Source organism: Eretmochelys imbricata, chromosome 14 (genome assembly GCF_965152235.1).
Source record: "Eretmochelys imbricata isolate rEreImb1 chromosome 14, rEreImb1.hap1, whole genome shotgun sequence".
In the NCBI taxonomy this organism is placed as follows: domain Eukaryota; kingdom Metazoa; phylum Chordata; order Testudines; family Cheloniidae; genus Eretmochelys; species Eretmochelys imbricata.
In genome coordinates, this window is record NC_135585.1 from 29,559,839 (window position 1) to 29,630,313 (window position 70,475).

Sequence of the window (70,475 nt, forward strand, 5' to 3'; positions counted from 1 at the left end):
GACCTCAGGAGGTCATCTAGTCCAACCCCCTGCTCAAAGCTGGACCAATCCCCAATTTTTGACCCAAATGGCCCCCTCAAGGATTGAACCCACAACCCTGGGTTTAGCAGGCCAATGCTCAAACCACTGAGCTATCCCTCCCCCCAAATAGAACTGCAACCCAAATAAAAAATCACTGCTGCTAACATTGGTGGGTGATAAAATAGTAGCAGAGTGGTAATTAATGATGAGGAGAGGGCAGTGACACAGAGCAATCGGATCCCTTGAGAAGCTGGAGCCATTCAAAGAAAACAAGTTGGAAAAGAACCAAAGGAAGGGTCCTATAGCTAGCGACAAAGCATGCAGGCCACACCTACAGAGTGGGGAAGTGTATCCAGGAAAGCACTGAGTGTGAAGAGGATTTAGGGCCATGCTAGGCAAGCCATTCAACATGAGCACCCAGGGGGATGCTGTGGTGAACAGGGCTAAAGCCATCATTAGATGTATGAAAAGAGCAGTGAGGAGCATAGGGAGGTGACACACCATGAGGAAGACGGATCATGGAGTCCTGCCTTCAGTTTTGGCGTCCACCTTTGAAAAAAGATTTGGAAATATTGGAGATGGGGCAGCAAAAAGCAATGAAACGTTTTGTGGGCTGGAGAAAAATGCCTGTAAATGAGCAATTGAAAGAGCTCAGCCTGTTTAGATGATAAAAAAGATCGGGAGGTGACGTCATTGAAGTGTTGAAGTGACTTCATGGAGAGAAAATATCGGGTATGAAAGGGCTCATTAATCTAGCCGAGAAAAGCATAACAGTGGCTGGAAACTCAAAAGAGACCAATTTGTATTCGAAAGAGGGCACACATATTCAACGGTGAGGATGAATCACCAAAGGAACAAACTAGAAAGGGAAGTTGTGGGAATTCCCCACCTCTTGATGTCTTCTAATGAAGACGAGATGCCTTTCTGGAATGTGTGTAGTCAAAAACTAGCTACTATGCTCTCCAGAAAGCATGTGATATGCAGGGGGTGAGATGACATGCACTAATTGTGTCTTCTGTCCATAAAGTCTGCTCATGTATGAAAAACTGAGCGTAGCATGGGGAGAAGCCTCCGATGTTTTACTGTGTTGGGCTTGAGCCAACAATGAACGCTCACAATGAACGCGTGGGGTGATCCAGGGGAAGCAGCTGAAACATCCAGTGTGGCTGGACAGGGGCAGGACATCAGCACTGCAAGGGAGGGGTGGGTGTGGCAGTGACATCACAAGGGCCTTTGGCAGGACCTCAGCCTATTGGACAAAGGTGGTGGGGAGGCGATGATCTCACAGAGAGATCTTGACATCAGCCAGGCAGGACAGGGGTGCAGGACAGGGGCAAGCTCGGAGATCCCTGTGGCTTTGCTTCAGCACGTCTCCTTCTCGAGGTCTCTCCTGGAGGACTGAGAGAGCATTCACTTGCACGTTCGTCAGCGCAAGGAGGACCCTCTTCGGAGTTTTCTCCTTTTCTTGTAGTGGTTTTGCTCGAAAACAGACGTCCCTATAGAAAAGGTAAGAGCCTCGGAGAGGTTTGGAACCTCTTCAGTCTGATCTATCACGTGCCGGCTGATTTTTAGGAAAGGAAAAGACTCGATTGTGGGGGCAGCATTTTATTTCCGACCCAGGACTTTGTCCCTTAGAATTACTGGGGACGTTGGGGTTTCTCCTTTTTGTTTTCCCTTTTCCTGTCTCTCCCTCTTTTCTCGTCTTCTCTTGCATCTTTGTCCCTTTCCCCTGCTTTCCTTTCACCACCAGGAGCTGTCTGTGCATGTGGAGTTGGGGATGGAGGGGGGTGGGGGTTGCATTCCAACTCTCATTGCGGGAGGCCCTCCCAAAGACATGTGGCTGGAATGGTGCTCTAAGAGTGACTCCCTCCGGTGGTGACCCGGGACATCTGGTGAGAACTCTCAGCTTTCTGCTTCTCAGAGTCTCAATGCTGATTGGGGGAGCTTGGGGCTATTGTGAGGGAGGAGGCTCAGGTCTTTGTTACCCTCTTTTAAGACCAAGGAAATAGGCTGTAACCAAACATGTATTTGATTGCTCTTTCCGCTTTTCTCCATTCATTGTCTTGGAGTAATTCACGATTCTCTCTCTAATGGGCTAGTTCTTCTAAAACACTTACTAAAGAATTAGGTTTTAATAAAGCCAAATGCAACCCCATAGCTCCAGTAACAAAGGAGTCAGGTGGCACCCTACAGAATGGGGGACAATCCGATGGAAAGCAGTGACCCTCAAAAAGGATTTCGGGGCCATAGTGGACGAGCTCCTCAACATGATCTGTCAGTGTGAAACTGTGTTAAAAAAGGTTAAAGCCATTCTTGGCTGGATAGAGTAGTGAGGATGGAAAGGGAAGTGAAAGAGCATTGGTGAGACTGATGTTGGAATGTTGAATCCAGTTCTTGTGTCCACATTTTGAAGATTATGTTAAAACAATTGGAGAGGGTACAGAAAAGATTTGTAAGTGAGTGATGGGGATGATTCCTTCTAATGAGACATTGAAAAAGCTCAATCTGTTTAGTATATACAAAAGAAGAAGGAGAAGTGAGTTGCTTGACTTCATGGAGAGAAAATGTTGAGTGTAAATGGCTCTTTTTATGTAGCAGAGACATGACAAGACCCCATGGATGGAAACAGAAATCAGAAAAAGTATAATGACAATGAGACCCAGTTTTGTAAGAGGGTGGTTCGTCATTGGCACAAAGAACCAAGAGAAATGATGGCTTCTCCATCTCTTGATCACTTTGAATAAAGACTAGATGCCTTTCTGGAAAACGCTGAGTAAAAGAAAAGCCCAGCTCTTCTGACATACAGGAGGCCTTAGGATACGCAGGGGATCAGATTAAATGCTGTAACGGTTCCTTCTGGCCATAAAGTCAACTAACTTGTGAAAACCTAATTGTGGCCTGGGGAAGAACCTCTGTGTTCGACTGTGCAGTCGGTGTCACCTCACAAGGAAGAGTCATTGAGTGGGATGATCCAGAGGAAGCAGCTCAAACACCCAGTGTGGCTGGACAGGGGCAGGACATCAGCACTGCAAGGGAGCGGTGGGTGTGGCAGTGACATCACAAGGGCCTTTGGCAGGACCTCAGCCTATTGGACAAAGGTGGTGGGGAGGCGATGATCTCACAGAGAGATCTTGACATCAGCCAGGCAGGACAGGGGTGCAGGACAGGGGCAACCTTGGAGATCCCTGTGGCTTTGCTTCAGCACGTCTCCTTCTCGAGGTCTCTCCTGGAGGACTGAGAGAGCATTCACTTTCACATTCGTGAGAGCAAGGAGGACCCTCTTCGGAGTTTTCTCCTTTTCTTTTAGTGGTTTTACTCGAAAGCAGACGTCCCTATATAGAAGGTAAGAGCCTCGGAGAGGTTTGGAACCTGTTCAGTCTGATCCATCAGGTGCCGGCTGATTTTTGGGAAAGGAAAACATTAGATTGTGGGGGCAGCATTTTATTTCTGACCTAGGACTTTGTCCCTCAGAATTACTGGGGACATTGGGGTTTCTCCTTTTTGTTTTCCCTTTTTCTCTGTCCCTCCTACTTTTCTCTTCTTGCTTCCTTTTTCCTTTTCCTCTGCTCTCCTCCCACCACCAGGAGCTCTGTGTGTGGAGCGAGGGCCGGATGGGAGGGGGGTTGTGGGAGGCCCACACAGAGAGGTGAGACTGGAATAGTGCTCCGAGAGTGATCCCCTCGGTGGTAACCAGGGCCATTCTTTGGGCTATTTGTTGAGAACCCTTAGCCTCCCACCCCTCAAAGTCTCAACCTTGATTGACTGAGGAGGGGGCTATTGACAGGGAGGAAACTCTAGTCTTTGTTGTTCTCTTTTATGACCAAGCAAATAAGTCACAACCACTTAAATGTTTGACCAATGTGGATGCTGCTCTCCATTCATTGTCTCGGAGCAGTTCGTGATCCTCTCCAACATTCCAATTCTTCTCAAATACTTGCTGAATAATTACTATGAACAATTGCTGGTCTGTAGCTCATTTGAGAGCAACTCTGCTACTGACTGGCTGCATCAGCTAAGACAAGTCCCTGCTCCTTTCTCAGCCTTCGTTTCTCCTTCTCTCAAGAAAGAATAACAATCCTCTCCCACCTACCTCGCCATGGGTGGATGCTGGGGATCCACTGAAGAGTGTCACTCGGAGCAGTGCAGACTAGGAGGTGTCCTATCACACTGAGCCATATCCGATTATGACCTAATATTCTATTGGTTTTGTATTTTATTCTTTTGAAATTGTGAAGAGCAGCAACTACTTTGCTCAGACTGAAGCATCTCATCTAATTTTCAAGATCATAGTTGGTTTCAGAGTAGCAGCCGTGTTAGTCTGTATTCGCAAAAAGAACAGGAGGACTTGTGGCACCTTAGAGACTAACCAATTTATTTGAGCATAAGCTTTCGTGAGCTACAGCTGTCATCAGCTACAGATGCATCCGGTGAAGTGAGCTGGAGCTCACGAAAGCTTATGCTCAAATAAATTCGTTAGTCTCTAAGGTGCCACAAGTACTCCTTTTTCTTTTTGCTAGATCATAGTGTCTCCCCTTTGTGTACGACGAGACAGTTGAATGCACTGTGACAAACAGGAGATGCTCTTGTTTTGCAAACAAATATTTTTGCAAAGAAATTTCATCCTACTTCTTATGATTTCAAGAAACAAAGTGGTTTCGTCTGAATGGATTTTCTGACAGAAAACGGTTTCCATGAAAATGTTCACACCTGATTTCCTGGGCTTTATCCCTGCCTCCGGGGGGTTGTTGTCTGTTAGTTCGAACAGGAGTCAGGACTGTTGTCTTCTCTTTCTGGCTCTGTCACCGCTTTGCTGTGTGACACCTTGGGTAGGTCCAATGGGAACAGTGTCAATTCTCTAACTCCAGGCAGCAGGGAGCCTGGGTGAGATAAGGGATGTTAAGGCCGTCTGCGAAGGAGAAAGGGATGTTTCCAGGTGATGAATGTCAAGAATTCTAAACTTTGCTGAAATGGCTAGTCTCGAGAAACAAGAACTAGTTGGGGCCAAACTTTAACCATTGTCTTTTTTAAAGCCCATTCAGGGATGTGAGTCCCAGAGAGCCATAGAGAGGGGGAGCAACTTGCCCAAAGTCCCACAGATCAATAGGCAGCAATGGAAGCAGGAGTGACCCTCCCTCTCAAAGGCAGGGGGAGCAGACATTAGGGCCTGGTTGCAATTGCCAGCTGTGGGAGGGATTGTGCGGCAGTGGTTAGTGAAGGGGTCCATCCATGGCTCTGACACTCAGTGTGACCCTGAGCTAGTAGCTGAGGTCCGTTTGCCATCAGTAGGGTTGGGGTCCCATGGCTACAGCCCAGTGGGTTTGGGAGGCTCCAGGAAGGTGTGTAAAGTGCTGGGATGTCAGGATCCTGGAGGCACTGTCACCTCCGCCCTAGGGCCGTGTTCTGCACCCCCCTGCTGCTGGCTGAGTTTCTCTGTCCCTTGGCAGTCAGACAGACTCTTGTTTTCACAGCCAGTCGATCGCCCGAGTGTCATCACCCTGCCTGCTGGCTGGGCAGGGTAACTCCTGAGGTCACCACCCTCTCCAGCCTGCCTTGGGCTTGGAGAGCGAGGAGGAGGGCGAGGGACGTCTGCTGACCCTGAACATCCGCCATCCATTATCCCATCACTGAGAACAAGTGAGTGGCATTCGGGTTCCTCGGTGGCTTCCCCTCTCTGTTTGGGGAGAGGCAGAAACGGGGAGAGACTATCTCCAAAGGGGGATTTCCTTTGCAAACAGCCCCCAAGAGCCCCTCACTCTTAGGCCAGGCAGGGGCTTCTCCAGAGCCATCTCCAGTGTGTTTGGAAAGGTTCCAGCAATGGGGCTCCCAGCCCTTCCCTTGTGGGACACTGTTCCCCAGGCTGAGAGTCTCCCTGTGAGCTGCTGAGCCTGGAAATCAATGGGGAACGAGGAGGGCCCTGGTCTTCCTGTGCCTAGGCTCTTTGTGACTTTGACGTGGGGAATGGTTTCCCAGGAGAAGTCCAGACTCCTGGGTTCTCTTCCTTCTCTAGCCTGGGTGGGAGAGTGGCCTGGGACGACAGGAGTGGGCTGCTTGTCCAGAGGAACCAGTGGTGTTTGGGACTGACCCCACTGCTCGAAAAGGATGAGAGTTCCTGGATATTGCAGCAGCAGGGATTATGAGGGGGAACGTTGGGAGCAGATCATGCAATGAACTCCTGCTTGTGTGTGTAGATGGCACTCCCTGCACTCCTGTAGGGGCAGAGGGGGCTGCTGTGGTTGGAGCAGGGGGGAGGAGGGACAGAAAAGGCCCATGAGTGAAAGGCTGCCTTGAGCCCAGATTCACCCCTGCTCCCTGCTCGGTTCCAGGATGGCCAGGCTCCTGCGGATGTTCAGGAGGAAGGCTCTGCAGGTGGCCCCAGAGCCTGAGGGAAGCAGCTGCCATCTTCCCAAGGGGCAGAGCAAGCCCTGCATCCCTGCTGGCGGGGAAGCAGGTCCCGTCCAGGCCAGACGGCGGAAGTGCCCGGCCTTCTGGAAAAGGAACCCGGCTCCCGGCGCAGGCGCCGAGCTGGGAGCGGCCCCGACCAGGCCCCAGTGGAGCTGGCCCAGGCTGCGGTTTTGCAGACAGGACCCAGCCCAGGAGGGGCGCCGGGCAGGGTGGCTCTGGGGCTTGTTGTGTGGGCAGCAGCGGCCCCAGGAGCCCAGCCCTCATTCCCATCAGGAGGCATCGCCCTGCCCGGTCTCTGAGGCCCTTCCAGCCCCCGCCGGCCAGGAGGGGGAAGGTCCCTGTCCCAGCACCGACAGCTCAGCAGGGGACAGCGGCAGCACCTGGGCCTCTGGCACCAGCCAGGCCGATGGAGGCCACTGCTTTGTTCCAGGTGAGGAGCCAGGCTGGACTCCGGGAGGGCTGAGGACGGGATGTGAACACCCTGGGCCCAGACACTCTCCCAGTGATATTGCGGGGGGGTCCCCAGCCGAGGTGTCTGGCCTGAGCCACGCGAACCCCACTGAGAGCAGCAGCCGTCACACAGCTGCCCCTTCCGCACGGGGACCTGGGGGTGGGGGTGTGAAGAGCTGCTGCCACTTTGGTCCTTGCTGCTCCGGGGCCGGGGGAATCGGCACCTGCCCTGGAGTCCTGGCCAGTGGAGGGGGGGCTCTGCTCTGGTCTTCTGAAGCTGTTGGGGGCTGAAGGCATCCCTGAGAGGGAGGTTTGGGGCCCGATCTGCCCTGGGTGCCTGAGTCGGGAAGGGGGGTCTTGAATCCTGCTCTGCCCACCACGCCCCTGTCCTTCCCTCCCTGGTGCAGGGACCCCCCGGGATTCGGAGCAGGAGGAAGGGGTGCACATGGCCAAAGACGAAGCTGCTCTCAAGGTCATCCGAGAGCAGCTCCAGTGCAGAGATAAGGTAGAAATGTTCCCCACCTGGGCTGGAACCAAGATTGCCCTGTCCCTTCCCAGCATCCCCACCCCCTGCCGACGGTCTTGTCCCTCATGATCCACCACCCCTAATGGGGCCCTTTTGCACCCATGATGTGGGACCCCCAAGATGGGGGTGTTTGTCCCACAACAGCCGAGGTCGTTTCCCCCCACAGGCACTGTCCCACTTCCTGATCCTGCTTGTGTAGGAGTGGTGGGGGATTTGGACAATAGGCGGGTCCCCACAATCCCCCATTGAGGCCTGAGCCCTGGAGCTGGTTTGGGTGGGGTAGGAAGGTCCCTAGCTAACAAGTTCTCTCTTGCTATACCCCACTCCTGGTGGGTACAGGATGAGGGGCAGCAGCTCCTCTTCCTTCAGGCCATCTACCCCGCATGTCTGGCTGCACGGGAGAGAGGGGAGGACACGCTGGAGCCGCGCTGCTGCAAGGCGGCTGTGGTGAAGAGGATTGTGGTGAGTGAGACAAGCCATACGGCAGCTGGAGGGAGGAGAGACATGGGTTTGGCAGGGGTATGGCCGGGCTCATGGGTGGGGACTGGGTGGTGTTGGAGGGGGCAGCAAAGGACAAGGATTCCTCGGGCTGAAGACTTGGGAGAAGAGAAGGGAGAAATTGTGAGACTGGTCAGTTGTGGGCAGGGGGGGAATTGTGGGGCTGGAGGACAGCTGAGAGTGGGGGCCAAGGAATCACATGGTCCCAGCTCGGTCATCAGGATGGGGCTGAATGGGGGCAGTTTTGACAGGGAGGAGGAGAGAAGGGGATTGGGAGTGAGCTTTGCAGGAATCTGGGAAGGAGGACAAGTTTGATGGGCAGGAAGGAATTGGAGGAGCGGGAGGTGGTGGGGGATCCTGCTGGCCATGTGGGGCACTGGCTGTGTCATCTCGTCATTGGGAGGTGTCAGTCGGGCCTGAATCTCACACGCTCCTTTGTCTCCTTCGCGTCTCACAGGAGCTCATCGAGGAGCTTCCCGATGACTCGTCACCCAGCGCCGTCCTTGCCCACTCCCTGGCTGCAGTGGGGAACCTCTGGTACCGAGACAGCCCCATCCCCCCACCCCGCCGGCTCCCCTCACCCCAGTGCTGCTCAGGCCCAAAGCTGGGAGTCACCGTCACTCTCCCTCCCAGGTCACCTCCCAAGAGTGGCGCCTCTGGCAGAGATGGTGGCGTGGGAAGGGTCATTCTCTCCTGGCGGGGCTCTTCTTTTCACTCCCATAACATGACAGGGGCCTTGGGGAGGGGCTCACTCCGGGGATCAGATACAGGAGGGGCAGCAGGCTCCAGGGAACAGCAGTTATTCCTGTCCTGCCACTGTCTGTCTGGGACGCCTTGGCCTTGTCATTCCCTAGCTAAGTGCCTCAGTTTCCATTCTCGCCAGCCTGTGCCTCTATCCCTGTGGCTTGGTGTCTGTGTTGGCGACAGTCCCACCCCCGTACTGCACAGTCTAATAGCAGCTCCTCTCTCTTGCCAGCACCATGAAACCTGCCCTGGAGCCAGCCCTAGAGACCCACCTCTTGCGAGCTGCCCTTCACTCCGTCTTCACCCTGGGCACGGAGAAGGACACCACCGGCATCCAGGTACCTCCTCCTCCTCCATCCTCCTCCTCTTCCAGAGTAGTCCTTGGTCCCTGCTCTCTTGATTCACTGGAGCTCCAGCTTTAGGGGTGGGGTAGTGGAGATGGAACAAGCTGCAGGCTTGGATCCTTCCCTCCACCAGGGAAGAGATTACGCCTCCCTTGGGGATTTCTTTCTTTCTTTCTTTCATAAGCCGTGTTTTGCCCAGAAGCCCAGCTTCCATCCAACTTGGCTGTTTCCTACTCTTCTGCCTACAAGGCCCTCTGCAGAGACCTGCTAAGCTCATGGATTAAAGGTCCAGGGGTCATCAATTCTTGCGAATTGCCTGCAGTGGGATGTGAAGGAGAGAGGCTGGGAGATGTATTTGGGAGTCTCCCCAGTGCTTCCCAGAGACCCCTCTTCCCATCCTGTGGAATGTGTAGGCCCAGGTTCCCTAAATCTGACCCATGCTTTGCAGACTCTGCACAAAGTCATCCCAGAGGTCCTGGATGCCATGCTGGGGAACCTGCTGGCAGAGTCCCCAGACACAGACAGGCTCCACTTCATCTTGGAGGTGAGCCCCATTTCACCGTAACTCTTTGGGGGACTGGTAAGGAGAGACTGGAAGATCCATTTTCTACTCTGTCCTCCTAGCTGGGTCCCCAGTGGGCCGTCCTTGGTTGATGGGTCAGTGCAATGTAGTGTCAGGTCCTTCCTTTTTGAGGAACAGAGGAAGGAGCTGGGACTCCAAGGCAGAGCTCTGCCTGGTTCTGCTGAGCACTAAGCACAGGGCTCCTGGCTGTCTTGGGGAGTGAGAGTCTGAAAATCCACCCTTCCCCCTCCCCTCCAACACACAGAGCCCATGAGATTAGGGAGATAGTTCTCAGAGAAGAGGCACATGCTCCTTCCTAGAGAAACAGGAGGGCCCCAGGGAATCAGCCCTTCCCTCTGATCTGCTCTGAAATTCCTGGGGGGATTGCGCTCTCAGTCACTCCCTACATCCCCCCAAGGATTTGCGTAGCAGGGAAGGGCCGAGGGTTCAGTCTTCTTTCTGGTGAACTGTTCAGGAATCAGGAATTCTGGGAGGATGGGACCAGCCCCGACCCCGAACATTGTCCCCATCTAGAGAGACGCAGAGAAGTTGTGACCTGAAGGGTACAAGCTGCGTCCTGGGGGAAAGAATCCCCTTCTAAAGCTCTGCCATCAAGGACTGAGCTATTCCCCCCTGCGCAGAATGTCTCAGGCCCCTGGGGCTGGGGGCGTGGGGGGCTCATTTGCAAAGCAGGAGCAGCTGGCCACTGAGTCTGACCTGCCTCCTTTCCCCACAGCATGTCAACCTCTGGGTCGTGTCCAGGGTGTCCCAGGAGCGAGCCAGGGCTATCAGGAGCAGCACAGCCCTGCTGAGATACACAGTCACCCTCCCTGAGTTTGACGTAAGTGAGCTCTGAGCCCAGCTTGCTGGCTCCAGGCGGAGGTGGGCTGGCTCCAGCGGGCTACAGGATCTGCTGCTGCTGCCAGGGCTGTGGCTTAGGAGGGTTCTTCATGGGGAGGCAGAGTCAGAGCAGGATTGAGCTAGGCTTGAGTCAAGTTCTTCTTGTCCTGGTTCAGTGTTGTCCCTGGGCCTTTAAGGGGACAATGCTCCAGTCCCTGCTTGGCATCCCGGGCTCCCTTGGCAACAGAGCAAATGAAGGCTCGATCTCAAGCTCCTCTCCCCCAGCATCTCCTGCAGAGGGGCTAAGGGGAAGGAGCCCTCTGGCTCAGGGCGGACAGGGAGCTGAGAGGAAAATGCTGATGGAGTCCCCTCTGCTCTCCCTTCCATTAGATCTCAGCCGAGTTCCCTCGGATGGGTCACCACGTGGCCCAGCTGGCTCTATTTGTCAGCGATCCAGACAAGGACATCAGCCGGCAGGCCAGGGAGGGGACTTACCGGCTTTACCAACTGCTGCTCCAACAGAGGGGTAAGGAACCCAGCTGGGACACAGAACCCAATAGGGGACTGAGAGTGACCACAGGTTGATAATGGGACCCCAGACCATTTCTCTCAGACTGACCCCAGCTGGAGGACAAGTCTCTCTCTGCCTCTGTTCTTCTCCACTCCACTGTGCAGCCACCAATGGGATTGGAAGGACACAGAAACTGCAACCAGAATGAGGAGAAAAGTCTCTCTCTCTCTCTCTCTCTCTCTTCCAGGCCTGACCATACATGAGGCGGAAGATCTCTGGTGCTACGACTGGCACCAGGACAGCAGGCTGTTGGGCTACAAGAATACAGCCAGAGTGGGGGAGGTAAGGGCACTGTGCCAGGGCATGACACAGCTCCGGGAGTGTAGCTGGCTGGGTTCCCTGCAGTGGATGCCTCCTGGAGACAGGAAAAGAGCCCGCTCCTTATTTCCAGTTCAGAGTTCCTCATCCAGCAACCAGTGGGACACGCTGGTGCTAAAGGTCCCACACTGGGACTGGGCCAAGAGTCTCCTTGTTCTTGTCAGGCTGCAGGTTGGATTCCCCTTGAAGAAACCAAGGAGTTGCAGAGACCATAGCCAGCAACTAGAGAAATCACTTAGCTCGGGGAAGAGACCTTTGGTCTGTCAGCTCCAACCCCCTCCCCACGTAAGAACAAATGCACACTCCTCTAGTCGCTGAAGTGCAGGAGATCTCTCTGCTGGAAGCAAGACAGGGTCCCCTGTCATCTCTGTGCCCTGCACAGCAGATTGGGCCTGCTCACACACATTAGAGATCCATTTCCAGCCCATCCTGGCCCCTGCCATAAATTGCCTTCCCAAAAGAGCCACTGGAGGCTTTGGTCCCTCAGCATCTGCAACCTTTTAACAAAGGGGCTTCCCTGAGCCCTGGGAGCCTGAAAGCCTCCTGGGGAATGAACTGCCTTGGCCACGGCAGCTCTCTTCCCCGCCCTTTGGGGCATGAGACGCCATTGTACCGCCAGGACTTGGAGGCTGGCTCTGGGCAATCTGCTCGAGCCTCATGTCCTCTTGGTTTTAGGTCTTTGGAAAATTCTTCTCCGTCGGGCAGAGAAGATCCTTTGTGCAGACAGCTTTGCTGGCCATCCACGACCCCCTGCTGCGTGTCAGCCAGGCTGGGCTGGTGCTCGTCTACTCCCTCCTGGGGGAAGCCCAGCAAGTGATGGGGGACACGGTAAGCAGCTGCAATCGACTCAGAAGCTTGGGGTGGGGCCCAGAGCCTCCTTCCCATCCTCTCGCCATGCGCTGGCCTAGTAGCAAGGAGCCTAGTGGGGACTTCTGGACTTCATGGACTTCTGTTCTTAGGATGTGGTGCTCTGCTATCACTCCTGGGAAGGACAGGAGAGTCTCCTAAGTGCCCTCTGGGAACCTTTCCTGCCCCACAGAGCTGCACCCATTTCCCCATGGCCTAGTGTCCATGTCACCCCAGCCACCATCGAGAGTTGCTCCCATCCCTGGCAGCCTGGGAGGCCAAGGACTGATGGGATGGTGACTGACTGAGGCACATGGGCATGGGAAGCTGGTCTTGCTGCTGGTAGGGCTGGACCCGCTCTCGAGAGATTGGGAGGATTCAGTTGGCAGGGGCTGCTGACCTGCCCCATTCAACAGGGCTGCCATCCTGTGGTTTCAGCTTTTGTCACTGGGGTGTGTTGGGGAAAGGTCTCAAGCTCTCCCCATCCCACTTCACTGCTGCCAGAATCCCTCCCGCCACCCTTCTAGAGCCCCCTCCATGCCCTACCTGGGTGGGGATGGAGGTGGCAGTGGAGGAGAGGGTTCTCCGAACTTGAGCGGTGTCCCCAGGTGGGTTGGAGGTGGAACAGCTGTCACGGGCACTGATGGGGAGGTGGCAGGAGCTCACCCGAGAAGGAGCGGGGTTGGCACTGGAGGTCACTAGAGAGGACAGCAAGCCTCCATCCTGGGGGTCAGGAGGGTGAATCCACCACTCAGACATGAGCAGCTGCTGGGTGGAAATGATGGTGCTGGTTCCAGGTGCCCTTCATCCTCCCTGATTCCTGGGGAGTGTCTCAGTCTCTGCCATGTTCTCGTTCCCCTGCAGCACGAGGATGTCACAGCCAAGGTCATGGGCCAGCTTCACATCATCCGGCACTTGCACCAGATGCCCGAGGCGCTGCAAGGGCTGTGGCTCATCTGACGCTCTTCAAGGTTCCCCTCCCTGTCCAGCAAGTCCCGCTCCCTGCTGCAGGTACTGCTCTGTCTCACTGTAAATGCCAGGCTAGTGGAAGCGGAAATGGAGGCCCTGGCATTCACAGAAACTCTCTCCCCTCTCTGTGGAGCTGTGTCCTTCCCTTGGCCCACCAAATTCCTTCATCTGGGGCAGGAGCTCTTTCCCTCACACCCACATCCCTCCCCTCTTTCCTTGATCTCACCCCCATCCCATTCCCCGTGTTCCCAGGCAGAGATCTTCCTGCCCCATATGGCGCAGAAGGACCTTTGGGTCAAGGCTACAGACTGCGTGCCCAATTGAAGCTCAGGAAGCTCCACATTTGAAGAGGTGAGGATGGGACAGAGGCTCAGGGCTAGCTTCATCTCCTGCCCTTTATTCCTCCTTTGGCCCTTCTCTGGGCTCTCTGAGTCTGAGATAAAGAGGAGCCTCCTCCGCCCGTGTCTTCTAGGCCCTGGGGTGTGTGACAGCCTCCCAGTTGGGTGCAGTCAGAAGCTGAACCACCTTAGGGAGCAGTGGGGACAGGTCCCTTGTCCTAGGAAGCCAAGCAGTGGTAGTTCTCAAAGAGGCTGAGAAGGAAGACCCCGCTCCCTCTTGGAGGTAAGAGCCATTGACTTCTTTGGGCATCTGGGTTTCTTGGGGGAGAAATGGGATCCCTGCTGCATAACCTGGCTGGGAGCTTCCCCCATCCCTGGGACAGAGACATCTCCATCAATGTGCCACCCTTGTTTTTTTCCAAGCAAGAGGCTCCCCAGAGAACTCCTCCTCAAACCTGTTCTCCTGGGAGCGTTTCTGGGAGGAGGCTCCCGTCCCTCAGTCTCCAACTCCATCATGCAGTCTCTTTCACCTAACATCTCTGCCCTCCAGCTCCACTTCCCGCAGCAGGACAAACGGACCTTCAGCTCCTAGAGAACAGACTCTGACCTCCTTCTGATCAGCAATGGGGTTTCCCCCTCCCCTCAGCAAACCTGTCAGCCGGGCTGGACCGGATTTGAAGGAGGAGGTGTCTAACAGGGTGGCCTGGCCTATGGCTGCCTAGCCTGGGGCTAGGCCTAATTGATGATCAAGTGAGCCCCACCTGAGAGGAAACAAGGGAAAACAGCATCAAAAGTCCAGAAGCAGAGTGAGCTGTTCAGTAGACGGCCTTGGGCCAAACCCTGGAGTCCAGGGTAGGACTGGCTTCTCCCACGGTCCCTAAGGAAGGGGACATAGAAGACCAGAGAAACCCAAGAAGGGCAACCCAAACCAAAATCAGTCTGAGGCAGAACTCCCCATGAGGGTGGAAGGCCTTGTTTCTGTTCAAGAGATTTTGGGACTTTGTTTGCAAGGAGCACAACCCAGGAAGGAGTGGAGTAAAGGACAGTCACCTGGTTGGAGGGCTGAGTTCCCAGCCAAGAAACTGCAAGAGTGAGTATCAGCGGGGTTGCTAGCCCAGAGAGAAAGCGGTGACACGAGGCCTGGCCAGCATCTAGCGGTGAGTGAACTCTGGTACACACCCAAAGTGGCCGTGTCTAGAGCCCTGTGTAGGCTCTTCTGTGGGAAGTTCCCATGGGTCAGTGGGGCTGGATTCTCTCCTGCTCCTTTGGTCTCTGGGCTTCCCACGAGATGTCTGGTGAACTGCCCTTGGACTCTGGGCCCAGCACCGCTCAGAAATTATTCTCTACCTTCAGAGGGACAGGGCATAGCTCAGCCTGTTGGGTAGGCTGGAGAATCACACTTCACTCGAACACACAACACTGAGGTGGTTTGGGAAGCATAGTAACAAAGAAGAGATTTAAGTGATACTAAGCAAGAGAAAGAGACACATTTCAAAGAGAGAAACAAAACACAACACACTTTGTAGTGACTAAAACTGAATCTTAACAAGTCACAATCTTTGCCTAAGCAGTTTCCAGACTAACATCTCAGCTTTCCTAACAGACCTTCTTTGATGTCCCTGTAGGGTAGAAAACTTCTCTGTCGAATCCGCTGATTTGCTTGCTTCGTCTTCTGGTTTCAGACCCTCTGTTCTCCTTCTGGGCTGCCTGGACCCTGATTGTAACATCTCTCTGGCCCAGCCTCTTACACAGATGTGTGCTGCAGCCAGCCCAGTGCAGGGAGCAGTGGGGACAGATGATCTCCTCCTGTCAGACCAAGCAACAGGGGTCCCATTGAGGCTTAGATGGAAGATCCCAGGCCTTTCCTGGAGGTAAGAACCGTCCATTCTTCTGGGCACTTGGGGCTGTTGCAACAAAGAGGGGACTCCTGTTCTATAGCCTATTTGTCCTCATGACTGTGTTTCTTTCTTCTCAGAGGATGCGCCCGGGACCCTGGAGACTGTTTTGTGCAGGAGGTTTGAGCGGGGAGAGATCACTCACTGTCCTGACCCCTGGGTCATTAACCCGGGTCTGCAGGGTTCCTGGGAGCAGCCACCCTCCAGCACGCCACCTGGAAGCCTACGAAAAACTGCTTACGTAGGACTGACGAAGTCCAGACCCATTTTGAGGCTCCTTTGAGTCCCAGAGCAGCTAATTGGCCCCCAGGACCTCCTTAAACCAGCAGCAGGAACAAGAAGCTGTCTGAACAGCTGAGCTCCTCCCCGGCTCTGGACCGTGTGTTGGCTGTTCCTGCTCCCACTCCCCAGGCTTGATTTCCTGGCATCCGGTCTCGGGGTGACGCATCTGACTTGAGGTGCTGAACACAATTTGGTCTTTTGCTTCTGCCCTTCCAGTGTCCTGACCCAGCTGACTCTCGACTCCTGTCTTGTGAGTGTGGACTCTGCCTCTGACCAGTAGGTCTGGCTGCCCATGACCCGGCCATGACACTGACTTTTCTACAATTCCTCCAATGCCCTTTTCTGCTCTCCAGCTCTGTTCTCCCAGGAAGACACACCGATGCCTTGGCTCCCAGAGTCCTGCTTGACTGCTAGTCAAGGGCTCATGGGGAGTGTTTGTCTTGCCCCCTCCCCCACCACAGCTGCTTGTCCTCGGGGACTCTCCCTAGCGCAGAGGAGAATCCGTCCTGGCAGCAATTCAGGAAGTCACAGAAGGGATGGTCTGCTCAGCTCCCTCTGCAATGCCACTGCCCGAGAGCATTACGAGTGGGTGCCCAGTGACTGCGCCGGCAGCTCCTTGAGACACTCCTGGGGGCAGGGTAGTCGTGTTTCACGATGACCGCGGGAAGCCATGCGAAGAGTGCGGCATTGAGAAGACTCTCCTGCTGTCCCAAAGGGTTTCTGTTCTCCTGCACGGTCAGACCATGGGGCCAGGTTGCAGAATGGGGAAGAGCTGTTTGATGATGAGTCGGAGGATTCACCATACAGGTGGTAGCAGCTGCGGATCCTGGAGTCCCTGTGGTCGGGTTACCATGCGTCCGGAGTTTCCCGGACATGTCCGGCGTTTTGGTTTTTAAATTGCCCTCAGGGAGGAATTTGTAAAACTCTCCAAAGGGCCGGGATTTCCCTCCCAATGCAGCACTCTGGGGGCGGAGGGGGAGCTGCGCACTCTGCAGGGGAGCACGGCACTGTGTCTGGCTCCGCACCCCAGACACACTGCTCTGAGCAGCAGGGTACGGGGGCCGGGGGGCTGGAGAAGGGGCATGGGGTCCTAAGGGACAGTCAGGAGACAGGGAGCAGGAGGGGTTGGATGGATGAGGGGTTCTGGGGGGAGCCTGTCAGGGGGTGGGCATATGAAGAGGGGTCGGGGGAGTCAAGGGACAGGGAGCGGGAGGTTTTGGATGGGGCGGAGGTTCGGGGGGGAGTCAGGGGCAGGGAGCAGGGGGGATGAGATGGGTTGGGGGTTCTGCGGGGGCAGTCAGGGGACAGGGAGTGGTTGGATGGGGGTGGGAGAGCCAGGGGTCTGTCAGGGGGCGGGGGTGCGGATAGGGGGCGGGGCAGTCAGGGGACACGTAGGGGGTGGAGTTCAAGGGGGTAGTTAGGGTGGAGGGGTCTAAGGAGGGGGCAGTTGGAGACAGGGAGAAGGAAGACTTAGATAGAGGGCAGGGTCCTGGGAGGGGGTGATCAGGGGACAAGGAGCTGGGGGGGTTGGATGGGATGGTGGTTCTGTAGAGGGCAGTCAGGGGGCAGGAAGTGGGAGGGATTAGATAGGTGGTAGGGCTACCACTCCCCCCCCACCCTCGGAGTGTCCTCTTTTTTGAAAGTTCAAATATGGTAACCCTAACCTATGGGCCAAGCCTCCACTCCTGAGAGTTCAGGCGAACCTCCCCCTGTTCTCAGGGAGTCTTTGGCTTTCGCGGCTGGGCCTGCCTGCCGAGACAGAGGACTCAGTGCTTCCATCAGGCTGCTCACTTGCAAATGCAGCCGTCCAAAGAGGTAAAGAATGGAAGCGAAAGAGCAAAGCTGGACCCTCCACTGAGCTCCTGCAATCAAGTGAGCACAGCCTGGGAGAGACGAGAGAAAGCTTCAAGGTGGCTGGTGGCTGCATGGAGCCAGGGGAGGAGAAATAAATAGTTCATGATGAATCCTACGGGCTTTGTCTTGTGTGGTGAAGGGTTTAAAATGGGTCTACTTACTATCACATTCAACTTTACAATCGCTGTGTCTGATTGAAGGGCAGGTCTAGAAAGGTCAGAGGTCGCTCGAGGAGCTTCAAGTCTCAGATTCTGTCCCTATTGCCTGCTTTGACCAGCTGATCTCAACCCAACACCGCCCTCAGGTGGTCGCAGTGGTGAGCTTTTCCCTCTTTTTCTGGATTCGCCGCAGGCATGGGGACAGGATACATGTGGCCAAGGAAATGGAGAGGCATGGGGGTCACTTGCAGAGGCATGAAGAGAACTTGCAGAGTTGCCTGTTCATGCAGTTCCTATGGGGGAAGCACGGTAGGGTACCGTGCACTCCGGGGCACCATTTCCAATTTTGGTGGTGGCGGGGAGGATAATTTCACCATGATTCCAGGGGCTACTTAGGCACCTGAAAACTCTAGTGTTTTGACAGATAACTTAGCAATGAGCTTGCCAGACTGCTTTCTGGGGATGACAGCTAGAAGAATGGATCCAGGGAATGGTTCTGTAGCTCTGAGCTGTTTGGACACTTTCAGGGAACATTCCCTATGCAAGACAGAGATCCCCAAAGTTATCCTGGGTAACCCTTAGAGACTTATGGAAAACTAGCAGATCCCACATCTCTGCTGTCACTTTGCACGGACAAACTTGGACTGTCCGAACCTGTTCATGTATTTTACCTGCTTTAACCTCTCAAGAACTTTCTCAAGAATATAAAAGAAAGAAAATTAAATAAATGACATAGGTACACCGATATAGGGCCTTAGTGTAAAGCCGATCTCAGAGTTGTCCCATTCAAATGGAATTATTCACATCAGTAATTAAAGTTAAACATGCACTTAAGTGTTTCCAGGCCCAAGATTAAGGTCACAGCTTATGAGAGGTGCAGATGCAAGAAGAGAAGAGCTGTGCAAAAACTGAAATGCCACTTGGAACCTGGCCCAAACAATGCATCATGAAAAATAAACTCATTTTGTTATACAGTAACAGAGCTGGTTCAAAAGGGTTTTACACTGACAATGCAACCTTTGAACTAAAAATGCCACTTTGGATTACATTGATCATTTGAAAAAAGTTCCCTCTTTAAAAAAAACATTTGGGATTTCTCTGCCCACTTGAGAGAGAACATGGAGTTTTTCCCACCAAAACTAAACAAAAATTTGATCATTAAAAACATTTCCAAATAAGTTGGAAGAATATGGGGGGGGGGAAGTGGTTTCTTCTTCAATTTTCATGACCCTCTCCACCCTCTCTATTTTTGACCAGTTCTAATTGTGAATAAATGTCTGTCTGTACATGAATGATAAATATGTCTGCTACTGAAACATTTACAAACAATGGCTCTCATCAGGAGCACTGAGGTCACATTACGCAGAGAAACACCCAGGCCTGCAGGGTTCACATTCTCCAAGACATAAACCGCCCCAGGACGGGAATGTCACACACAACACAGCGTGACTGGCCCGGGTTGGTTAGGTGCATGTTTTGCTGTTGCTGGCAAATTGTGCTTTTCTGAGGGTGGGGGGGAGTTATATTTGAAAGGAGTTCTTCATCCTCTCCCACTCTCATCCAGGGGTGCCGGAACAGGGGAGACCAGGGCCCACCACTTTTTACTGGCCATAAGTGTGAGCGACTGGATGATGGGGGAGAGAAGGGAGTGGGGAGGGCAGTGTTTTGGGGGCAAGGGGCGGCATGAAGTGGGAGCTCAGGGAGAAAGGCGGTGTGAGGGAGGGCCTCAGGGAAAAGGGCAGTTTGAGGGGGCAGGACCTCAAGGAGAAGGGGTGGAACAGGGGGTGGGCCACAGTGTTTGTGCCAGCAGCCCCCCCCCCACACACTTTTAGAAAGCTTTTGCCCATCCTGCCCTCATCCCAAATTAATTTGTTGCAGTAAGAAAACTTTGAGCAACAAGGGGACTTAGCGACCCACCATATAACCGCCAAAATCCTCACCCGCCCCTCGAGCTGGGCAAACAGAATTTTTTAGTCACTGGCAATTCCAAAAAAGAGATGGAAAAAAAACGGTTTCAGGTTGAACAAAACTAACATTTTTCCAAATTTTTGATGAACCAAAAAGCTTTTTTTTTTAAAAAAAAGACCCAGGAACATTTCAAGGGTTATAACTTTTGAATTTTTAAAATAAAAGTGAAGGACATTTTTAAATAAAACATAGTTTCAAACTGAAAAATCAAAATGGTTTGTTTGGAAAGTGTCTAAATGAAATGCTTCGACTTTTTAAGAACTGGGGGGAGGGTCTGGACGTGAACAATTCAGCAGACTGGATACAAATTCGCAAACAGATCTCCTTCCCCATTCTCCAGGGCTGGGTCTCGATTCCTGTTTCTGGTTCCCTGGGCCTGGTCCCCGTCCCTGTCACACACTGCGGGGAGCTCAGATTCCTGGGAATCCTGCGGACTTCCAGGCTACTGGGAGGGATGAGTCAGCAGCTTCCTGAGGACGAGTTGCGAGTAGGCAAACACTTTCCCTCTACCTTTCCAAAACTCGCATAGGTATAGTGAGACCAGCACCCCCACCACTCCACGCACCATGAGACGATTCCAGGACGCTGGCTCTGAAACGAAAGAGAGAGAAAGGCCCCATGACTAAGGGACTCCGTTAAATCATCCCACTGCTGCCATGAGGATCCCAGAAGATGAAGACGTTCCTGGGGTACAGAAAGAGCTGAGTTGGGTCGAGTGCACATGGGCAGCACTCAGAGCAGCGGGAATGAGATCTCCAGGCTCATTATCCCCATCGGCCAACCAGACGGAGGGAGAAAGGTGAGCCCGGCAAAGCAGCCCTGTTCCAGAGTCTGGGAACTGGGATTTTTAAGATGCTCCAAGATGGGGTCCCTCAGGTTCTTAAGGTTAGAGGGGACGGTTAGGATCATCTCCTCCAGCGTCTCCTGAAGCTTGGGGAAGGGCTAGCCATGGTGGGAAGGGTGGGATTTGAAGATGTATACAGGAAAATGGGGGGTGGGGTCACTAACACATTGCTGATGAGTGAGGGGCACGATTGGTTTCTTTGCCTTGAGGAGGGGGCTCAGCTTTTAAAAGTTTTGGGAAGAATAATTTAGTCTGAGCCCTGGCATAACCCAGGCCAGAGAACGTCGCCTACTGATTCCTGCACCCAGTCCAGTGATTTATGGCACTGCCTTGGCATTGAGAAGGATTTTATCATAGGGTTACATCCAACTGCAGAAGAGAAAGGGCATTAGAAGCTGAAAGACCCCAGAAGTGGCTCTGGTTTTCTACTCAAAATAACCACCCGGGGCTGATTTTCCCCAGCCCAGTGCCTTGCAGTCATGCACCCAACGCCTAGAGAATTTGGTGTGCAGGCAGGCTCCCAAATCCAGACAGTGGCACATCACATCGACTTTGTCCTCGTGTTAGGGACTGCCCTGAGCGCCCACCCTGCAAACACTTACGCACCTGAGCCCTCCCACTGCGATCCAAGGCTACTCCTACAGATGGAGTTAAAGATGTGGTTAAAGTGTTTGCAGAGGTTCCAGAGAGCTGAGGCTCCATGTAAAAGGAACAATACTTCAGTTATTCCAATCTTGGGTTTATGAGATGCTCCTGCCCGCCCCCTCCCTTCAGAGCTGAGTCTCCCACCCAGTGGAATTCTCCAAGGAACTTCCCACTCCGAGACCCTACACACTGTGTCCAGCGCTAGCTGTCCCTCTGGCCCAATCCCATGCTTCAGGACATAGTCTGAACACCACCGAGGTCAATAATTAATTCCCCACCTGCATTTACAGCATGGTAAAACTAGCCATGTATGTTACAGCGGGTTCTCGCTTTTCCTGGAAGCATCAGATATTGTCCCCTGGGCTGGACCAAACAGGACAGCAGCTTGAAATGCCCTGCGGCATTGACTTGAACTCAGACTGACCCTGTGGAAAACGGGCTCAGCCACCTGGACAATTAGGTAATCTTGGCGAGCTGTGAGATTTCAAACAAGTAGTATTTGAGTTTGGCTTGGCAATCCTGGGTCAGGGACTGACGTGAGGGGTTGGGAGACAATAAAGGGAAAGGGTCTGAGAAAGGGCGTCCCTTACAATAAATCGTTCAACCAGTCACTGTTGAAGTGAGATGCTTTACAGATGCTCACAGACAGGCTCTCCCACCAGCTAAGAATTTGGACACTCTGGTTCCCTGCTGGGACCAGCTTTGCTATTCACTTGCAAACAGGGTGGATAAAAATCAATGATTTAAAAAAAAAATCAGAAAATTGGATTTTTTTGATAAAATGGTTTTTGTCCCTCAAAAAGCTATCTAAAGATAGTTTTAATTAAGATACATTCTAGCTCAAAGATCTCTCATCATGGAATAGGGAGGATAAATTCTAATTCTATAGTATGAGACAATATATTCATGTAATGTTTAAGAAAAGTTTTGTAAATGAGTTCCAATACTTCATGGATTAAGGACCCAATCTTATGGGGTTCCACAGGCTTCTGTATAGATTGTGTAGGTTAATCTTTCTATCTACCCAATGGGATTCAGTGCTCAGTCTAGAAGATACCATCAGAGATGCTTAGTTTTGCAGTTCTCAAACTGTGGATTTGTGTCTCCAGAGGTAACATGCTTGTTAACAGCAAAAATGTTTTCAAATAAATAAATAAATAAATATGGAGAGGTGATATACAGCCTGGCAAGAAAATCCTCCAAATATTAACGATTAACCTGTTGAATTGGAGATATTTATGAAGTCATTGGGAGGGGAACTATCTGCTTCAATAACCTTGGGTAAATGAAATAACCAAACAATCATTCATTTTCTGAGATAGCTGTAAAACTCATCTGAAAAGTTTTCAGAATAAATCACCCTTTAAAAATGTATAGTGTGTACCTTCTAAAAATGAAACCTACATCTATCTCTGAGTTGTGAAGAACATGTATTAAGGTTATAACAACCAACAAGAATACACTTTTATGTAGAAATCCATGATTAAATCGAGTCGTCCTGACTAGTGATTTAAATCAATTTGATTTAAAATCAAATCCACCCTGTTTTTGCTGACCAACAGGCAGTTCTGCTCCCCAGGCCCTTCCGGGGTGTCACTGCCCCAAACTCAGCTGTTAGAAAACCAGGAAATGCTCAGCTGAGATCTTCCCCATGTAACACTAGGAAAGAATCTGAGCACTACAGCGGAAAACGAACCACAGAGCTCTGCTAACCAGGAGGAGCTCAGTTATAGGTGCCGGTTCTCCCATATAACCTTAACTCTGTCCTCTTGGAATGCCACTTTATTGTATCTTGCAGAGTTTTGCCAACCCAAAGCCTTCAAATCTCAGCAGGTTGCCTTAAAAATCATGAAATCTTTAAAAATAATAAATTTGTGGTGGGGTCTGCTTTTTCATCTTTTGAGTTTTGAGCCGGGGTGGGGTCGGGGAAGAGAAGGGAGCAGGGGAAGTCATTTTTTCAAGTCGTCCTACATAAACCCCATATTTTGGTTTAAACAAATGGATGTGCTTATCACAGGACTCCAGGCTTTGGGGCTTTTAGAAAATCAAACACCAAATACCGTGAGATGCATGACAAAGATCAGGGGAGTTGCCAACAGTGGGAATGAGGAATATTTGCCTAAGTCACACGGAACTAATTGTAGGGAATCCTCTAATTAATGCATCGTTAGGCTCTTTAGCTCTTCCCCCTGTGGAGGTAGAGGCCATGGGTACCCCGGGAACATCAGTGGTCTTGTGCCTGAAGGTACCTCTCCCCTTGACAACCCTCCACTCCCCACCCATTGTACTTCATGCAATTCTGCTGCAGGGCAGCACAACGGGAATCGTGCAATGCAATCATTCTCATGTCCTTCCGTCCATTCTTGGTCCTGTAAGGACACTGAAGTGCCAGGCCTTCAGCAGCTGCAGTTAGAGCGAGAAGGTCTCACACTCTTGTGCATCAGGCCACGTTTATAGAGCCCTGTGCGGGTACAACATTTGTTTCTGCACACGATCCACGGCTACGAAGCGGATCTCTGCAGATTTGCAGGGCGCTGCCTCTGGATTTAGGAGCCGAACTCTGGGCATTATTTTGAAAAACCTGCTCAAGACTTTTAGAGCTTTTTCGAAGCAAATCATGGCGTTTTTTAAACCCCTGACATTCCATGACTGAGCAAAACATCTCCAGGAACATCAACAATGCTGGCTCGAAGAGAGGTAGGACTCTTCTTAAACAAAATGATTTTAAACGAATAACTTGCTACCAAAAAGTTTGAGATATTTGCTGTAGCAGAACAAAGGGGGTTTTGATCTAAAAGAATGTGACCCCAAGCTTCTTACAATTCGTTCTACAGGCATGGGGCTTGTGCATTTTCTGCTGGGGCTTGGCCGGACAAAGAGCCAGAGCTCAGCCCTAACAATCAACCGGGAGAGCGGAGTCAGAGGTGAGGAAGGCCTGGGAAGATCCTGAGACAGGGAATGAAAGGGGGGCCCATCCACCTGCTCCTTCCTGTAGGTAGATCACAGAAAGATCTATTGGTGAGTGCTGGGATTTCCCTGCCATGAATGGGCAGCGTGCAATTAACAAGGGCTGCTTCTCATACTCACACACACACCCCCCATCACACCATGCACACCTCTCACGCCGGCACCAGATCTGATTTCATCTCATGCATTTACACAGCACATCTCTGCAAGCAGATTATAACCCCCAGTGTCCATAACTCCAGTTAACTCTGCAGTGAGGACATGCTCCCCCCAGCCCCAAGACCTTTAAACCCAAGGTCGACTCCCCCTGCTCGAGAAGACACACGCTTCAAACCTGCCCCACCCCGCACCCCCAGTTCCCTAACCTGGGGCTTGCCAGGGGATTCTCTGCTTGTGATCAAGTGGGGCTGGCTGCATGCAAGGCGCTGGCCAATCCTCTCTGTCTCCAGCTGCTCAACTGCATTCAAAGAAAGTTTACAAAATAATCCCTCTCCCCCCTCCTCTGTATGTTCTTTCCATGCGCTCTTCCCTCCATCCCTATTCTCTGCGTCTCTAAGTTTCACCTGCTCAGCCAGCAGCTGGGGATTTGCAAATAAATAAATAAAAATAAAAAAAACTGGACCAAAAAGCCCCCAAATATTTCCTGTAAAATCGAGATGGGCAGGACCACCAGTGCTGGACCTAGCGGGGCTGCCGCCCCCCTCCCCCGGCTTGAAGCGGTTTCCATCCTATCCAGGGTTTACAGTTTGGCTCAGTGGCTCTCTGCCCCCTCACTGTACAAATTGTTCCAGCGCCCCTGGGCGGGACAGGGCCTGAAGAAAGGGGCATGCGGAGGTGTTGGGAACACATGGGCCCTGCAGCTGCCCCCCCGCCATGCACCCCCCCCGCCCCAGCTCTACCTTCTCTAACCCCCAGACAACACACCTCCCCCTCCCCTTTTCTGCTTAGGACTCCAGCCCCACTGAACAGTCCAGAAGGGAGATGGAATCTCTTACCTGAAGTGCCATCCAAAAACCCAGAGGGGCGGGCTGGAAGGAAGAGCCCCAGAAACACCCCGACCCACGGCATGTCAGAGGCGCAAAAGGAACGGGCGAGATCGGCGGCAACTTAACCAAAAACTAAGGCCAGCCCACCATCACCTGACTCTACGAAAGCGCAGTAAGCTGGTGGTGTAAACGGTGCATGGGCAGTTCCACCAGACGATCAACAGAGCCGGTTAGAGAGTCATTTAACAACTCTGGAATGGCTTTGCAATGGGAGGAGAGTTTTCCGAGCCATGCTTTGCTTCCTGAGGCGGTCAAGATTTGAGCTTTACTAGAGGATTGTACAGGATTCAGGCACTCTCTAGTTCCTCTTTTGTCAGCCCCTTGCCTGCTGCCTAACACCCTGCCTCCCCTGGGTGCTCAGCTGAGCTCTCCCTAGCTGCACGGTGCAAAACCAGAACTATCCCATTACTCTCCCCTGCTGTGTCTCTCTCCCTCTCTCCCCTCAGGCTGCTGCTGCCCCAGGGGAGCTCACTGGGGTCGGGGGTGTCTCTGTGCTGGGTCCCGGGGGCTGTTGCAGACGCTTCCTCCTGCTGGGGCTGGAGGCCCTGTTCAAGCTCCCCTTGGAGAGAAGCGTGCTGTGTTTTTTTTACTTTTTTTAAACTATGCACTTGATTTGCTGCTTCCAAAATCTGTGCCATGGTCATACTTATCAAATCCTCCTTTTTCTGTAGCTTTCTCTTAATGTCGGGGCTGCCCTACTTGTAAATACTCCTTTAATAACTGCCTCAGTTTGTGGATTATTAGGATCTGCATTGGTATACTGTTGGGTCGTGTTTCGAATGCGCTGCAAAAAAGCTCCAGGGCTTTCCTTTGGATCCTGCACTACCTTCTATGGTTTAGTTTAATTATTCCGTCTGACAGCTGCGTGACGGAGTCTATACAGTAGCAGCTCCTTAGAGGAGGTGAGGTGGGTCATAGCCTGATTGTCATTTGGGTCCCACCTAGGATTTTTTATAGGAACTTGATTATCTGGGATCGGGACGTTGTTACGGTCTTGGTCATATCGCCTTTTTGCTTTTTTCCTTGCTTTAGCTATGACCTGTTCTTGTTTAACCTCAGTCAATAATGTTTGCAGAAGGACATTACAATCATCCCAGCCTGGCTTGTAGCTGCTAAGACATCCCTCAAAAACCGATACCAACTTGCTTGGGTTGATAGAAAATTCTCCAGCCTGTGCTTTGAAAGCGGCCAGGTCCATAGGATTAAAAGGTGCATGAGTATAGACCTGCATGGTAAGAGCTTGTCCTTTCTATTGCATTAGGGGCGATTTTAGTCTTGGTAAGTAACGGGTATAATCCAGCAGATGGAGCCTGAACCTCACTATGAGCTTCACTAGGAATCTTACTTTGAGTCTCGCTCTGTGTGGGTGTAGGGGCCGAAGGAGACACCGGATCTGCCATTACATTTGGGGTGGGGATCCGGGGACTGACATTAATTCCTACAGGGCCAATCGGGGTTAAATTACAGCATTGTAAAATATCAGTACGAGACTATAAGGTTATAAACAAGTAAGCATACAAATGCTTATTCTACTTCGCCGTTCGCTGACAGAACAGGAGTAACTGGAGGATTGTATTATGATTTAGTGATCCTCCGGGAGGCCACTGTTCTTGGTCCTCTAATTGGTACTGAGGCCAGTCAACCATACAAAATTGCTTCAATTTACCCTTAGCCATTGGATCTGATCCAAATATCTTCCAATTTACTAAAATACACTCTAGGGGCGTGCATCGTACTGTACCTCCGGTGCTCTGTTCCTGTCCCATACCTACAGGGTAACTCTGGGCGTCCCCAGGTTCCAACAGAGCATATAATCCGGATTTCAAAAGGTTCCTACCTTATCCAAGGGACCGGTTCCCCAACATCGCCCGCAGCTGCTCCTCCCCTATATCCAAGGAACCGGTTCCTCACCGTCTCCCACAGCTGCTTCTCCACTATGTGAGTGCGTTGCACCGTCGTGCCCTCCGGGGTCGATCAAACTGCGTCTCCTCTGAGGCCCCCAATGAACTCACCGGTGTGTGCTAGGCGTCGGTTGTCGCTGCAATCCTCGACCTCCAGAAGGGATCTGGGCAAGGCTAAATAGCATCCTGGTCACCCCACGTTGGGACTCCAAAAGCTGTTGCTGGCACCCAGTGCCAGAGGCGAACAACTGCGGGGGGGTTCGTTACCCGGTGTGCGTCACTCAATAATCACAACGGGGTGGAGAAGCAGAAAAGTTTATTTGCATCTGCAAACAAGGTACAGGGAGAATAGAATCTCAAATCCTGCACATCAGAGCAGGTCATTACACACACTTTTATATTCCTTAACGCTACTGCACTACACATCAGCCAATCAAAACTTTGCACAAATACTCTGCCTTTCTTATATGGGTTAGAACAATGTTTATTTCCTGCAACCTCTAACAAGCATTCCTAGCAACTTAAAGAACCAGCACATCCTGTCTGGCCTTGTAGCTCTCTCTCCTATTATCTTTAACTTGGTGTCAGCAAACCTTACACTATGGGGCATTGTCTGCGGCTGCAACATTGTTTTAAGAGCAAGAGAGCTTACTCAAACCAGCCAGGCCTAAATTCTATTAAGGGGGGTTGAGAAGAAGCCCTTAGGCCTTTAGCAGGGAGACCTCCTCGACCCTTATGGCCTTCCATCCCCTCAACTTAACTAGTGGCCATGCCCTGGGGTCTCCAACAGAGGTAAATGGAAAAGGGGATGTAACCAAAGGTAGATGGGGCCAGACTAACCTGAGCTCTTTCTTTGAGCTGAGAACTGGTTGTTTAGAGAAGGGAAATGCAGCAGATCTAATATACTTGGACTTCAGTAAAGCATTTGATACGGTATCACGTGGGAAATTCTTAGCTAAATTAGAGAAGACGGGGATCAGTACAAGAATTGTAAGGCGGGTAAGGAACAGAAAGGAAGCCCTGCTGGCGCTGCGAATGGGTTTGGCTGGTGTGGGGTTGCAATTGGCGTGTTACTAATGAACGGTGAAGCCTTGAGTTATGGAGCTCACTCGAAGTGAGTGCCAAGGAAACCCGCACACCGCCCCGCTGTGTATCCTTTATCTGCCACAGAAGGAGTGAAGAGAATCAAGAGAGCTGTCTGGGGTCACCTAAGGCCGGACCGCAGGGGGCTCTGGGGTGGGACTGAGGAGTATTGACAAAACTGGGCTAGCAGGGAGCTGCTGGTCGGGATTGAGGCGCATGAGATCTTTGTCTACAGTGAAATGGTTGTCCAATTCGGTTCCTAGTTTGATGTTTTTGCCTTCATCCCTCCACCTGCATGAGCAGCACAAACCTCTGTGCACTTGGCCTCTAACCCAGCCGCGGGGCTCTGCGCTTGTAGATTTCAACCATGCTTTGTACTTTGCTGTGAATATCACATTGCAGCTGCCAATGGGAGATGCTGCCAGGGATTTCTATGGAGCAGCAGATATCCCAAAAGCCAGGGCTCCGACGGAGCCCCAGGACGACCCTGACAGCAGTGACATGGAGGAGATGGAGGTGGAGGAGATGGAAGAATGGGAGGGCAAGGAGATGGATGTGGATTAGAACATCTCAGATTTGAGAAGTGCTGGGTGTGCATATGGCACCTACGATGCACCCACACGAGAGGGGCTTCCTCACCTCTCACTGTTTAGAGAGCTAGGCATCTCAGGGGTTCTCTTATATATATTTTATTATTCCTTTCTTCTTTGCACTTACAAACTTTGAGCAGATTTAGGAATGAATGAATGTTCCGTTTCCAGTGGTGTCTTCATGCCAACAGCTCTGGGATTCGGACACGATACGGGAACAATAGGGTAACGTACATCAAATCTCTTCAAACCAGACAGTGTGATCAGCATGGGCAGCAGGTATCATGTGGCTGTGGTCACTGAGGTTGCAGTGCCCCGGGGCTGGGGTCTCGCCCCCCAACCTCTGCCGTCCAGTGCTGGGGCTGTGGGCTGAGGTGAGGGTGCTTTGGGCTCCTGCGGGGGAGAGGTAGGTAGAAGGAGAGGGAGGGGGGCAGAAGGGGAGTGGCGGGACCTCAGGGACAAGGGGAAGGGCCAGGCTTCCTGGGTGGCCAACTCACTGGCAGCCCGTGCTGATCGGAGAGTAGACAAATGATCGTCAGGCTTTGTGCTGACCAGCTCTAAGTCAGAGCAGCCTTGGGGCTGCTCTAATGTACATTCCGCTCCACATAGGCCCAGGTAAGCTGAGAATAGCTGCACTACAATGCCTTCTGGCCATGGGAAGCAGGGCAGTTGAGGCCTTTCCACCTGCCAGGGAAGCCTCTATCTGCAGATATCCTCTGAGGGTATTGACCCTGTGACATTGCACTTCATAAGCTTTATAAAAATGTTTAAGTGTGAATATGATGTAACTGGAATATGCTTTATGCAAAAGGTCTCTATAGGTTTTGTAATGAGACCTTACAAATCTACTGAGTGTGTTCATCCTATTTGGATGAATGTGTCATTCTTGTATCTGAAATTAGGAATATGAGATATCACTCTGAGGTCCTACTGTAGTTATGCAAAGTGTGGGCCATTAATGGTGGCTTAGAATCTTGATGGCTCCCATTAGCTAGGACAACTGACCGTAGATGGCTCTGTTCACCTGCAAGCCTTCACTGCATACGTGCGGGCCAGTCCTGAAAGAATGGAGGGGGGCTCTCAGGACATGTGAACATGTCACATGATACTTGAATCCATCTTTAACCTGGTGCTTTTCCATTTAGAAGGAGGGGTGGAAACCCAGAGAGACCGTGAGAGGATTCCCGCCTTGTGCCAAAGATATCAAAGGGGGTGGAACAGAACAAAGGGGGCTGCCAGTCATAAGAAATCCCCAAATTACCACCTGAGCTGGAACAAGGCTGTACCAGGGGAAAGGATTGGGCCCAGACTGGAGGGAGTCCAGTCTGGGAAAGAAGCTTATTGGAACATCTCTCAGGGTGAGATTTATCTGTATTCCGTTTCTTAATGTATTAGGCTTAGACTTGCGTGTTTTGTTTTATTTTTCTTGGTAACTTATTTGTTCTGTCTGTTATTACTTGAAACCATTTAAATCCTACTTTTTATATTTAATGTAATCACTTTTGTTTTTTAATTAACCCAGAGTAAGTAATTAATAGCTGGGGGAGCAAACAGCTGGGCATCTCTCCCTATCAGTGTTATAGAGGGTGGACAATTTGAGTTTACCCTGTATAAACTTTATACAGAGTAAAACGGATTTATTTGGGGTTTGGATCCCATTGGGAGTTGGGTGCTGGAGACAGGTGACCTGCTGAGCAGTTTTGGGTGAAAGTCTGCAGCGTTAGGGGTGTGGCCCAGACCTGGGTCTGTGTTTGCAGCTGGCAAGCATGTCTGGCTCAACAAGGAGTCCCAAGCTGGAAGGGAAAATGGGCTCAGAGGCAAATTCAGCACGTCAGGTGACAGGGCATTGCAGGTGTTCTCCTCACCCTGGTCGAATGCCTTGTGTGGGTTGTACCTGGGGGGTGCAGGGGTGGAATGAGCCGGGGACGGCTGCCCGTTTGAGTGATTCATAGCAGGCAAACGAGGCACCTTTGGGGGAGCCTTGTCCAGGCCTGCCATGGGTCAGCTCTCTCAAACCACCACCCCTGGCAGCACAAGCCTGACCTTCCAGCCCCCTGCAGGCCTCGCTCTCTGTGTACAGGTTAGTGATAGACACTCCCAAAGCCTCTGAGCGTCCCTCGGGAGTGCTCAGCCCGTTCCCCGGAGCACACGCAGAACTGTGACTCTAATCCCACAGGCGCGGTCCACAGCAGCTTGTAAGATTCAATTCAGGCCAACCACTCTACTGAGAACCCAGCACTTAGATATACAGAGAACAGGAATGAGTTTATTATCAAAGAACAGAGATGCAAGCGAGAGTGAATAAATACTGGTAACACCCATTGTTTCATGTTCTGTGTGTATATAAATCTCCCCATTGTATTTTCCACTGAATGCATCCGATGAAGTGAGCTGTAGCTCACGAAAGCTTATGCTCAAATAAATTGGTTAGTCTCTAAGGTGCCACAAGTCCTCCTTTTCTTTTTGCAAATACTGGAAAGTAATGGTTACATAGGATTTTGTTTTCTAACACTTTCTAGAACCGGGGTTCTCACAAATTTTTGGCAGCCTCAGAATGAGGCTCTGACAATACTGAACTAACTGTAGGAAAAACAAAAAATAAATTACATGTGCATATTTACATAGGGATTTTTTGCAGACTCAATAATAAATATAAGGTACAGTTGTGTCTTATCTTTACTGGACCTAAGCACAGAACAAACCAGTGCTTTGCACAGTCTTGTCTTTTTTGTTGTTCTTTTGCTTTTTTGGTCAAAGGTGGACGGCTGTACAAGAATTCTGAACTAAATTTAAAAATGCTTTACATAATAGAAAGGATAATGACTAATAATGAAAGAATGTATCTGCCAATATGTCCAAAGTTTCTTTCACAGACAAAAAAACCCAATCAACGTAGCCCAGTAATAATAATGATAACAGTAACAACAAAATCTGAGCCGTTGCTGTTGTCTTTTCAGCTTGGTTTTTGCATCATTTAACAGCTTGCGCCTCTGAAGCTCACCGTAGTAATTTGGTTCAACTTCCTTGCACAAGTGCTGTAGGGACGTTGCACGACATACATTTCAATTTGATGAATTTCTCTCTCACACTGCAACTTGTTCAGAAATGAAATCAGATGGCTTCGGAAACACAGGAAACTGCCTTTCCCCCTGGTGCTGAAGTGTTTCTTTTTCTTTCTATGTTTTGCTTTTCTTAGCAGAAGGTCCCAGAGGAGCCACCTGCTGTCACATTCAAGGTCATTTTCTGGCACTAGATTATCTGAAATACTTTCTGATACCCAGTCACATTTTAACTTTTTCACCTCCCTCCCCACCCCCATGAACAATCGCAACCTACCCAAACACCACGCAGTGAGATGGCCCATAGCCACTTACAGAGCTACAATAACATGAGATGTAAACACAGTGGTTAGAGGTCTATAAAATCATGAGTGGTGCGGAGAAAGTGACTAAGGAAAAGCTATTTACTTGTTCCCATAACACAAGAATTAGGGGCCACCAAAGGAAATTAATGGGCACCAGGTTTAAAACAAATAAAAGGCAGTTCTTCCTCACACAGCACACAGTCAACCTGTGGAACTCCTTGCCTGAGGAGGTTGTGAAGGCTAGGACTATAACAGGGTTTAAAAGAGAACTGGATAAATTCATGGAAGTTAAGTCCATGAATGGCTATTAGCTAGGATGGGTAAGGAATGGTGTCCCTAGCCTCTGTTTGTCAGAGGGTGGAGATGGATGGCGGGAGACAGATCACTTGATCATTGCCTGTTAGGTTCCCTCCCTCTGGGGCACCTGGCGTTGGCCGCTGTCGGCAGACAGGATACTGGGCTGGATGGACCTTTGCTCTGACCCAGTATGGCCGTTCTTATGTTCTTAGCCAAAGAATACACTTTGTGACTTGAAAGAAAACCACACCTATGTAGCTCAGCTCTGCCGGCATGGTACTATTTAAAAGGGAGCACGCATGAGGATTTATGGCATTTAGAAGACACCTTTAATACTTCACATCTGAGCGATTGTTGGGGCACTTTGTAGGCTCTTGTGGCTGCAAAACAATCGGCTGTTGGCTGCATTTGAGAAATGCTGTTCTGGAGTCTAAACGAACAAGGCCTTCCCTTAGCCACATGCTGGGGAAATGAGGAAAGACTCCTTCTCATGAGATCACTCCCTCTCAGCTGCAGAGAAAAGCTTGACAACGTGACCCTGAGTTTAAAAGGTTCAAAAGCAGAAGGCGAATACGAAGTTTAAACGAGTTTAAACAAGACACACTTATTGCTTGAGGGCCCCACTGCCTGATTTTGAGATCTTGGCTCCTTCAAGTAGGTGTGAGTTGTGTAAGTTTCACTTCTAGGAGTCTCATTTCGAGCCCCTTTCGAGTGCAGTCTCTTTTCCCATCTGTCAAGGTTCCTTCCCCACTTTGAACTCTAGGGTACAAATGTGGGGACCTGCATGAAAACCTCCTAAGCTTACTTTACCAGCTTAGGTTAAAACTTCCCCAAGGTACAAACTATTTTACCCTTGGACTTCCACTGCCACCACCAAATGTTTAACCGGGTTTCTGGGAAAGTGTTGTTTGGAAACGTCTTTCCCCCCAAAATCCTCCCCAAAACCTTGCACCCCACTTCCTGGGGAAGGTTTGGTAAAAATCCTCACCAATTTGCATAGGTGACCACAGACCCAAGCCCTTGGATCTTAGGGCAATGACAAAAGCATTCAGTTCTTGAAAAGAAACATTTTAATAGAAGAAACAGTAAAAAGAAAAGGATTACCTCTGTAAGATCAGGACGGTAAATACCTTACAGGGTAATTAGATTCAAAACATAGAGAACCCCTCTAGGCAAAACCTTAGGTTACAAAAAAGACACACAGACAGGAATATTCATTCTATTCAGCACAACTTATTTTATCAGCCATTTAAAGAAATCATAAGCTAACGCATATCTAGCTAGATTACTTACTAAGTTCTAAGACTCCATTCCTGTTCTGTCCCTGGCAAAAGCCTCACCCAGACAGACACAGACCCCTTTGATGTTCTCCCTCTTTCCAGCTTTTGAAAGTATCTTCTCTCCTCATTGGTCATTTTGGTCAGGTGCCAGCGAGGTTCTCCTAGCTTCTTAACCCTTTACAGGTGAAAGGATTTTTCCTCTGGCCAGGAGGGATTTTAAAGGTGTGTACCCTTCCCTTTATATTTATGACACCATCACATACACCTCAGGTTTGCTACAGATTCACTGTCTTCCCATGTAGCACCGTGAGCTGCTGACCCCTTTCTCGTCGTTCAGATACGTGCAGTCACCTCCTCCTCTTAAGTGAAACCTGCAACACAGAAGCCAGGGAGCTGTAGTCAGGCGGAGGCCAGGCATTTCACACCAGTCCCAGCCAGGGGAGCCATTCTCCACAGTGGAGGCCTGAGTGCAGAGCAGCTACTCTCCCAGCCCCTCTGGAGCAGAGCTCAGGACAGCGGGGGCTTTGCAGAACCGCTGACTGTTCCTGACCCTCTATGCTGAGCAGCCCACAGGGGTCCTGGAGAATGGACAGTCCCCAGCAGGACAGAGAGAATTTGTTAGACTGATTGTCAAAAGGGACCAGCCCTCTAACAAGAGGGGCAGACCATCACCAGAACCAGACGACTGAGCAGGAAAAGCGGGGGACAGGAGGGATCTCGCCTCCTTGAAACACATGGAGCAGAACCAAGATGACACTGAAAGAAGAAATTGCATTCAGGGGTTTCCTTTTCCGTTGATCTATAACTCTTGAGCTTTCCATTGGGGATGGGGGAAAAAGAGAGTGTTGAAGAAGTTCCTTTGTGAAAGCATGTGTTCCTTGTTTGTAACCCTCACGTGACTCTCCCAGAGTTCACCTGGTGTGGAGGGTGGAGCTCTAGGGACAACATGCCTCTCGGGAGATTTGGGAGGGTTCAGCACTGGTTTTGGATCCTACAGCAGCTGATCTGCAGGGTCCCACATCCTAAGGAGCATACCAGACAGGGAGTCTGTACCCCAGGAGAGTGCCACAGAGGCCCGAACTCAGGACAGTGTCTGGTAGCTCTTCAGACCCAGTGAGGCTGGAAGCAGGTGGGATCCAAAGGTTGGGTTCAATACAGCAGAATGGGGACTGTCCATTGGGGAGCCCTGACCCAGCGCCAAAAGAGCCTGATTTTTCAAAGTACTGAAGTAACCCAGACCAGAGAAGTGGGGGGGTCTCCATCCCCCTCTAATGGCTGGCCTGCAAAAGAGCTTTATCAATGGGGGGGGTTTCAGTTCAAGAAGTGGATTCTTTCAGTCCTATGGCAGAGGCTCATGCTTCTAGTCCTGAAGTCCCAGGGTTCAAGCAGCGCTGGTTTTGTGATCACACTTGGAGCCCACTGAAACCCATCGCGGGGTGTTGGCTGGGCAGCCATCACTACTGTACCCCGTTCCCGTGGGAGCCCCAGGCGTCCAGCACCTGTGAACCGCAGGCTCCTTTAACATCGGTGCCTTGTTGCGGATTCAGAGGCCTCACCAGCCAAGTCACTCAAACCTGCCGGCTGCAGTCCCCAGCGGGACCTGCACCTGCAATGCAGTGCTCGGCATGCTGCCCTCTCTAGCAGCCACTGTTAACCTGAGCTCCCTGCTGCCTCCTTTCCCCGGGGGAGGGTGGGGGGGGTCAGACACCCCAGAGACCTTGCTGAAGAGGGCTGGGGGAGAACAGCGAGTGTCCCAGCTGAAATCCCAGCGCGCTGCGAGGGCATCTCTGGCTATGGTGGGCTCTGTCTCCGGCCCAGCACCGTGCTGCGGGGAGGAGCCAAGATTTCAGGGACATGCCGGCTCCCATCGGTCTCCGATACACGCAGGACGCGAACGGACCAGGGTCGTGTCTGGTTGTTTCACTAGCACTGAATGGTGGATCTACCTGAACTCAAACAGCTCAGACACCAGAATCCCAAGCCCAGGGAATTAGTACAGAGGGGTGAGAGAGACTCACAGGTGGTTGAATTTGGTGCTGTTGGTCCATTTCCAGGGCTGACCCTGTTCCCTCCGGAGGCCGATCCAGTGGTCCTGGACACCCTGATGGCGCAGCAGGAACGCCTTCAAGAAAGCTGAGGGACAGCAGGTATCAGCCCCAGCTCCAGTGCTTCCCCACCCCCACCCCTCCAGGGCTCTGTGCCGCAGAGAATCCCAGCTGCATATTCATAGAGTATCAGGGTTGGAAGGGACCTCAGGAGATCTTCTAGTCCCACCCCCATCCCCAATTAAATCATCCAACAGATTTTTGCCCCATACCCCTAAATGGCCCCCTCAAGAATTGAACTCACAACCCTGGGTTTAGCAGGCCAATGCTCAAACCACTGAGCTATCCCTCCCCCCATATTGAAGAGTGCTCAGTTTATTTTTTTTTTTTGGGGGGGTGTTCCTCTGCCTTTTGCAAAGTACAAGATCACCCAGGCAGTATTAACCCTCCCCCTGCACAGAGCAGCCCCACCCCTGTGCTCCCAGTCACCCATACCCCAAGTCCCCCTGGGCTGGAGGCAGCTGCTGGGTCTGAGCTCTCTGCAGAGACGTCTCTTCTCACAGATCAGCCCCCGCTCACCACAGCAAGGCAGGAGGAGGGAGCGAGTCAAGCTGAAGTGGGAGCGAGTCAAGCTGAAGTCAATGTGAGAGGATCCCCTCCTCCCCCGCCTCCTCGGCTGGCTGCTCCTTTCCCATCCCCACAACAGGAGCACTGGCTGGGTTCTCAGTCCCACTCCAGCAGCCAGCAGGCCAGGAGATGCCTGAGCCAGCCCTGCCCTAGACAGAAGCTGTCTCCCTATTTGGGGAGGGGGGCAGCTGAGAATGGGCAATCCCTGTGATCACACACAGACAGTAGGGCCCTGGGCCCAGCCTGGGCTGGCGTTCAGCAGCTGGAAGTTCATTCACTCTGGCCTCCCAGCACGGGAGGGCTCAGAGCTGCTCCTCACCCCACGGGGCAGAGCCCAGGTCCTACTGCAGCAGCCACCACTGTGCCAAGATCAGTGTATGGCAATTCGAGAGTCTCTCACCATTTCGTGCTCACTGTCGATTCCAGCCAGGGAGGCACCCGGTGCACAGCAGCGGCTCCGGCTGTCGGTCCAGCTCCCTTCCATCTCTGAGAAATAGTAGCATTTCCCTCGGTATCCCATCCAGCCGTCCGGGCACGAGGGGCCAGCAGGGGGGCACAGATCAGCTGATGAAAGCTGAGATGTCAGTACTGAGAATGAGACAGTCACATGGAGGGTAAGAGTTACACCTAGAATTGGGCATTTGACTGGTACAAAAATTGGTCAACTGACCAGTCAAATCTGTCAAAGAGTGGTCAGATATTTTAAAATACCAAATTTATCAGAATTGGTTACCTCCCGCCAGGAACAAAAAAGAGCAAGACGTCATTCTCTCCAGTAGGTTTAGCTTTCGATAGATACGGATCTACCTAATTTTTTTTTTTTAAAATGTACTTCACTGAGTTATTTTAGCTCAGAAAAAAAAGGCAAAACAATGAAACCAGGTTCCGGAAAACACAAGTGAGGCTCCAAGACGCAATCCGAAAGGCAGGCTGCCTCCTACCCCCAGGGCTCTCGCTGGAGTATTTGACTGTGGCCAAACAGGCAGTCAGTTGGCCAGCTTGCCAAGCCCATTGGGACCCCCAGCTGGGGCTGGACCATGGCAATCAGACGCAGGGGGACGGAGACGTTTGTCACTGTAAATTTGCCTGGCAAGAAGGATTCCAGGGACACTCCCAGCCTGCGAGGGACTGACACAGCTCAGAGCATTTCACCCCAGGCACAAGATCAACAGCTGGACGTTCAACCTCGCAACAAACAGCAGGTGAACAACTGAGAAGAACTTGGGAACTTTCACACAGGGACATGAAAGCCACAAGGGGGCGCCAGAAAGCACAGCAACCGGAAGCGACCTGTTGCACTGTGGGCCAGGAATGATGGAACTTAATTCACCTCCTACCTGCAGACTTTTCTCTCCCCAAACACAGCAGCAAGAAAGGCACTTTCTGGAAGCCCTCACGGCAGTGTAACCCTTTCAGAGCCATGAAAGAGCAGCAGTGGGGTCACCCATACGTGACACCAAAGAGGATTTGAAAGATCTGTCTAGTTGAGAGGAGTCGGATTCAAACCCCTCCAGATGTTTTTGAGCACGTCACTTTTGTTTGCACCACAGTAACTCGGTAGCTGGTTTTCAAGCCTTCTCATGTGGCTGGCGCTCAGCGAGGAACAGACACTCTAGGTCTGGAAGAGTTAGGAAACGTGGCAGCGGTGATCAGAAAAGGAGCATGTGTTCGCCTCACGCACAAGGCATGTCTGACCCTGTAGATTTAACTGTCCAGTGCACGGTAGCCCACACCCCTGCCCTACTGAACTGAGCAGAGAAGTCAATGACTAACAGTTGATGGCACAGGCTGTCTCCACCATCCATCTCCAGGTCAGATGCCACATGTTCTGCAGAGCTCCCTGCACCTGCAGGTGTGTAACCAACCCTAAGCTCACAGATTCCCACCTTACACAGTGAGAGCCAATGCTGCCCATTGCAATAGCCTGCCATTACAGCAGGGAGCTGGGATTCAGGGCCCATCTGTATCAGAGCAATCTGCACCAGTATAATCACAGTGATGCAGTGACATCCGGGCAAGCACCTCCTGGAGATGCGCTGGAGCAGTGCGGTTTGCTCTGGTAACTTCCTGCAGCAAACTGCACCAAGGCAAGCTCCTTTGTGCACCAGTGCAGTGCGTCTCCTTTAGCGGTTTGCACCAATTCAACTGCACGGATCTCATGACATCGGCACAGAGGATTCCTAATGCAGACAGACCTGGATTCAATCCCCTCTGCCAGCTGCTAAACCCTCCTGGGGCCCAGTGATCAGATCCCAGGGCAGTAGAGAAATCCCATCCCCGACAGTCTCCAGCATGCCCTGTCCCCGACGACGGGGGGATACAGCAGGGTTCATGTGCACGGCAAACAGACACCCTCTGCACGAGCACACGCTGTCTGTCTGGGCAGCCCGGGGGTGTGAATGGTGCTACGGGACCCTTCATGGCCAAGCTCAGCGATTGGGGGGTTTCCACACTGCGCTGGTGGAGGGGTCTCGACTGACTTCTACGGCTCATTTCAGTAACACGGCAGCACCTGCCGCCCGGCCACAGGCGTGAGCTGAAGATCCAGGAAGGCCAGGCTGGTAACCTCAGAGCAACACAGGGAAGGCAAAGGGCTCAGGGATGCGCTGCACCCTGTCCCATTGGACACCCTGGACAGGGACTGTTTCATGGCGCATGGCAAAGGCGACTTGGGTCCAAAGTGCTCAGAGATGGGCTGGGGGGGGGCTAATGTCAGTCAGATCGTCCCGACACAGAGAGTGCCCAGGTGCAGGGGTCTGGGAGGGAGCAGGAGGAGGGTCGGTGAGGAAGATCCCCCAGGAATCCTCTGTCCCAGGGGCAGAAGCCAGACAGGCCGGAAGGAGAGAGCGACCGTGGTAGGTCACGGGGGAATGGGATGCACGGAGATCGTAGATGGAGGGGAAGGGAGCGGGGCGGAAGCTGGGAACTCACCTGCCAGAGCAATGATGGCAGCGATCAAAGCAGACGATACAACTGTCAGTGCAACGACAACTCTACGGGTTGGACTTTTCTTGCAGTTCCAAGGAGGGTCTGAAACAGAAAGACCCGTCAGGCAGGGCTGGGAGGACACGTCTCACTGACAGCACCGGGGCTGGAGCTGCCCTGGAACAGGCACCGTTCTGTCGATTGCTCCTTCCGTCAGACACTCTGGGAGAGGAGCCCAGAGGGTCAGGCAGACCCCCCCACCAAGGGCAGATGGAGGCTCCATGTCTCCCTAGAGCTACCCTGGGGCTGTTACCAAGATCCGGCTCTGGCTGGGTAGCAGGGCCTCAGAGCAGCAGCCGGGCCATGGTAAGACGCAGCTGTGGGGAACTACAGACCCTCCCCCTGCTCTGGGCAGGGAGCCTGGGGGGAGGGATACGGACCTGGGGCTGCTCTCAGCCCCCCACCCCAGGCAAGTGGAGGGTCATCCACGGCTCCCTGCAACTGCCTGGACTCCAGCTGCCAGCCAGAGGTGGGTGGGGGGACCTCAGGGGGAAGAGGAGGGTGAGGGGCGGGGCCAGTGACAAAAAGTGGGAGGGCCACGCCCCCTTCCAGCACCCCAGGCAGTCTCAGTGTCTCTCTCCAGCCTGCCCCCAGGCAGAGATGCCCCATTACCTGGGTTCCCTCCAGTCTCCAGGTGTCCATTGCCATTAACACACAACTCCTACAGCGGCTCTTCGCTCTCAGCAACCCAGCTGCTGGCCCCATTGTCGCTCTCAGCGACACTCAGGCCACAGACGCTGCTGCAGGTGCTGGGCTGGGGTCGGCTCCTCTCGGTCTGAGTGGGTCCGATTTGGCAGCAGCAAAGCCGAGGCAGAGGTCCTGGCCCTGGCTCCCCGTCCCTGCTCCAGACTCTCCAGCCGATCTGAACCCGAGACGGACCAAGCAGGACAGGTCAGCGGTGGGGGAGGCCATTTGTGGTTTCTTGTTCCCTGCCCAGCAGCCCAACCCCCTGCCAAAGGCGGTGCCATGATGATTAAAACCCCTTAACTCCTATCGGCCTCTCTGCCCCCAGGGCCTCAGAGACCTGATGTCCTACGGGCCCCTCCTACCCGTGACAGGCACCCAGCTGGGGGGTGGGGGAGAAGACCCTTCTCACACACACAATCCTCCTAGAAGTAAGTGTGAGTCGGATATCAGAAGGGGAGGGGCTGGTGCTCGAAACAACCTTGTCCCTGGTCCAGCCCCCTCCTTGAAGGGTGGGACTTGAATCAGTGTCCAGCGCTCCTCTGCCCAGCCCCTCCTTTCCCTTCCGGGGGGGCTCTCCTGAACCCCCCCCGCTCTTCGGCCCAGGGCCTGCCCCCCGAATCACCACCCTTTGGCCCAGAGTCCCAGCCCTTCGGCCAAGGACCGGCCCCTGCCACTGTGCTGCCCTCCCAATGCGGTCCCCAGGCACCGCCCAAGCCCCACCCCCCTTCAGAGCCCCGCCCCCCATGCGGTCCCCAGCTCCGAGCCCGAGCCCTGCCACCCATTAGGGCTCCGGTCCCTCCCCCTCCCCATTTGGTCCCTGAGCCTGAGCCCCGCCCCCCATTAGGGCCCGAGCCCCGCCCCCCATTCGGGCCCGCGCCCCGGCCCCTCCCCCTCCCCATTCGGGCCCGCGGTCCCCCCTCGCCCCAGTCCAGCGGTGGCTGGAACCGTCCCGCAAACCCCGCCGCGCAGCAAGCGAGCCAGCCACCGCCGAGCAGCCAGCAGCACCCACCCACCCACCCGCGGCCCGGGCAGGGACCCCTGGGACCCGGAGTCTCACCCCCGGGAAGAACGCCCAGCGCCGCAGCCCAGGGAGGAGCTGAGGTCCCAGCAGCCAGGTGGGCTCGCAGCGGATCCCGCCGAGTGAGTTCGCAGACGCAGAGCGACCGAAGAGCGACCGGCTTCCCTGTGACCCCCGCGCCAGCTTCATTCCCACGTGGGTCTGAACAGCGGATACGTCCCTGCCCGGGGGTCACCGCAACAGCGGCCGATCCCCGCCCTCATCCCCACCTCCATTTAACCCCTGGACTCCCTGCCGCTCCGCTCCCCACAAACCTTCCCCCTCTCTCCCGGGCTGGCCGGGTGCCCAAGCGGCGTCCCGCCCGGCCCTGGGCAAAGCTCCGATCGGGGCTCAGTCCTCGCCCTCCCTGGCCTGCCCGCCCTGCCCGTCCTCCTCCTGAAACCTTGTCCTCCCTCTGCCCTCCCCTGCTCCCCCCACCCCCGACCCCTCTGATCGCTGCTTCCCCCTCCTGCCAGCTCCCCGGGGCCCTTCCATAGGCTCTGTCCTTGGTCCCCTGGGGCTGACCAAACAGTATATAAACACATGGGGCGGGGAGGGTCCTTACTGGTTTGTTTCGGTGTAACAGTGTGTGACAAGGAGCGGGGAGGTCTTGAGAAAAAAAACAAACAAACAAACCAGTAAATGTGACATGATTTATGGCCAGCCTCCCTCTTCTGTTCTCTTCTCCCTCTGCCCCTCTCTCTGGGTTGTCTCCTCTGTAAACACAAATTCAACTCCCCTCTCCATGCTGACAACTCACCCATTTGCCTCTCTGCACCAGCCCCATCTCCTGCTGGCCAAATGAACACCTCAGCCTGTCTCTGGGACATCTCCTTGTGCCTACCTAGCTGTCAGCTCAAGCCCAACATGGCTAGAGCAAAGCTCTCTGTCTCTCCTCTCCTGTCCAAGCCCTCTCTATTACCTCCTTTCTCCATCGCTGTGGACAACGCCAGCATCCTGCCTGTCACTCAGGCCCATAACCTGTCATCTTCCACTCACACCTCTCTCTAGGTCAGGGGTGGGCAAACTTTTTGGCCCAAGGGCCACATCGGGGTTGCAAAACGGCATGGAGGGCCGGGTAGGGAAGGCTGTGACTCCCCAAGTAGCCTGGCCCCCACCCCCTATCCACCTCCTCCCACTTCCTGCCCCCTGACTGACCCCCATCTCTAACTGCCCCCTCTGGGACCCCATCCCCTAACCAACCCCTGTCCCTGAGTGCCACAACCCCTGTCCACACCCCTGCTCCCTGACAGCCCCCTCCCACCCCGGGATTCCCACACCTATCCAACCCCCCCTATTCCCCATCCCCTGACCGCCCCCCCCGAACCTCCACCCCATCCAACTGCCCCCTGTCCCCTGACTGCCCCTTATCCAACCCACCCCCCACCCGCTTACCACGCTGCTCAGAGCAGCAGGAGCTCGCAGCCACGCTGCCCGGTAGGAGCAGCAGGCCAGAGCACCAGCGGCACAGTGAGGTGAGGCCGCAGGGGCGAGGGGACAGCGGGGAGGGACCTGGGGCAAGCCTCCCCTGCTGGGAGCTCAGGGGCCGGGCAGGACAGTCCCGCAGGCTGGATGTGGCCCGCGGGCCGTACTTTGCCCACCTCTGCTCTAGGTCCTCACATCCAGGGCTGTGCTTAAGTCTTGTGGTGTTTTCCTGCATAACATCTCTAAGATACAGCCTTTCCTCTCCATCCACACAGCTAAAATTCCCATCCAGGCTTTGATCACATCACATTTCAGTTACCGCCACATGCTTCTCTTTTCCCTCTTCCCCAGCTCATATCCATTCAGAATATTGCTGCAAGCTGCAAAGATCATTCTCTGAGCCCACTGCTTTCACCATGTCACTCCTCTTTGCATCCCTCCACTGGCTCCCCCTTCTCTATTGCATCAAACAGAAGCTGCTTGTCTTCTCTTTCAAGGCCCTTCACATACTGTCCTCTCCCAACCGGACATCTCTCATTCACTCTACCAAGGTGTTGACTCCCACCTCCAATCGGTCCATGCTGCCAGCAACACCCACTTGTTAAATTTTCAGACAACCACCTTCATGCTTTCTGCCACATGCCCTTCATGCTCGGAAGGAGAGCCCCTTAAACATTTGCAAACCTACCTCATTATCCACCTCCAATTCCCAAATCAAAGCTCTTCTTTGCCCTGGTTTCTACCAAAAATTCAACAGCCTGTCTCCTGGGGTGCTGAGACCACTGCCTATCATACCGACCGATACACTCTCATTATTTCCTTGCACTCCCCCGTCTGTCTGTCTCCATCTGTCTCTTGTCTTATACTTAGATTGTCAACTCTTTGGGGCAGGGACTGTCTTTTGTACTATTTTGTACAGCACTTAGCACAATCGGGTCCTGATCCCTGACTGTGGCTCCTATGTGCTACAGTAATACAAATAACACAGGCTAGAGAATGTCACTATTATGGCTTCAGTGCCCTCCCCCCCACCACCACCAAAAAGCAGCAAAACAAAACAAAAAAAAAATCAACCTCCCAGCTCAAAATGTATGTGTTTACACTCAGCTGGCGAACTCAATGTAAAGTACTAGTAGAGGTGAGGGAGAAGTGTCTTTTACCTTGATGTAGCTAGTCCAGGAATGCTATATGCTCAGCCTGGTATTTACCTGGGCAAGTGACACAGAGGTTAAAGCCACCTGTGCCTTGTCTCCACTCGGATTTTACATCAAGTTAGCTATCTCCATGTAAATACCTTTTGCAGTGAAGACAATGCCTGGGAGACTCCTACCTCAAGCCCTGAACTTCTGGTTGAGCTAGAAATTGTTTGCAACATTTAAGAGCCCACTTCTTGAAAGAGGTTAAACACACACAACATTTCTCCATTTTATCTTTGTGCAACTGACAGCACTCTGTGTTGTCAGGTTTCAGAGTAGCAGCCATGTTCGTCTGTATTCGCAAAAAGAAAAGGAGGACTTGTGGCACCTTAGAGACTAACCAATTTATTTGAGCATAAGCTTTCGTGAGCTACAGCTCACTTCATCAGATGCATAAAGTGAAAAATACAGTGAGGATGTTTTTATACACACAGACCATGAAAAAATGGGTGTTTATCACTTCAAAAGATTTTCTCTCCCCCACCCCACTCTCCTGCTGGTAATAGCTTATCTAAAGTGATCACTCTCCTTACAATGTGTATGATAATCAAGGTGGGCCATTTCCAGCACAAATCCAGGGTTTAACAAGCATGTCTGAGGAACAGTGGGGGGGAGGGGGAAGGAATAAACAAGGAGAAATATGTCACCTTGCATAATGACTCAACCACTCCCAGTCTCTATTCAAGCCTAAATTAATTTTATCCAATTTGCAAATGAATTCCAATTCAGCAGTCTCTGGTTGGAGTCTGTTTCTGAAGTTTTTCTCTTGTAATATCACAACTTTCATGTCTGTAATTGCGTGACCAGAGAGTGAAGAAGAGTGAAGCCTGTTGATGGTTCTTTAGCCACTTGGATGTGCAGCAGTGCAGCTGCTCTCAACGCACATAGAGGCAGAAGTAGGAAAATGGTAGTCCAGCATCAGAGTTACTCATGCCAGGCCACTGGCCAAGTGGCCTGGACATGAGGAGGGAGCAGGGCCTTTTCAGATGCACATCTGATGCTCCTGGAAGTTGGTTTGCAGAATCAGACCCCCAGAGAAGCATTCACCAAATCTTTGGAAGCTGTGCACTGCTTCAGGACAATACAATCAGTGATGTCTCTCTCCCCCCACACCCTCCACATGTGTATTCGTCAAGACCTAATCATCTTTATTTATACCTCCTCTGTACCCCTCTAACTAGTGCTTCATACACATCCCCAGGGGAAGGGGAGGGCAAATGAGTGCAGCCCACGCTCAGAGAGACACTGACCTGGGAGCAATTTCTAGACACGGTTGAAAATCTTTTCCAAAGGAAGGATTGTCTGCAGAAAAGTGACTATTTTTGGAATGCAAGGGTTTTTCGTGAAAGATTGTCAAGACTAGGAATTTCCTGTTTTCACAATATTGTTCTGACACTTTTAAAATCAATCTTTTGTTCACTATATACTCTCTTCCATGCCTCTACCCCCTTTGACCCAAAACCTGAGTTTGTTTTGGGTTAAAGTGGGTGGAGGCATGGCAGAGTAGCAGCCGTGTTAGTCTGCATCTGCAAGACTAACACTGTTTCAGAGTAGCAGCCATGTTAGTCTGTATCCGCAAAAAGAAAAGGAGGACTTGTGGCACCTTAGAGACTAACAAAGACATTTGAGCGTAAGCTTTCATGAGCTACAGCTCACTTCGTTGGATGCATGCAATGGAAAATACAGTGTGGAGATTTTATATACATAAAGAACATGAAAGAATTGGTGTTACCATACAGACTGTAACAAGAGTGATCAGGAAAGGTGAGCTATTACCAGGAGGAGAGCAGAGGTGGGCGGGGGAGGGGGCGGAGGGTGAAGAAAACCTTTTGTAGTGATAATCAAGGTGGGCCATTTCCAGCAGTTGACAAGAACGGTAGGGGGGGAAATAAACAAGGGGAAATAGTTTTACTTTGTGTAATGACACATCCACTCCCAGTCTTTCTTCAAGCCTAAATTAATTGTATCCAGTTTGCAAATTAATTCCAGTTCAGCAGTCTCTCCTTGGAGTCTGTTTTTGAAGTTTTTTGTTGTTGAAGAATTGCCCCTTTTAGGTCTGAGTTCGAGTGACCAGAGAGATTGAAGTGTTCTCCGACTGGTTTTTGAATGTTATAATACTTGACGTCTGATTTGTGTCCATTTATTCTTTTATGTAGAGACTGTCCAGTTTGGCCAATGTACATGGCAGAGGGGCATTGCTGGCACATGATGGCATATATCACATTGGTAGATGTGCAGGTGAACGAGCCTCTGATAGTGTGGCTGATGTGATTAGGCCCTATGATGGTGTCCCCTGAATAGATATGTGGACACAGTTGGCAACGGGCTTTGTTGCAAGGATAGGATCCTGGGTTAGTGGTTCTGTTGTGTGGTGTGTGGTTGCTGGTGAGTATTTGCTTCAGGTTGGGGGGCTGTCTGTACACAAGGACTGGCCTGTCTCCAAAGATCTGTGAGAGTGATGGGGTGTCCTTCAGCATAGGTTGTAGATCCTTGATGATGCATTGGAGAGGTTTTAGTTGGGGGCTGAAGGTGATGGCTAGTGGCGTTCTGTTATTTTCTTTGTTGGGCCTGTCCTGTAGTAGGTAACTTCTGGGTACTCTTCTGGCTCGGTCAATCTGTTTCTTCACTTCAGCAGGTGTGTATTGTAGTTGTAAGAATGCTTGCTAAAGATCTTGTAGATATTTGTCTCTGCCTGAGGGGTTGGAGCAAATGCGGTTGTATCGTAGAGTTTGGCTGTAGACAATGGATCGTGTGGTGTGTCCTGGTTGGAAGCTGGAGGCATGTAGGTAAGTATAGCGGTCAATAGGTTTCCAGTATAGGGTGGTGTTTATGTGACCATCGCTTATTAGCACCGTAGTGTCCAGGAAGTGGATCTCTTGTGTGGACTGGTCCAGGCTGAGGATGATGGTGGGACGCAAATTGTTGAAATCATGGTGGAATTCCTCAAGGGCTTCTTTTCCATGGGTCCAGATGATGAAGGTGTCATCAGTGTAGCCCAAGTAGAGTAGGGGCATTAGGGGACGAGAGCTGAGGAAGCGTTATTCTAAGTCAGCCATAAAAATGCGGGCATACTGTGGGGCCATGCGGGTACCCACAGCAATCCGGCTGACTTGAAGGTATACATTGTCCCCAAATGTGAAAGAGTTATGGGTGAGGACAAAGTCACAAAGTTCAGCCACCAGGTTTGCCGTGACATTATCAGGGATACTGTTCTTGACGGCTTGTAGTCCATCTTTGTTTGGAATGTTGGTGTAGAGGGCTTCTACATCCATAGTGGCCAGGATGGTGTTTTCAGAAAGATCACCGATGGATTGTAGTTTCCTCAGGAAGTCAGTGGTGTCTGGAAGATAGCTGGGAGTGCTGGTAGCATAGGGCCTGAGGAGAGAGTCTACATAGCCAGACAATCCTGCTGTCAGGGTGCCAATGCCTGAGATGATGGGGCGTCCAGGATTTCCAGGTTTATGGATCTTGGGTAGCAGATAGAATATCCCAGGTCGGGATTCTAGGGGTATGTCTGTGCGGATTTGTTCTTGTGCTTTTTCAGGGAGTTTCTTGAGCAGATGGTGTAGTTTCTTTTGGTAACCCGCAGTGGGATCAGAGGGTAATGGCTTGTAGAAAGTGGTGTTGGAGACCTGCCTAGCAGCTTCTTGTTTATATTCTGACCTATTCATGATGACGACAGCACCTCCTTTGTCAGCCTTTTTGATTATGATGTCTGAGCTGTTTCTGAGGCTGTGGATGGCGTTGTGTTCTGCACGGCTGAGGTTATGGGGCAAGTGATGTTGCTTTCCACAATTTCAGCCCGTGCACGTCGGCGGAAGCACTCTCTGTAGAAGTCCAGTCTGTTGTTTCGACCTTCAGGAGGAGTCCACCCAGAATCCTTCTTTTTGTCGTCTTGGTAGGAAGCTCTCTGTGGGTTAGTATGTTGTTCAGAGGTGTGAGAAATATTCCTTGAGTCGGAGACATCGAAAATAGGATTCTAGGTCACCACAGAACGGTATCATATTCTTAGGGGTGGAGGGGCAGAAGGAGAGGCCCCGAGATAGGACAGATTCTTCTGCTGGGCTAAGAGTATAGTTGGAGACATTAACAATATTGCTGGGTGGGTTAAGGGAACCACTGTTGTGGCCCCTTGTGGCATGTAGTAGTTTAGATAGTTTAGTGTCCTTTTTCTTTTGTAGAGAAACAAAGTGTGTGTTGTAAATGGCTTGCCTAGTTTGTGTAAAGCTCTCCAACACCACTTTCTACAAACCATTACCCTCTGATCCCACTGAGGGTTACCAAAAGTTAGTGCCTGTCTCACCTCCCGCAACCTGCAAGGTCTCGTGCCAGCAAAGGGAAGGTGCATTCTGCAGATCTGGAGCTGCATTCGCATGTCCTGAGGGCTGTCCTGCACCATGGTCACCACGGGCAGGTAGGTCATCAACCTCCATCTCTGTCCCAGCTGCAGGATGGCCTCTGGTGCCTGCTTCCTCAGGCACCTGGAGATGCTGAAATAGGGGTGGGGTTGGCAGAGCAGGAGAACACCCCATGAGGTTAAGAAATGGCAGTGAGAGACTTTTCCCTCCCTGGAAGATTACAGTGTCCCTCTGTGGGGACTCCCTTCCTGGCAGGTGCTGTGCTTTCGTTCCTGGACACTGCCAGGAGGCCCAGCTCCCAACCCTAGCAGCTTGGCTGTTCGATCCCCTACTGTGTACCGAAACTGACTTGAAAGGACTATCCAAGCCCCTCCCAGGCCTGCTCCCATTGCGGGTCTCTCTCCTGGCTGAGCACAGGCTGTTCTTATATCGCCCAACAGGCCTGGATCCTACTTACATGCTGCTCCTTCCCATGTGACCCCTGCACTTATTCCCTTCACCTGGGGATAGGTTCAGTTGAGCTACTACCCCTTTCATGGCCATCTCACCCTGGGACAGCCTGAAACTGGAAACCTGTGCTCGAACAGGAACTGTTTGCTAGGAAAGGTGCTGGAGACACAATGGAAAAGGAAATCCTTTGGACTGGATTGAAATTATTCCAAAGGAAAGTGAATGAGAGAAAACGTCCAGCGTTATCCTCCTAGCGAAAGAAAAAAATGAAGGTTTTTAAGCATTAGAGCCAGCTGGTCAGAAGCAATCTTTCTTCTCCAGTGACGTGAAGTTAAAGGACACGGAGAGGAAGAAAACCTCCACTCGGGTTGTTACTGGAGCTGAAGCAGAGAGGCCAGGACAAACACGGCTAGGGCCCAGGACTGACTATCAGCAGATTGGCCATTTTTTATTCCTGACTTTTTGACCATGAGCGAATCTCTTTGCTTCTGTGTGCCTCAGTTTCCACGACTATAAAATAAAGCTACTCAAGGTTATGTTTTTTTGTCTTCTGTTTTTCAAGGCGGAACACTTAGATACATTTGGGGCCTGTCTATGCCACCGGTCTAGAGTGTCTTTGTAAGCTGATGACCCCCACATGTTGTTCAGAAGCTATGGATGACACAAGCTCCTACATTTGTTCTGTGCTTAGCCCCTAGGGCACAGCTGGGCTGGGCGGCCTTTTCTCACTGTGCTGTGTGGAGCAGATTATGGGCACGAGGGATATGAAGAGGCTCTCAGGGACTAATTCTTGAAAATAAATATCAATGAACTGCAACCCAAATAAAATATCACTGCTGCTAACGTTGGTGGGTGATAAAATAGTAGCAGAGTGGTAATTAATGATGAGGAGAGGGCAGTGACACAGAGCAATCGGATCCCTTGATAAAGTGGAGCCATTCAAAGAAAACAAGTTGGAAAAGAACCAAAGGAAGGGTCCTATAGCTAGCGACAAAGCATGCAGGCCACACCTACAGAGTGGGGAAGTGTATCCAGGAAAGCAATGACTGTGAAGAGGATTTTTGGGGCCATGCTAGGCAAGCCATTCAACATGAGCACCCAGGGTGATGCTGTGGTGAAGAGGGCTAAAGCCATCATTAGATGTATGAAAAGAGCAGTGAGGAGCATAGGGAGGTGACACACCATGAGGAAGAAAAGGAGTACTTGTGGCACCTTAGAGACTAACCAATTTATTTGAGCATAAGCTTTTGTGAGCTACAGCTCACTTCATCGGATGCATACTGTGGGAAGTGTAGAAGATCTTTTTATATACACACAAAGCATGAAAAAATTTGGATTTGTGCTGGAAATGGCCCACCTTAATTATCATACACATTGTAAGGAGAGTGGTCACTTTAGATAAGCTATTCCCAGCAGGAGAGTGGGTTTGTGTGTGTGCGGTGGGGGTGTGTGTGAGAAAACCTGGATTTGTGCTGGAAATGGCCCAATTTGATTATCATACACATTATAAGGAGAGTGATCACTTTAGATAAGCTATTAGTAGCAGGAGAGTGGGGTGGGAGGAGGTATTTTTTCATGCTTTGTATGTATATAAAAATATCTTCTACACTTTCCACAGTATGCATCTGATGAAGTGAGCTGTAGCTCACGAAAGCTTATGCTCAAATAAATTGGTTAGTCTCTAAGGTGCCACAAGTACTCCTTTTCTTTTTGCGAATACAGACTAACACGGCTGTTACTCTGAAACCATGAGGAAGACTGATCATGGAATCCTGCATGCAGTTTTGGCATCCACCTTTGAAAAAAGATTTGGAAATATTGGAGATGGGGCAGCAAAAAGCAATGAAACGTTTTGAGGGCTGGAGAAAAATGCCTGCGAATAAGCTCTTGAAAGAGCTCAGCCTGTTTAGATGATAAAAAAGATCGGGAGGTGACATCATTGAAGTGTTGAAGTGACTTCATGGAGAGAAAATATTGGGTATGAAAGGGCTCATTAATCTAGCAGAGAAAAGAATAACAAGACCAGTGGCTGGAAACTCAAAAGAGACCAATTCATATTAGAAAGAGGGCACACATATTCAACCGTGAGGATGAATCACCAAAGGAACAAACTAGAAAGGGAAGTGGTGGGAATTCCCCACCTCTTGATGTCTTCTAATGAAGACTAGATGCCTTTCTGGAACGTGTGTAGTCAAAAACGAGCTCCTATGCTCTACAGAAAGCATGTGATATGCAGGGGGTCAGATGACATGCTCTAATTGTCTCTTCTGTCCATAAAGTCTGCTAATTGATGAAAAACTGAGCGTAGCACGGGGAGAAGCCTCTGATGTTTTACTTTGTTCGACTTGAGCCCACAATGAACGCTCATTGCGTGGGGTGATCCAGGGGAAGCGGCTGAAACATCCAATGTAGCTGGACAGGGGCAGGACATCAGCACTGCAAGGGAGGGGTGGGTGTGGCAGTGACATCACAAGGGCCTTTGGCAGGACCTCAGCCTATTGGACAAAGATGGCGGGGAGGCGATGATGTCACAGAGAGATCTTGACATCAGCCAGGCAGGACAGGGGTGTAGGACAGGGGCAAGCTCGGAGATCCCTGTGGCTTTGCTTCAGCACGTCTCCTTCTCGAGGTCTCTCCTGGAGGACTGAGAGAGCATTCACTTTCACATTCGTGAGCGCAAGGAGGACCCTCTTCGGAGTTTTCTCCTTTTCTTGTAGTGGTTTTGCTCAAAAACAGACATCCCTGTATAGAAGGTAAGAGCCTCGGAGAGGTTTGGAACCTCTTCAGTCTGATCCAGCAGGTGCCGGTTGATTTTTAGGAAAGGAAAACATTAGATTGTGGGTGAAGTATTTTATTTCCGACCTAGGACTTTGTCCCTTAGAATCACTGGGGACGTTGGTTTTTCTCCTTTTTGTTTTCCCTTTTCCTCTGTCCCTCCTACCTTTCTCTTCTTGCTTCCTTTGTCATTTTCCTCTGCTCTCCTCCCACCACCAGGAGCTCTGAGTGTGGAGCGGGGGCCGGGGGGAGCGGGGGGTTGTGGAAGGCCCTCACAGAGAGGTGAGACTGAAATAGGGCTCCAAGAATGATCGCCTCGGTGGTGACCAGGGCCATTCTTTGGGCTATTTGATGAGAACCCTTAGCCTCCCACCCCTCAAAGTCTCAACCTTGATTGGCTGAGGAGGGAGCTATTGACAGGGAGGAAACTCTGGTGTTTGTTGTTCTCTTTTATGACCAAGCAAATAAGTCACAACCAGTTATATGTCTGACCAATGTGGATGCTGCTCTCCATTCATTGTCTCGGAGCAGTTCAATATCCTCTCGAACAATCCAATTCTTCTCAAATACTTGCTGTATAATTACTATGAACAATTGCTGGTCTGTAGCTCATTTGAGAGCAATTCTGCTACTGACTAGCAGCATCAGCTAAGACAAGTCCCTGCTCCTTTCTCAGCCTTCGTTTCTCCTTCTGTCAAGTACGAATAACAATCCTCTCGCACCTACCTCGCCATGGGTGGATGCTGCGGATCCACTGTCACTCGGAGCAGTACAGACTAGGAGGTGTCCGATCACACTGAGCCATATCCGATTTTGACCTAATATTCTCTTTTATTTGTATTTTATTCTTTTGAAATTGTGAAGAGCAGCAACTACTTAGCTCAGACTGAAGCATCTCATCTAATTTTCTAGATCATAGTTGGTTTCAGAGTAGCAGCCGTGTTAGTCTGTATTTGCAAAAAAGAACAGGAGGACTTGTGGCACCTTAGAGACTAACCAATTTATTTGAGCATAAGCTTTCGTGAGCTACAGCTGTCGTGAGCTACAGATGCATCCAATGAAGAGAGCTGGAGCTCACGAAAGCTTATGCTCAAATAAATTGGTTAGTCTCTAAGGTGCCACAAGTACTCCTTTTTCTTTTTGCCAGATCATAGTGTCTCCCCTTTGTGTACGACGAGACAGTTGAATGCACTGTGACAAACAGGAGATGCTCTTGTTTTGCAAACAAATATTTTTGCAAAGAAATTTCATCCTACTTCTTATGATTTCAAGAAACAAAGTGGTTTTATCTGAATGGATTTTCAGACAGAAAACGGTTTCCATGAAAATGTTCACATCTTATTTCCTGGGCTTTATCCCTGCCTCCGGGGGGGTTGTTGTCTGTTAGTTAGAGCAGGAGTCAGGATTGTTGTCTTCTCTTTCTGACTCCGTCACGCTTTGCTGTGTGACACCTTGGGTAGGTCCAATGGGAACAGGGTCAATTCTCTAATTCCAGGCAGCAGGGAGCCTGGGTGAGATAAGGGATGTTAAGGCCATCTGCGAAGGAGAAAGGGATGTTTCCAGGTGCTGAATGTCAAGAATTCTAAACTTTGCTGATATGGCTAGTCTCGAGAAACAAGAACTAATTGGGGCCAAACTTTAACCATTGTTTTTTTTAAAGCCCATTCAGGGATGTGAGTCCCAGAAAGCTATGGAGAGGGGGAGCAACTTGCCCAAAGTCCCACAGATCAAGAGGCAGCAATGGAAGCAGGAGTGACCCTCCCTCTCAAAGGCATGGGACCAGCCATTAGGGCCTGGTTGCAATTGCCAGCTGTGGAGGGAGTGTGCGGCAGTGGTTAGTGAAGGGCTCCATCCATGGCTCTGACACTCAGTGTGACCCTGTGCTCCTAGCTGAGGCCCGTTTGCCATCAGTAGGGTTAGGGTCCCATGGCTACAGCTCAGTGGGTTTGGGAGGCTCCAGGAAGGTGTGTAAAGTGCTGGGATGTCAGGATCCTGGAGGCGCTGTCACCTCCGCCCTAGGGCAGTGTTCTGCACCCCCCTGCTGCTGGCTGAGTTTCTCCGTCCCTTGGCAATAAGACAGACTCTTGTTTTCACAGCTAGTCGATCGCCCTAGTGTCATCACCCTGCCTGCTGGCTGGGCAGGGTAACTCCTGAGGTCACCACCCTCTCCAGCCTGCCTTGGGCTTGGAGAGTGAGGAGGAGGGCGTGGGAAGTCTGCTGACCCTGAACATCCGCCATCCATCATCCCATCACTGAGAGCAAGTGAGTGGCATTCGGGTTCCTCGGTGGCTTCCCCTGTCTGTCTAGGGAGAGGCAGAAATGGGGAGAGACTATCTCCAAAGGGGGATTTCCTTTGCAAACAGCCCCCAAGAGCCCCTCATTCTTAGGCCAGGCAGGGGCTTCTCCAGAGCCGTCTCCCGTGTGTTTGGAAAGGTTCCAGCAATGGGGCTCCCACCCCCTTCCCTTGTGGGACACCGTTCCCCAGGCTGAGAGTCTCGGAGCTGGGCCAGACCCTGTGAGCTGCTGAGTCTGGAAATCAAGGGGGAACAAGGAGGGCCCTGGTCTTCCTGTGCCTAGGGTCTTTGTGACTTTGCTGTGGGGAATGGTTTCCCAGGAGAAGTCCGGACTCCTGGGTTCTCTTCCTTCTCTAGCCTGGGTGGGAGAGTGACCTGGGATGACAGGAGGGGACTGCTTGTCCAGAGGAACCGATGGTCTTAAGGACTGACCCTATTGCTGGAAAAGGATGAGACTTCCTGGCTGTTGCAGCGGCAGGGATTACGAGGGGGAACGTTGGGAGCAGATCATGCAATGAACTCCTGCCCGTGTGTGTAGATGGCACTCCCTGCACTCCTGTGGGGGCAGAAGGGGCGGCTGTGGTTGGAGCAGGGAGGAGGAGGGACGGAAAAGGCCCATGAGTGAAAGGCTGCCTTGAGCCCAGTCTCACCCCTGCTCCCGCTCGGTTCCAGGATGGCCAGGCTCCTGCGGATGTTCAGGAGGAAGGCTCTGCAGGTGGCCCCAGAGCCTGAGGGAAGCAGCTGCCACCTTCCCAAGGGGCAGAGCAAGCCCTGCGTCCCCGCTGGCGGGGAAGCAGGTCCCGTCCAGGCCAGACGGCGGAAGTGCCCGGCCTTCTGGAAAAGGAACCCGGCTCCCGGCGCAGGCGCCGAGCTGGGAGCGGCCCCGAACAGGCCCCAGTGGAGCTGGCCCAGGCTGCGGTTTGGCAGACAGGACCCAGCCCAGGAGGGGCGCCGGGCAGGGTGGCTCTGGGGCTTGTTGTGTGGGCAGCAGCGGCCCCAGGAGCCCAGCCCTCCTTCCCATCAGGAGGCATCGCCCTGCCCGGTCTCTGAGGCCCTTCCAGCCCCCGCCGGCCAGGAGGGGGAAGGTCCCTGTCCCAGCACCGGCAGCTCAGCATGGGACAGCGGCAGCACCTGGGCCTCTGGCAGCAGCCAGGCCGATGGAGGCCACTGCTTTGTTCCAGGTGAGGAGCCAGGCTGGGCTGAGGGACGGGTGAGGACGGGGATGTGAACACCCTGGGCCCAGACGCTCTCCCAGTGATATGGGGGGGGGGGTCCCTAGCCCAGGTGTCTGGCCTGAGCCACGGGAACCCCACGGACAGCAGCAGCAGTCACACAGCTGCCCCTTCCGCACGGGGACCTGGGGGTGGGGGTGTGAAGAGCTGCTGCCACTTTGGTTCTTGCTGCTCCGGGGCTGGGGGAACAGACACCTGCTCTTGAGTCCTGGCCAGCGGAGGGGGGACTCTGCTCTGGGCTCTGAAGCTGTTGGGGCCTGAAGGCATCCCTGAGAGGGAGGTTTGGGGCCCCATCTGCCCTGGGTGCCTGAGGTGGGAAGGGGGGTCTTGAATCCTGCTCTGCCCACCACGCCCCTGTCCTTCCCTCCCTGGTGCAGGGACCCCCCGGGATTCGGAGCAGGAGGAAGGGGTGCACATGGCCAAAGATGAAGCTGCTCTCAAGGTCATCCGAGAGCAGCTCCAGTGCAGAGATAAGGTAGAAATGTTCCCCACCTGGGCTTGAACCAAGATTGCCCTGTCCCTTCCCAGCATCCCCACCCCCTGCCGAGGGTCTTGTCCCTCATGATCCACCACCCCTAATGGGGCCCTTTTACACCCATGATGTGGGACCCCCAAGATGGGGGTGTTTGTCCCACAACAGCCGAGGTCGTTTCCCCCCACAGGCACTGTCCCACTTCCTGATCCTGCTTGTGTAGGAGTGGTGGGGGATTTGGACAATAGGCGGGTCCCCACAATCCCCCATTGAGGCCTGAGACCTGGAGCTGGTTTGGGTGGGGTAGGAAGGTCCCTAGCTAACAGGTTCTCTCTTGCTATACCCCACTCCCGGTGGGTACAGGATGAGGGGCATCAGCTCCTGTTCCTTCAGGCCATCTACCCCGCATGTCTGGCTGCACGGGAGAGAGGGGAGGACACGCTGGAGCCGCGCTGCTGCAAGGCGGCTGTGGTGAAGAGGATTGTGGTGAGTGAGACAAGCCATACGGCAGCTGGAGGGAGGAGAGAGACATGGGTTTGGCAGGGGTATGGCCGGGCTCATGGGTGGGGACTGGGTGGTGTTGGAGGGGGCAGCAGAGGACAAGGATTGCTGGGGCTGAAGACTTGGGAGAAGAGAAGGGAGAAATTGTGAGATTGGTCAGTAGTGGGCAGGGTGGGAATTGTGGGGCTGGAGGACAGCTGAGAGTGGGGGCCAAGGAATCACATGGTCCCAGCTCGGTCATCAGGATGGGGCTGAATGGGGGCAGTTTTGACAGGGAGGAGGAGAGAAGGGGATTGGGAGTGAGCTTTGCAGGAATCTGGGAAGGAGGACAAGTTTGATGGGCAGGAAGGAATTGGAGGAGCGGGAGGTGGTGGGGGATCCTGCTGGCCATGTGGGGCACTGGCTGTGTCATCTCGTCATTGGGAGATGTCAGTCGGGCCTGAATCTCACACGCTCCTTTGTCTCCTTCGCGTCTCACAGGAGCTCATCGAGGAGCTTCCCGATGACTCGTCACCCAGCGCCGTCCTCGCCCACTCCCTGGCTGCAGTGGGGAACCTCTGGTACCGAGACAGCCCCATCCCCCCACCCCGCCGGCTCCCCTCACCCCAGTGCTGCTCAGGCCCAAGGCTGGGAGTCATCGTCACTCTCCCTCCCAGGTCACCTCCCAAGAGTGGCGCCTCTGGCAGAGATGGTGGGGTGGGAAGGGTCACTCTCTCCTGGCGGGGCTCTTCTTTTCACTCCCATAACATGACAGGGGCCTTGGGGAAGGGCTCACTCCGGGGATCAGATACAGGAGGGGCAGGAGGCTCCAGGGAACAGCAGCTATTCCTGCCCTGCCACTGTCTGTCTGGGACGCCTTGGCCTTGTCATTCCCTAGCTAAGTGCCTCAGTTTCCATTCTTGCCAGCCTGTGCCTCTATCCCTGTGGCTTGGTGTCTGTGTTGGCGACAGTCCCACCCCCGTACTGCACAGTCTAATAGCAGCTCCTCTCTCTTGCCAGCACCATGAAACCTGCCCTGGAGCCAGCCCTAGAGACCCACCTCTTGCGAGCTGCCCTTCACTCCGTCTTCACCCTGGGCACGGAGAAGGACACCACCGGCATCCAGGTACCTCCTCCTCCTCCATCCTCCTCCTCTTCCAGAGTAGTCCTTGGTCCCTGCTCTCTTGATTCACTGGAGCTCCAGCTTTAGGGGTGGGGTAGTGGAGATGGAACAAGCTGCAGGCTTGGATCCTTCCCTCCACCAGGGAAGAGATTACGCCTCCCTTGGGGATTTCTTTCTTTCTTTCTTTCTTTCTTTCTTTCTTTCTTTCTTTCTTTCTTTCTTTCTTTCTTTCTTTCTTTCTTTCTTTCATAAGCCGTGTTTTGCCCAGAAGCCTAGCTTCCATCCAACTTGGCTGTTTCCTACTCTTCTGCCTACAAGGCCCTCTGCAGAGACCTGCTAAGCTCATGGATTAAAGGTCCAGGGGTCATCAATTCTTGCGAATTGCCTGCAGTGGGATGTGAAGGAGAGAGGCTGGGAGATGTGTTTGGGAGTGTCCCCAGTGCTTCCCAGAGACCCCTCTTCCCATCCTGTGGCAGGTGTAGGCCCAGGTTCCATAAGTCTGACCCATGCTTTGCAGACTCTGCACAAAGTCATCCCAGAGGTCCTGGATGCCATGCTGGGGAACCTGCTGGCAGAGTCCCCAGACACAGACAGGCTCCACTTCATCTTGGAGGTGAGCCCCATTTCACCGTAACTCTTTGGGGGACTGGTAAGGAGAGACTGGAAGATCCATTTTCTACTCTGTCCTCCTAGTTGGGTCCCCAGTGGGCCGTCCTTGGTTGGTGGGTCAGTGCAATGTAGTGTCAGGTCCTTCCTTCTTGAGGAACAGAGGAAGGAGCTGGGACTCCAAGGCAGAGCTCTGCCTGGTTCTGCTGAGCACTAAGCACAGGGCTCCTGGCTGTCTTGGGGAGTGAGAGTCTGAAAATCCACCCTTCCCCCTCCCCTCCAACACACAGAGCCCATGAGATTAGGGAGATAGTTCTCAGAGAAGAGGCACATGCTCCTTCCTAGAGAAACAGGAGGGCCCCAGGGAATCAGCCCTTCCCTCTGATCTGCTCTGAAATTCCTGGGGGGATTGTGCTCTCAGTCACTCCCTACATCTCCCCAAGGATTTGCGTAGCAGGGAAGGGCCGAGGGTTCAGTCTTCTTTCTGGTGAACTGTTCAGGAATCAGGAATTCTGGGAGGATGGGACCAGCCCGACCCCGAACATTGTCCCAATCTAGAGAGACGCAGAGAAGTTGTGACCTGAAGGGTACAAGCTGCATCCTGGGGGAAAGAATCCCCTTCTAAAGCTCTGCCATCAAGGACTCAGATATTCCCCCCTGTGCAGAATGTCTCAGGCCCCTGGGGCTGGGGGTTTGGGGGGCTCATTTGCAAAGCAGGAGCAGCTGGCCACTGAGTCTGACCTGCCTCCTTTCCCCACAGCATGTCAACCTCTGGGTCGTGTCCAGGGTGTCCCAGGAGCGAGGCAGGGCTATCAGGAGCAGCACAGCCCTGCTGAGATACACAGTCACCCTCCCTGAGTTTGACGTAAGTGAGCTCTGAGCCCAGCTTGCTGGCTCCAGGCGGAGGTGGGCTGGCTCCAGCGGGCTACAGGATCTGCTGCTGCTGCCAGGGCTGTGGCTTAGGAGGGTTCTTCATGGGGAGGCAGAGTCAGAGCAGGATTGAGCTAGGCTTGAGTCAAGTTCTTCTTGTCCTGGTTCACTGTTGTCCCTGGGCCTTTAAGGGGACCATGCTCCAGCCCCTGCTTGGCATCCCGGGCTCCCTTGGCAACAGAGCAAATGAAGGCTCGATCTCAAGCTCCTCTCCCCCAGCATCTCCTGCAGAGGGGCTAAGGGGAAGGAGCCCTCTGGCCCAGGGCGCACAGGGAGCTGAGAGGAAAATGCTGATGGAGTCCCCTCTGCTCTCCCTTCCATTAGATCTCAGCCGAGTTCCCTCGGATGGGGCACCATGTGGCCCAGCTGGCTCTATTTGTCAGCGATCCAGACAAGGACATCAGCCGGCAGGCCAGGGAGGGGACTTACCGGCTTTACCAACTGCTGCTCCAACAGAGGGGTAAGGAACCCAGCTGGGACACGGAACCCAATAGGGTACTGAGAGTGACCACAGGTTGATAATGGGACCCCAGACCATTTCTCTCAGACTGACCCCAGCTGGAGGACAAGTCTCTCTCTGCCTCTGTTCTTCTCCACTCCACTGTGCAGCCACCAATGGGATTGGAAGGACACAGAAACTGCAACCAGAATGAGGAGAAAAGTCTCTCTCTCTCTCTTTCTTCCAGGCCTGACCATACATGAGGCGGAAGATCTCTGGTGCTACGACTGGCACCAGGACAGCAGGCTGTTGGGCTACAAGAATACAGCCAGAGTGGGGGAGGTAAGGGCACTGTGCCAGGGCATGACACAGCTCCGGGAGTGTAGCTGGCTGGGTTCCCTGCAGTGGATGCCTCCTGGAGACAGGAAAAGAGCCCGCTCCTTATTTCCAGTTCAGAGTTCCTCATCCAGCAACCAGTGGGACACGCTGGTGCTAAAGGTCCCACACTGGGACTGGGCCAAGAGTCTCCTTGTTCTTGTCAGGCTGCAGGTTGGATTCCCCTTGAAGAAACCAAGGAGTTGCAGAGGCCATAGCCAGCAACTAGAGAAATCACTTAGCTCGGGGAAGAGACCTTTGGTCTGTCAGCTCCAACCCCCTCCCCACGTAAGAACAAATGCACACTCCTCTAGTCGCTGAAGTGCAGGAGATCTCTCTGCTGGAAGCAAGACAGGGTCCCCTGTCATCTCTGTGCCCTGCACAGCAGATTGGGCCTGCTCACACACATTAGAGATCCATTCCCAGCCCATCCTGGCCCCTGCCATAAATTGCCTTCCCAAAAGAGCCACTGGAGGCTTTGGTCCCTCAGCATCTGCAACCTTTTAACAAAGGGGCTTCCCTGAGCCCTGGGAGCCTGAAAGCCTCCTGGGGAATGAAGTGCCTTGGCCACGGCAGCTCTCTTCCCCGCCCTTTGGGGCATGAGACGCCATTGTACCGCCAGGACTTGGAGGCTGGCTCTGGGCAATCTGCTCAAGCCTCATGTCCTCTTGGTTTTAGGTCTTTGGAAAATTCTTCTCCGTCGGGCAGAGAAGATCCTTTGTGCAGACAGCTTTGCTGGCCATCCACGACCCCCTGCTGCGTGTCAGCCAGGCTGGGCTCGTGCTCGTCTACTCCCTCCTGGGGGAAGCCCAGCAACTGATGGGGGACACGGTAAGCAGCTGCAATCGACTCAGAAGCTTGGGGTGGGGCCCAGAGCCTCCTTCCCATCCTCTCGCCATGCGCTGGCCTAGTAGCAAGGAGCCTAGTGGGGACTTCTGGACTTCATGGACTTCTGTTCTTAGGATGTGGTGCTCTGCTATCACTCCTGGGAAGGACAGGAGAGTCTCCTAAGTGCCCTCTGGGAACCTTTCCTGCCCCACAGAGCTGCACCCATTTCCCCATGGCCTAGTGTCCATGTCACCCGAGACACCATCGAGAGTTGCTCCCATCCCTGGCAGCCTGGGAGGCCAAGGACTGAGTGGTGATGGTGACTGACTGAGGCACATGGGCGTGGGAAGCTGGTCTTGCTGCTGGTAGGGCTGGACCCGCTCTCGAGAGATTGGGAGGATTCAGTTGGCAGGGGCTGCTGACCTGCCCCGTTCAACAGGGCTGCCATCCTGTGGTTTCAGCTTTTGTCACTGGGGTGTGTTGGGGAAAGGTCTCAAGCTCTCCCCATCCCACTTCACTGCTGCCAGAATCCCTCCCGCCACCCTTCTAGAGCCCCCTCCATGCCCTACCTGGGTGGGGTTGGAGGTAGGGGTGGAAGAGAGGGTTCTCCGAATTTGAGCGGTGTCCCCAGGTGGGTTGGAGGTGGAACAGCTGTCACGGGCACTGATGGGGAGGTGGCAGGAGCTCACCCGACAAGGAGGGGGGTTGGCACTGGAGGTCACTAGAGAGGACAGCAAGCCTCCATCCTGGGGGTCAGGAGGGTGAATCTACCACTCAGACATGAGCAGCTGCTGGGTGGAAATGATGGTGCTGGTTCCAGGTGCCCTTCATCCTCCCTGATTCCTGGGGAGTGTCTCAGTCTCTGCCATGTTCTCGTTCCCCTGCAGCACGAGGATGTCACAGCCAAGGTCATGGGCCAGCTTCACATCATCCGGCACTTGCACCAGATGCCCGAGGCGCTGCAAGGGCTGTGGCTCATCTGACACTCTTCAAGGTTCCCCTCCCTGTCCAGCAAGTCCCGCTCCCTGCTGCAGGTACCGCTCTGTCTCACTGTAAATGCCAGGCTAGTGGAAGCGGAAATGGAGGCCCTGGCATTCACAGAAACTCTCTCCCCTCTCTGTGGAGCTGTGTCCTTCCCTTGGCCCCCCAAATTCCTTCATCTGGGGCAGGAGCTCTTTCCCTCACACCCATATCCCTCCCCTCTTTCCTTGATCTCACCCCCATCCCATTCCCCGTGTTCCCAGGCAGAGATCTTCCTGCCCCATATGGCGCAGAAGGACCTTTGGGTCAAGGCTACAGACTGCGTGCCCAATTGAAGCTCAGGAAGCTCCACATTTGAAGAGGTGAGGATGGGACAGAGGCTCAGGGCTAGCTTCATCTCCTGCCCTTTATTCCTCCTTTGGCCCTTCTCTGGGCTCTCTGAGTCTGAGATAAAGAGGAGCCTCCTCCGCCCGTGTCTTCTAGGCCCTGGGGTGTGTGACAGCCTCCCAGATGGGTGCAGTCAGAAGCTGAACCACCTTAGGGAGCAGTGGGGACAGGTCCCTTGTCCTAGGAAGCCAAGCAGTGGTAGTTCTCAAAGAGGCTGAGAAGGAAGACCCCGCTCCCTCTTGGAGGTAAGAGCCATTGACTTCTTTGGGCATCTGTGTTTCTTGGGGGAGAAATGGGATCTCTGCTGCATAGCCTGGCTGGGAGCTTCCCCCATCCCTGGGACAGAGACATCTCCATCAATGTGCCACCCTTGTTTTTTTCCAAGCAAGAGGCTCCCCAGAGAACTCCTCCTCAAACCTGTTCTCCTGGGAGCGTTTCTGGGAGGAGGCTCCCGTCCCTCAGTCTCCAACTCCATCATGCAGTCTCTTTCACCTAACATCTCCGCCCTCCAGCTCCACTTCCCGCAGCAGGACAAACGGACCTTCAGCTCCTAGAGAACAGACTCTGACCTCCTTCTGATCAGCAATGGGGTTTCCCCCTCCCCTCAGCAAACCTGTCAGCCGGGCTGGACCGGATTTGAAGGAGGAGGTGTCTAACAGGGTGGCCTGGCCTATGGCTGCCTAGCCTGGGGCTAGGCCAAATTGATGATCAAGTGAGCCCCACCTGAGAGGAAACAAGGGAAAACAGCATCAAAAGTCCAGAAGCAGAGTGAGCTGTTCAGTAGATGGCCTTGGGCCAAACCCTGGAGTCCAGGGTAGGACTGGCTTCTCCCACCGTCCCTAAGGAAGGGGACATAGAAGACCAGAGAAACCCAAGAAGGGCAACCCGAACCGAAATCAGTCTGAGGCAGAACTCCCCATGAGGGTGGAAGGCCTTGTTTCTGTTCAAGACATTTTGGGACTTTGTTTGCAAGGAGCACAACCCAGGAAGGAGTGGAGTAAAGGACAGTCACCTGGTTGGAGGGCTGAGTTCCCAGCCAAGAAACTGCAAGAGTGAGTATCAGCGGGGTTGCTAGCCCAGAGAGAAAGCGGTGACACGAGGCCTGGCCAGCATCTAGCGGTGAGTGAACTCTGGTACACACCCAAAGTGGCCGTGTCTAGAGCCCTGTGTAGGCTCTTCTGTGGGAAGTTCCCATGGGTCAGTGGGGCCGGATTCTCTCCTGCTCCTTTGGTCTCTGGGCTTCCCACGAGATGTCTGGTGAACTGCCCTTGGACTCTGGGCCCAGCACCGCTCAGAAATTATTCGCTACCTTCAGAGAGACAGGGCATAGCTCAGCCTGTTGGGTAGGCTGGAGAATCACACTTCACTTCAACACACAACACTGAGGTGGTTTGGGAAGCATAGTAACAAAGAAGAGATTTAAGTGATACTAAACAAGAGAAAGAGACACATTTCAAAGAGAGAAACAAAACACAACACACTTTGTAGTGACTAAAACTGAATCTTAACAAGTCACAATCTTTGCCTAAGCAGTTTCCAGACTAACATCTCAGCTTTCCTAACAGACCTTCTTTGATGTCCCTGTAGGGTAGAAACCTTCTCTGTCGAATCCGCTGATTTGCTTGCTTCGTCTTGTGGTTTCAGACCCTCTGTTCTCCTTCTGGGCTGCCTGGACCCTGATTGTAACATCTCTCTGGCCCAGCCTCTTTCACAGATGTGTGCTGCAGCCAGCCCAGTGCAGGGAGCAGTGGGGACACATAATCTCCTCCTGTCAGACCAAGCAACAGGGGTCCCATTGAGGCTTAGATGGAAGATCCCAGGCATTTCCTGGAGGTAAGAACCGTCCATTCTTCCTGGCACTTGGGGCTGTTGCAACAAAGAGGGGACTCCTGTTCTATAGCCTATTTGTCCTCATGACTGTGTTTCTTTCTTCTCAGAGGATGCGCCCGGGACCCTGGAGACTGTTTTGTGCAGGAGGTATGAGCGGGGAGAGATCACTCACTGTCCTGACCCCTGGGTCATTAACCCGGGTCTGCAGGGTTCCTGGGAGCAGCCACCCTCCAGCACGCCACCTGGAAGCCTACGAAAAACTGCTTACGTAGGACTGACGAAGTCCAGACCCATTTTAAGGCTCCTATTGGCAGAGTCCCAGAGCAGCTAATTGGCCCCCAGGACCTCCTTAAACCAGCAGCAGGAACAAGAAGCTGTCTGAACAGCTGAGCTCCTCCCCGGCTCTGGACCGTGTGTTGGCTGTTCCTGCTCCCACTCCCCAGGCTTGATTTCCTGGCATCCGGTCTCGGGGTGACGCATCTGACTTGAGGTGCTGAACACAATTTGGTCTTTTGCTTCTGCCCTTCCAGTGTCCTGACCCAGCTGACTCTCGACTCCTGTCTTGTGAGTGTGGACTCTGCCTCTGACCACTAGGTCTGGCTGCCCATGACCCGGCCATGACACTGACTTTTCTACAATTCCTCCAATGCCCTTTTCTGCTCTCCAGCTCTGTTCTCCCAGCAAGACACACCGATGCCTTGGCTCCCAGAGTCCTGCTTGCCTGCTAGTCAAGGGCTCATGGGGAGTGTTTGTCTTGCCCCCTCCCCCACCACAGCTGCTTGTCCTCGGGGACTCTCCCTAGAGCAGAGGAGAATCCGTCCTGGCAGCAATTCAGGAAGTCACAGAAGGGACGGTCTGCTCAGCTCCCTCTGCAATGCCACTGCCCGAGAGCATTACGAGTGGGTGCCCAGTGACTGCGCCGGCAGCTCCTTGAGACACTCCTGGGGGCAGGGTAGTCGTGTTTCACGATGACCGCGGGAAGCCATGCGAAGAGTGCGGCATTGAGAAGACTCTCCTGCTGTCCCAAAGGGTTTCTGTTCTCCTGCACGGTCAGACCATGGGGCCAGGTTGCAGAATGGGGAAGAGCTGGTTGGTGATGAATCGGAGGATTCACCATACAGGTGGTAGCAGCTGCAGATCCTGGAGTCCCTGTGGTCGGGTTACCATGCGTCCGGAGTTTCCCGGACATGTCCGGCGTTTTGGTTTTTAAATTGCCCTCAGGGAGGAATTTGTAAAACTCTCCAAAGGGCCGGGATTTCCCTCCCAGTGCAGCACTCTGGGGGCGGAGGGGGAGCTGCGTGCTCTGCGGGGGAGCACGGCACTGTGTCTGGCTCCGCACCCCAGACACACTGCTCTGAGCAGCAGGGTATGGGGGCCGGGGGGGCTGGAGAAGGGGCATGGGGTCCTAAGGGACAGTCAGGAGACAGGGAGCAGGAGGGGTTGGATGGATGAGGGGTTCTGGGTGGAGCCTGTCAGGGGGTGGGCATATGAAGAGGGGTCGGGGGAGTCAAGGGACAGGGAGCGGGAGGGGTTGGACGGGGCGGAGGTTCGGGGGGGAGTCAGGGGCAGGGAGCAGGGGGGATTAGATGGGTTGGGGGTTCTGCGGGGGCAGTCAGGGGACAGGGAGTGGTTGGATGGGGGTGGGAGAGCCAGGAGTCTGTCAGGGGGCGGGGGTGCGGATAGGGGGCGGGGCAGTCAGGGGACAGGTAGGGGGTGGAGTTCAAGGGGGGCAGTTAGGGTGGAGGGGTCTAAGAAGGGCGCAGTTGGAGACAGGGAGAAGGAAGACTTAGATAGAGGGCAGGGTCCTGGGAGGGGGTGATCAGGGGACAAGGAGCTGCGGGGGTTGGATGGGATGGTGGTTCTGTGGGGGGCAGTCAGGGGGCAGGAAGTGGGAGGGAGTAGATAGGTGGCAGGGCTACCACTCCCCCCCCCACCCTCGGAGTGTCCTCTTTTTTGAAAGTTCAAATATGGTAACCCTAACCTATGGGCCAAGCCTCCACTCCTGAGAGTTCAGGCGAACCTCCCCCTGTTCTCAGGGAGTCTTTGGCTTTCGCGGCTGGGCCTGCCTGCTGAGACAGAGGACTCAGTGCTTCCATCAGGCTGCTCACTTGCAAATGCAGCCGTCCAAAGAGGTAAAGAATGGAAGCGAAAGAGCAAAGCTGGACCCTCCACTGAGCTCCTGCAATCAAGTGAGCACAGCCTGGGAGAGATGAGAGAAAGCTTCAAGGTGGCTGGTGGCTGCATGGAGCCAGGGGAGGAGAAATAAATAGTTCATGATGAATCCTACGGGCTTTGTCTTGTGTGGTGAAGGGTTTAAAATGGGTCTAGTTACTATCACATTCAACTTTACAATTGCTGTGTCTGATTGAAGGGCAGGTCTAGAAAGGTCAGAGGTCGCTCGAGGAGCTTCAAGTCTCAGATTCTGTCCCTATTGCCTGCTTTGACCAGCTGATCTCAACCCAACACCGCCCTCAGGTGGTCGCAGTGGTGAGCTTTTCCCTCTTTTTCTGGATTCGCCGCAGGCATGGGGACAGGATACATGTGGCCAAGGAAATGGAGAGGCATGGGGGTCACTTGCAGAGGCATGAAGAGAACTTGCAGAGTTGCCTGTTCATGCAGTTCCTATGGGGGAAGCACGGTAGGGTACCGTGCACTCCGGGGCACCATTTCCAATTTTGGTGGTGGCGGGGAGGATAATTTCACCATGATTCCAGGGGCTACTTAGGCACCTGAAAACTCTAGTGTTTTGACAGATAACTTAGCAATGAGCTTGCCAGACTGCTTTCTGGGGAAGACAGCTAGAAGAATGGATCCAGGGAATGGTTCTGTAGCTCTGAGCTGTTTGGACACTTTCAGGGAACATTCCCCATGCAAGACAGAGATCCCCAAAGTTATCCTGGGTAACCCTGAGAGACTTATGGAAAACTAGCAGATCCCACATCTCTGCTGTCACTTTGCACGGACAAACTCGGACTGTCCGAACCTGTTCATGTATTTTACCTGCTTTAACCTCTCAAGATCTTTCACGTATAAAAGAAAGAAAATTAAATAAATGGCATAGGTACACCGATATAGGGCCTTAGTGTAAAGCCGATCTCAGAGTTGTCCCATTGAAATGGAATTATTCACAGCAGTAATTAAAGTTAAACATGCACTTAAGTGTTTCCAGGCCCAAGATTAAGGTCACAGCTTATGAGAGGTGCAGATGCAAGAAGAGAAGAGCTGTGCAAAAACTGAAATGCCACTTGGAACCTGGCCCAAACAATGCATCATGAAAAATAAACTCATCTTGTTATACAGTAACAGAGCTGGTTCAAAAGGGTTTTACACTGACAATGCAACCTTTGAACTAAAAATGCCACTTTGGATTACATTGATCATTTGAAAAAAGTTCCCTCTTTAAAAAAACATTTGGGATTTCTCTGCCCACTTGAGAGAGAACATGGAGTTTTTCCCACCAAAACGAAACAAAAATTTGGTCATTAAAAACATTTCCAAATAAGTTGGAAGAATATGGGGGGGGAAAGTGGTTTCTTCTTCAATTTTCATGACCCTCTCCACCCTCCCTATTTTTGACCAGTTCTAATTGTGAATAAATGTCTGTCTGTACATGAATGATAAATATGTCTGCTACTGAAACATTTACAAACAATGGCTCTCATCAGGAGCACTGAGGTCACATTACGCAGAGAAACACCCAGGCCGGCAGGGTTCACATTCTCCAAGACATAAACCGCCCCAGGATGGAAATGTCACACACAACACAGCGTGACTGGCCCGGGTTGGTTAGGTGCATGTTTTGCTGTTGCTGGCAAATTGTGCTTTTCTGAGGGTGGGGGGGAGTTATATTTGAAAGGAGTTCTTCATCCTCTCCCACTCTCATCCAGGGGTGCCGGAACAGGGGAGACCAGGGCCCACCACTTTTTACTGGCCATAAGTGTGAGCGACTGGATGATGGGGGAGAGAAGGGAGTGGGGAGGGCAGTGTTTTGGGGGCAAGGGGCGGCATGAAGTGGGAGCTCAGGGAGAAAGGCGGTGTGAGGGAGGGCCTCAGGGAAAAGGGCAGTTTGAGGGGGCAGGACCTCAAGGAGAAGGGGTGGAACAGGGGGTGGGCCACAGTGTTTGTGCCAGCAGCCCTGCCCCCCCACACGTTTAGAAAGCTTTTGCCCATCCTGCCCTCATCCCAAATTAATTTGTTGCAGTAAGAAAACTTTGAGCAACAAGGGGACTTAGAGACCCACCATATAACCGCCAAAATCCTCACCCGCCCCTCGAGCTGGGCAAACAGAATTTTTTGGTCACTGGCAATTCCAAAAAAGAGATGTAAATAAAACGGTTTCAGGTTGAACAAAACTAACATTTTTCCAAATTTTTGATGAACCAAAAAGCTTTTTTAAAAAAAAAAAAAAGACCCAGGAACATTTCAAGGGTTATAACTTTTGAATTTTTAAAATAAAAGTGAAGGACATTTTTAAATAAAAAATAGTTTCAAACTGAAAAATCAAAATGGTTTGTTTGGAAAGTGTCTAAATGAAATGCTTCGACTTTTTAAGAACTGGGGGAAGGGTCTGGACGTGAACAATTCAGCAGACTGGATACAAATTCGCAAACAGATCTCCTTCCCCATTCTCCAGGGCTGGGTCTCGATTCCTGTTTCTGGTTCCCTGGGCCTGGTCCCCATCCCTGTCACACACTGCGGGGAGCTCAGATTCCTGGGAATCCTGCGGACTTCCAGGCTACTGGGAGGGATGAGTCAGCAGCTTCCTGAGGACGAGTTGCGAGTAGGCAAACACTTTCCCTCTACCTTTCCAAAACTCGCATAGGTATAGTGAGACCAGCACCCCCACCACTCCACGCACCATGAGACGATTCCAGGACGCTGGCTCTGAAACAAAAGAGAGAGAAAGGCCCCATGACTAAGGGACTCTGTTAAATCATCCCACTGCTGCCATGAGGATCCCAGAAGATGAAGACGTTCCTGGGGTACAGGAAGAGCTGAGTTGGGTCGAGTGCACATGGGCAGCACTCAGAGCAGCGGGAATGAGATCTCCAGGCTCATTATCCCCATCGGCCAACCTGACGGAGGGAGAAAGGTGAGCCCGGCAAAGCAGCCCTGTTCCAGAGTCTGGGAACTGGGATTTTTAAGATGCTCCAAGATGGGGTCCCTCAGGTTCTTAAGGTTAGAGGGGACGGTTAGGATCATCTCCTCCAGCGTCTCCTGAAGCGTGGGGAAGGGCTAGCCATGGTGGGAAGGGTGGGATTTGAAGATGTATACAGGAAAATGGGGGGTGGGGTCACTAACACATTGCTGATGGGTGAGGGGCACGATTGGTTTCTTTGCCTTGAGGAGGGGGCTCAGCTTTTAAAAGTTTTGGGAAGAATAATTTAGTCTGAGCCCTGGCATAACCCAGGCCAGAGAACGTCGCCTACTGATTCCTGCACCCAGTCCAGTGATTTATGGCACTGCCTTTGCATTGAGAAGGATTTTATCATAGGCTTACATCCAGCTGCAGAAGAGAAAGGGCATTAGAAGCTGAAAGACCCCAGAAGTGGCTCTGGTTTTCTACTCAAAATAACCACCCGGGGCTGATTTTCCCCAGCCCAGCGCCTTGCAGTCATGCACCCAGCGCCTAGAGAATTTGGTGTGCAGGCAGGCTCCCAAATCCAGACAGTGGCACATCACATCGACTTTGTCCTCGTGTCAGGGACTGCCCTGAGCGCCCACCCTGCAAACACTTACGCACCTGAGCCCTCCCACTGCGATCCAAGACTACTCCTACAGATGGATTTAAAGATGTGGTTAAAGTGTTTGCAGAGGTTCCAGAGAGCTGAGGCTCCATGTAAAAGGAACAATACTTCAGTTATTCCAGTCTTGGGTTTATGAGATGCTCCTGCCCCCCCGTCCCTTCACAGCTGAGTCTCCCACCCAGTGGAATTCTCCAAGGAACTTCCCACTCCGAGACCCTACACACTGTGTCCAGCGCTAGCTGTCCCTCTGGCCCAATCCCATGCTTCAGGACATAGCCTGAACGCCACCGAGGTCAGTAATTAATTCCCCACCTGCATTTACAGCATGGTAAAACTAGCCATGTATGTTACAGCGGGTTCTCGCTTTTCCTGGAAGCATCAGATATTGTCCCCTGGGCTGGACCAGACAGGACAGCAGCTTGAAATGCCCTGCGGCATTGACTTGAACTCAGACTGACCCTGTGGAAAACGGGCTCAGCCACCTGGACAATTAGGTAATCTTGGCAAGCTGTGAGATTTCAAACAAGTAGTATTTGAGTTTGGCTTGGCAATCCTGGGTCAGGGACTGACGTGAGGGGTTGGAAGACAATAAAGGGAAAGGGTCTGAGAAAGGGCGTCCCTTACAATAAATCGTTCAACCAGTCACTGTTGAAGTGAGATGCTTTACAGATGCTCACAGACAGGCTCTCCCACCAGCTAAGAATTTGGACACTCTGGTTCCCTGCTGGGACCAGCTTTGCTATTCACTTGCAAACAGGGTGGATAAAAATCAATGATTTAAAAAAAAAAAAATCAAAAAAATTGGATTTTTTTGATAAAATGGTTTTTGCCCCTCCAAAAGCTATCTAAAGATAGTTTTAATTAAGATACATTCTAGCTCAAAGATCTCTCATCATGGAATAGGGAGGATAAATTCTAATTCTATAGTATGAGACAATATATTCATGTAATGTTTAAGAAAAGTTTTGTAAATGAGTTCCAATACTTCATGGATTAAGGACCCAATCTTATGGGGTTCCACAGGCTTCTGTATAGATTGTGTAGGTTAATCTTTCTATCTACCCAATGGGATTCAGTGCTCAGTCTAGAAGATACCATCAGAGATGCTTGATTTTGCAGTTCTCAAACTGTGGATTTGTGTCTCCAGAGGTAACATGCTTGTTAACAGCAAAAATGTTTTCAAATAAATAAATAAATATAGAGAGGTGATATACAGCCTGGCAAGAAAATCCTCCAAATATTAACGATTAACCTGTTGAATTGGAGATATTTATGAAGTCATTGCGAGGGGAATTATCTGCTTCAATAACCTTGGGTAAATGAAATAACCAAACAATCATTCATTTTCTGAGATAGCTGTAAAACTCATCTGAAAAGTTTTCAGAATACATCACCCTTTAAAAATGCATAGTGTCTACCTTCTAAAAATGAAACCTACATCTATCTCTGAGTTGTGAAGAACATGTATTAAGGTTATAACAACCAACAAGAATACACTTTTATGTAGAAATCCATGATTAAATCGAGTCGTCCTGACTAGTGA

General features: G+C 52.3%; 1 protein-coding gene across 1 annotated transcript; it reads right to left on the reverse strand.

Annotated features, from left to right (window-relative positions):
- Positions 1-33,886: 33,886 nt before the first annotated feature.
- Positions 33,887-36,795, reverse strand: LOC144274738 (C-type lectin domain family 2 member D-like). Its single transcript, XM_077833797.1, has 3 exons — positions 36,676-36,795; positions 35,622-35,725; positions 33,887-33,974 (listed from the first exon to the last, which is right to left on the reverse strand). Exons 1-3 carry the CDS (start codon positions 36,793-36,795, stop codon positions 33,887-33,889), a joined length of 312 nt encoding a protein of 103 aa, XP_077689923.1.
- Between the last annotated feature and the right edge of the window lie 33,680 nt (positions 36,796-70,475).

Coding starts and splice junctions, on each gene's coding strand:
- LOC144274738 (XM_077833797.1), bottom strand. CDS start 36,795: ATGGGATACCGAGGGAAATGCTACTATTTCTCAGAGATGGAAGGGAGC. Junction 35,726..36,675: donor TCGACAGTGAGCACGAAATG/GTGAGAGACTCT, acceptor GCTTTCTTGAAG/GCGTTCCTGCTGCGCCATCA. Junction 33,975..35,621: donor AGCACCAAATTCAACCACCT/GTGAGTCTCTCT, acceptor TCTGTGTTGCAG/GTTTCACTTAAGAGGAGGAG.